Source organism: Plectropomus leopardus, chromosome 2, assembly GCF_008729295.1.
Source record: "Plectropomus leopardus isolate mb chromosome 2, YSFRI_Pleo_2.0, whole genome shotgun sequence".
Taxonomy (NCBI): domain Eukaryota; kingdom Metazoa; phylum Chordata; class Actinopteri; order Perciformes; family Serranidae; genus Plectropomus; species Plectropomus leopardus.
Genome location: NC_056464.1, coordinates 36285935 through 36355015, shown reverse-complemented (window position 1 = coordinate 36355015; position 69081 = coordinate 36285935). Strand labels below are relative to the sequence as shown.

The 69081-nt window shown below is 38.9% G+C and overlaps 1 protein-coding gene and 1 long non-coding RNA gene across 2 annotated transcripts; both read right to left on the bottom strand.

The window, feature by feature from the left end:
* Positions 1–1734: 1734 nt before the first annotated feature.
* On the bottom strand, positions 1735–5833 carry LOC121949236. The gene is made up of 3 exons (XR_006106219.1): positions 5690–5833; positions 2342–2413; positions 1735–2102 (listed from the first exon to the last, which is right to left on the bottom strand). It is a non-coding gene; the product is annotated as an uncharacterized LOC121949236 (long non-coding RNA).
* Positions 5834–13951: 8118 nt separating this feature from the next.
* Positions 13952–52206, bottom strand: LOC121960466 (sodium- and chloride-dependent taurine transporter-like). Its single transcript, XM_042510174.1, has 15 exons — positions 51961–52206; positions 39790–40019; positions 39546–39680; positions 32233–32321; positions 30720–30865; positions 30100–30232; positions 28248–28382; positions 26744–26847; positions 26510–26634; positions 22675–22787; positions 21266–21403; positions 17341–17443; positions 16122–16222; positions 15604–15774; positions 13952–14863 (listed from the first exon to the last, which is right to left on the bottom strand). Exons 2-15 carry the CDS (start codon positions 40016–40018, stop codon positions 14705–14707), a joined length of 1881 nt encoding a protein of 626 aa, XP_042366108.1. The 5' UTR covers position 40019; positions 51961–52206; the 3' UTR covers positions 13952–14704.
* Positions 52207–69081: the final 16875 nt, after the last annotated feature.

Below are 69081 nucleotides of genomic sequence, written 5' to 3'. Positions count from 1 at the left end.
CTGTCCCATAAACAGCTTAAAACCACATTAAACTGCATAAAATAGCCTTCCAAAACACGCCATTGCATAGAAAGTTGCAAAATGGTCCAAAAACATGATGATTTGAAAGGTCGAAAAAATGACAAAAAAAGCAAGGCTATACTAAGGCAAAAATGTCAAAATTTGACCCATCCCAAAAACAGCTGAAAACCGCATTAAACTGTATACAATAGCCTATCGACACATGCCATTCCAAACCACCCCAATGCATAGAAAGTCGCAAAATGGTCCAAAAACATCATAATTTGAAAGGTCGATAAAATGACAAAAAATACAAGGCTATAGTAAGGCAAAAATGTCAAAGTTTGACGCATCCCAAAAACAGCTGAAAACCGCATTAAACTGTATACAATAGCCTATCGACACATGCCATATCATAGAAAGTTGCAAAAAGGGCAAAAAACATAAAAATTTGGCATGTCGAAAAAATGACCGAGAATGCAAGGCTATAGTAAAGCAAAAATGTCAAAATTTGACCCGTCCCAAAAACGGCTGAAAACAGTTTAAAACCACCTTAAATAGCGTGCAAAGACATGCCATAGCATAGAAAGTTGCACATACAACCAAAAACACCATAACATGGCACGTCTTTAAAAACACCTGGATGCAATACTATAGTATGGCGAAAAATGTCGTAAAAAATACGTCATGTCCCAAAAACTGATGAAAACCACATATTATAACTTGTAGGGATGCGTCATACTATACAAAGTAGAAAAAAAGGCCAAAAGCGTCACAATTTATCATGTCCAAAAATTCACAGAAAATGCCATTATATAGTATGTCGAAAATTTCAAATTTGAAAAAATCAAAAAAATGCCTGAAAACAACATATTATAACTTGTAGAGACGCGTTATAGTATGCAAAGTGGGGAAAAAAGACCTAAAATGTCATAATTTAGCATGTCAAAAAAATCACCGAAAATGCCATACTACAGTATGTCCAAAAATGTCAAATTTTGATAAGTTAAAAAAATGCCTAAGAAATGACACATAATAATAATTTATTAAGATAACTTGCAGAGACGTGTCATCGTATGCAAAGTGGGAAAAAAAGGGCCAAAAACAACATAATTTAGCATGTCTAAAAAATTGCTGAAAAGGCCATGGTATAGTATGGCAAAAAACGTCAAATTTTTGACATGTCAAAAAAAACAGCTAAAAACAACAAGTTATAGCTTGTCAAGACATGTTTTAGTATACTATGTTCAAAAAATGGCCAAAAACATCATAAAATAGCATGTCGAAAAAAATGCCTGAAAATGACATGATATAATATGATGAAAAACGTGCTAATATGCTAATATAGAAATACTATATTAGCATGTTTTGAGATACTACACTATGATTTTTTCGATATGTTTTCGGCTATGATTCTGCTCACCCAAAATGCTATGATTTTTCCAAAATGTTATGCTATGATTTTTTTCTTTTTTTTAAGTTACATACTAAGAACTTTTTTAGACATACTTACTTTTTTGGCATACTATATCATGACTCTTTTTTGACATAATGTACTGACTTTTTTAGCCTTCTAAAGTAGGAATTTTTTTCAGCAGATTATGCAATGCATTTTTAAAAAATGTTTTATGACACACTATACCTTGACTTTTTCATGGCACACGACATTTTATTTTTATTTATTTTTTTTACAGAGTATACTATGGCATTTTTTATGACACACTATACAATGACATGTTTTTTTGTGACATATTATACCGTCTTTGTCATTTTTTTTAAATTAAATTCTTTTCTATGACTTTCGATAACATACCAGTCTATGAAGTTTTTATTCGCTTTCATGGCATACTATACTACAACTTTTTCTGTCACTTTTATGACATACTATCCTATCACATTTTTTGGCATTTTTTTGCATGTTGCACCATGACCTTCCATGGCAAATTACATTATGACTTTTTTCATGAAAGACACTTTTAGTTCAATGGTTTCATTTAACATTTGAAACAAGCAAACATCACTCCTGATCAGCGATGCCATCTCTGATTTTGCAGAAGTGCCCTCGGGGCAAAGCAAGTTCAACGTCCTCGATGTATCATCACCTGAAACAAAGATTTGAATTGTTGTTTCTACCATAGAATGAGCCTGAATATCTACAAATGGAGCAGACGCTCGTCCACTTTGTCCCCCATGTTTCTACAGAAGTCCATAACAGCGACAAAACGCTGCGTCTACAGAGAACCATTCATGTTTTTGCATGCGCTTGACATCAGTTGGTTGCAATCTAAAACCTCACTGCAAGATGCTGCTAAATCTTATACGCTAGACCAGTCGTACTCACCTTACGGGCTGCAGGCGAAATCTGGTCCCTGATGAGATGCTGGGTGCTGGGTGCCGCCCCCCCGGGGATATTCTAACAAACAAGAAAAAAAAGTGATTTGATTCACACTTGGAAATGATTTTGTACTTTTAGTATACATTAGGTACCGGAGTGCATACAACAGCATCACAACAAAGAAAAAGTCAGAGGAGGATCTCTGCACCCCCCAACAGAGATCCTAGCTAAGCCCCTAATGTCCTAAAATCCTAAAAAAGTCCTAAAGTCCAACAATCCTAGAAACATCCTGCAATCCTACAAATGTCCTCAAATCATAGAAACATCCTTAAATCCCGAAAAAGGTCCTGAAATCCTATGTCATACATTCCTAGAAACGTCCTTAAATCCTATAAAAGTCCTAAAATCCTAGAAATGTGCATTAAGTACCAGAGTGCAAACAACAGTGCTAGTGGACCATCCCCCACATCCCCCGATCCTAGAAATGACCTAAAATCCTGGAAATGTCCTAAAATCCTAGAAATGTCTTAAAATTCTAGAAATGTACTTAAGTCTGAGAAATGTCCTAAAAGTCCTAAAAAAGTCTAAATCCTAGAAACATCCTGAAATCCCTGAAATGCCCTGAAATCCAAGAGAGAGTCCTAAAATATTTTTTAAAAAGTCCTAAAATTCTATGTTCTTCCTAGAAATGTCCTAAAATCCTAGAAACATGGGACTGCTGCTACTGTCCCCTGGCCTCCTGTCATTTTGCAAAAGTGCCACCCAAGCAAAGCATGTTGAGTATCCGTGCACTGCACCTTTAAGACTAAAAAGATTGTATTTTGGCTGGTAACTGGGATACAGTGTGGAGTGAACTGGACGTGCCAACTGGGAGTAAACAAAGGAAAAATCTGCAAAAGTACACGGGAAAAAAGTGCATAAACAGTGATAAACAGTGAACCAAATAACTACAACATCCTGGGATCAAAACTGGCCACATTTGATTTTCACATCATCCTTTGCTTACTTTGACCTTTCATTTCCTGTTCTATTTCTGACTGTAGAACAAAAGGGGCAAAGTATCATGAAACAGTCTTCTTAAAAAAAACAACAGATTTGTTTTTGCTTGTTTCTCTGAGTGAAGGCCAAAAAGCTGTCATGAAGATGAAACGGAAAAAGAAATTCTCAGCAGCAAAGTCTATTCTCGGAGCTGGCAGAATGGAAATGTCAGCGTTGTGTTTCTTTCACTGGAGTGCCAGTTATTTAAAGCTCAGACTGCTGCAACAAAACAGCAAAATTAGCATTATTCAGCAGCAGGTTCGAGCTACAAACATCCTCTGTGTTCCCGCTAAAAGAAGGGGCTTTGCTGGGTCACATGGGAGCAATAATGATAATTATCATGGTGGTATTTGTGTTCCACTTTTCTTGGCAAATGTATTAATAAAGACAAAAAAAGGAACAAGGATCTGACTGAATATATAGTCTACTGTGCCTGAAAGAGCCCTTTGTCTTAACTGTATACACACTGTGAGGCAGTGATGTAAATAGTTTCAAAAATGAGAGTCAGTCTAAGGGACTGTTCTTTATTCATCAGAGGAGGGATGAAGCTGTTTTTTTTGTACCCTCCCCAAAGCCACAAATATTTTTACTTGAGCCTCTCTGAGTGACTCGGGGACATGCATGAAGCATTCGTCCTACACGATGTCGATGTCAAAAATGTTAAAATCCAACAATGATGTAGCTACAGTACAATTTTACAGTTTCTGGCTGCAATAAATGGTGTAATTTTGGCAGGTGGACCATGGGTTTTCTTTAAAAATAAATAAAAAAGAAAGAAAAAAAACAAATACCCACAACAATACCCACAATTTAAAAAAAAAAAGAATTCATTTTTAAATCACCAACATTTTTAAAAGAAAAAGAAAACTCACTAAAAATGTTTACAGACAGAAAATCACCAAAAGGTTTTGAAGGAAAAAAATTGCCAACTTAAAAAAAATAATAATAATAAAATAAAATTACTACCCAGACCTGCGGGCCTAGGGGTTTGAAAGGCATGTTTTCTTTTTTTTTTGGCTGAAAGATAAATACATAACCATTTAAAAATGGATGCCTATCACATAGGCCAAAATAGAAAACACAGTCTGTCCACAGTGCTTAAAGAATTATTTCACATGCCTCCAAGTTTTTGCACCTGCCCTCTCATAAATAACAAACAGTCCCTAAAAATGATTAAAAAAAACCTAAATATAATAATCTGTCCATACTTGTGTTTGTCTTAATGTTCTTTAATGAATTTACAACCTTTAACAAAAATACAGACTATTTTTTCAACCCTGTTTAATGCATTTTTTTCAAATGAAAGCATTTGTAAATTATTGTTTCTACTCAGAGCTAATTACTAGCACCAATACTTTTAACATCACAATTAAAAATTACTGTTTTTTTTAAAAAAAGATTTTCAGGATATATAAAATAGCAGTGTGCATATAAAACATCAAAATAATGTCTTCAAATCCTATAAATGCCCCTGCTGTGAGACATAAACAGGGTGTTTTAAATTAGTATTTTAAGTTACTCTCATGTACATGCTTACATGGGAGTCAGTTGTTTTGATTTAAAAGCAATTTTAAAAAATGTGATTGTAGCTTTTGAGGAAAAATAACAGTCTGTGTTCAGCCTCCAGCTCCTGTTAATCACCAGCATGTCTGAGCAGTTATTTCCAAAAGGATGTTTGGGTCAAAATTTTCCACAAACTGAAGCTGTTTCCGGCAGCTCCACCAAGCTACTTACTGCCATCATTTCAGAGCCTGCAGCTTAATTTAACCCTTTGAAACCTGAGCAGATTGGCGTGATTTCCCATCAAAAAACATTGGAAGAAGGCAATGAAAAACTTAAATACATATAACCCAAAAAATTTGCAACAAATTAGTACAAAGCAGAAGAAAATTACCTGAAATCACCTCAAATAAATACACAAAAAAACAAATCAAGTAAAAGAGTTATAAAAGCACCTTATAAATGTTTTTTTAAAAAATAAAACAAAATCTATTAAAAAATCTTTAAAAAAAAATAGTGTTTTATAATTACTAATTTCTTGTTAAGTTTTGCCTTTTTTCCCCGAAAGAAATTGAAAAAATACGTGTTTAACGTGTGTGAATGCTTTCACAGGACTTCTCTGGGAGGCTGTTTGTTTTTAGTCCGCTCAGTTTAGGAAAGTGACGTCTGTTTTGCTGTGTTTTTGTTTGGTTGTTGAACAGCAGGTTGGCTTGATTTAGCTGATTTAGGCTGAAGCGCCTCCATGAAACCAACACAAACATTTCACTGCGTAAAAATACGTTGATCAACGAGCAACAAAAAAAAAAGCGTACTCACCCAAACATTTCCCATGACAGCAAAGCTTTCTGCGTCAGGTGATTCAGCCCAAAAAGTGCTGACTAATGACTAACACAAGTTTTTTGATTTTTTTTGCAAAACCGGAGCAAAAGGGCAGCCAGCGTTTTCTCCTCAGGAGCTGTCATGGAGCCGATCACCAATCAGGAACCACCGCAGCCAATCACAGCAGCCCACCTGCGGCTCACGAGACACACAAAAATAAAATTAAAAAAAACGTCTTTGGCAATAAAATGTTCCCAGATATCTTTATTTAAAATATAATATTTCTCAATGTGCAAATAGGCCCTTTTGTTATTTTTTTATTTTTATTATTTTATCAATGTACACTTCTTCCCAGAGACTTTAATGAGAAGGTCTTTTTTTTTAATCACTATTTTAAATGACAGCATGTTGTCTTTAACCGTGAAATCTGGGCACATTGGTTTGATTTCTTTCAAAAACATGGGAAGAAAGCAAAAACAACTTGATAAGAAATTACCACAAACAAAAAAAAAGAAAATAACTTGAAAAATAGCAATTAAAGAAAGTAAAAAAACAACAATGAAAAAAAAAAAATATGACCTGCAAAAAACATGCACACATTTTCTGTAACATTCTTTTAAATATATAACAATATAATAATAGTTTTTTTCCCCTATTACAAAAAAAATCTAATATTTTCTCCCTTTCTCGCTCATCTCTCTTTTTTTTAAACTAGTTTTCAGGTAGTGTTTTTATTTATGTATTTATTTATTTTAACATTTTACTCATGTCTTGCTTATTGCACTTAGTGTTACGTTCAGCGTGTATAAAATGTGCTATGCAAATAATGTCTGATTGATTGTTTGATTGATTGATTGATATTGCCTTTTCTTCATGTTTTCAAAAGAAATCAAACCAATCTATAGTTGTATTAGGTTTATAAAAAGTACCTGAATGCAGCACAAGAAAACTGATGTCGATCCAGGTGTCAAAGGGTTAATGCGAGTTTGGGTTGTAACAGTGTACATGTACCATGTACATTTACAGGAACATGTTTATCAACGTCTTTGATAATTATTTTTAATAGTTTTCAACTTACCTTAACGAACAGACTCCAATTCAAATCCAGCCTGAGGTTCACGGGTTTACAGTCGGAGGTGATAAACTCTTCAGACGCTTCAGTTCACACTGTTGTTGTACAGTCTGTCGTTTCCAGGACGACGACACCCTCAAAGTCACAGCATAATACTGTAGTTTTCACTGTGTGGATGAGAGACGGAGATGTTAACTGCAGAAAATAAATAATCAAGAACAACAAGATACAGTCTATAATCTACATGAACAATAGTTCAATGCGACTTCTAAAACACCAACTTTTCAAGCAAATTTGACCCGTAACTCACCTAATAACTGCTTAGTGGAAACTGCACCAAACTCAATTTCAGCCTCTGAAACAACCCACACTTCTGCTTTCTAAGCTTTTCACTATAACTCGCAGCAACAGCTATATAATCAGGCGCCAGAAGACATGTTTTATTTATGTACAGGTTACATTTGGTTGTTATTGTAGTTTCCACGGAGCAGTTTTTGTCACATATTTCAGGAAAGCTGGCAGCAGTGAAGTTGTTGGAATGCAGCCTCCTGCGTTGGCTTGAATACCTTAAATCTTGTATTACAGGATTTTGTAGGATTAGGGTTTATTATGGTGTTGAGGGGATTTAGGTACATAAGTCCCACGAGTTGGGAAATTGAACTTGAATGGAATGATATTTGTGTGTGTGTGTGTGTGTGTGTGTTTAAACGTTGTCTCGACTGCAGGTGTTTATGTATGTCAGAGATACTCAACTTGCTTTGCTTAGGGGCCACTTTCGTAAAATGACAGGAGGCCAGGGGCCAGTCGCAGCAGCCCCATACATGTTTCCAGGATTTTAGGACATTTCTCAGATTTTAGGATGTTTCTACAATTCTAGGAGATTTGTAGGATGTTAGGAGATTTCTCGCATTTTGTTTGTTTCTAGGATTTCAAAACGTTTTGCATATTTGAGGATGTTTCTAGGATTTTAGGACATTTCTATGATTTTAGAATGGTTCTAGGAGTTATGACCATCCTCGGATTTAAGGATGTTTCTACGATTTTAGGAGATTTCTCAAATTTAAGGACATTTCGAAAATTTTAGGGTGTTTGTAGTATTTTAGGGCATTTGTAGGAATTTAGGAGATTTCTCGTTTTTAGGACATTTCCTGGATTTTAGGACTTTTTTTGGATATTGTTTAGCTCGGACCTCTGACAGGTGGGTGGGAAAGCTGAGTATCACTGATGTACATTGTTCGCTTCTGCCTTCACATATAAATCACACAGACACATTAGAACTCATGAGTTCATTTTCTGAAGACAAATTTTTTATTAAGAAATAAAAAAAGTTTTACACCTTGTAAAACCTGTTCAAACACATATATTTTTTTTTCATTTTTTTTCACCTAGCTTACAGGTTGGCCATAGAAATAAAAAATTAAACCTTTCAAAGTCTTTTAAAAATGTTTTTTTTTCTTCACCAAGAATTAAAAAAACATTTTCCCATGTACATTCTCAAAAAAAGAAGGGCTGGCATACAGTATAATGCAGGAAAGACAGAGGCATTGTCATTGGAGACCATGATCAGTATGAGTCTGGTAACACAGAGGATGGGGAGGATGAGCGGGGCTACATTTCCCAGGGTGCTGAGATCACCGTCTTTTTAGGAAGAAAAGATGATTTTACAGCCTTTTGTGTCTTTGTTAGGATCTCGTCCTCACAGGTCAAAACTTGAATCAAAGCTAAAAATGCAATAAAACCCCAAAACAATTAGGTTTAATACGATATGCAACACAGGTTTGCTGCGTGAGGACGACAACTTTTTCAAACTTTAAACCATAAAATAAAGATGATCTTTGCATTTGGGAAATAGAGCCCCATTTATCTTCCTTTGCACAGAGTGACTTCAGTGATAAAAAAAGATTTTGTGTCACCTCTATGCAGCCCAAAAATCACATCTGTACGGTCTTAACGTTGCATCTTTTTCACAGAAACGAGACAATCAGATTCTGAATCCTGCAGATATGGTGGCGATTTTCATATGAACGCGATGGAGGCAACATGGGATTTAGAATCAGGTTATCTGTTCCTGTGCAGATGAAGTTTGGTTCTTCAGTTTTTTTTTGATAAAGCACTAAGGTTGCAGGGTTTGGCGAAGTGGAGTTAGATAGAAATGTCTGAATAAGCAGAATGTAGAAATTGCATACGAGGTTTAAAAAGAAAAGCCCACATTTGATATGGTGCAATCTGGTTTTTATTGGATTTACTGCCTCTGTTGCAGAGGGGCAGGCTTCCCAAAAGCAGCCGAGATTAGTCCAAGCAAACAAATTACAGTTACAAGCCTTACATTGTAGATCTGGGAGATATCGTTGATGTGTTGTTGGTTAGAAATGAGGAACTTTGGTGGTGCTTTTGGGACGCTGCCTGATTTTGAGCAACGGAGCAGATAGGCAGGTAGGAAGATGGTGGGCTTAGTGGCAGTGTTACTGTGTTTCATACCCCTCACAAACTCACAACTTAGCAGTCTGTCACAGAAATAAAAAAAAAAAAACAAACAGCAATTCGCTAAGAAATTCAGTTTGATGTGACAAAATTTTAGTATCATTCTCAGTGCATTTCAAACCACGAGATCTTTGATGGAATAGTGGTTTAGTTTGGTTAAGCTCCACACTGCAAAGCATTTTGTGGCGGGTTTTTAATTTAATTGGACCCTGAAGATTCAAATTTTCTTCATTAAGAATTCACAGGCTGTCGTGTTACTTCAAAGGTTAGTACCACCTCTTGGGAAAAAAAACAGCAAGAAAATATTCTACAAAGTATTGCACATAACAAATCGTAGTTTTTTTGTGTTTTTTTTGCTTGTTTTTTTTTTGTTTTTGATTGATAGTTGTACATGTTACTCCAATGACAGAGGTTCAAATACACTATATTTGGAATACAAAAGGCAAATGTGACAGACACACGATCAAAAAAAACAAAAAAACAAAGAAAACTGCTGAATTCAATAAAATACGGTCGGTAAAAATTAAAAAAAAAAAAAAAAGTTCTTCTTTTTTTCACCCCTAAAAAATAAATCTTCAGAAACTTTTACATTCACCCGCAGGTGACTTTCACATTTCAACATTCGGCGGTAAAAACTTGTGCATCGCTAATGCTTCGATTCTCTTGCAAATTCATTATCTCTGAGAAAAAGATCGGTTAGCTTAGGTTAAGGTTTTACGTAGGCTAACTGAAGGGGAGTGTAAGAAGGCAGAGGGACTGGTACATACTGTTAATATACACAGAGAGGCAGAATAAACCAATAAATGACTGCATTAGTTATTATTTCTGGTTCACATTTACCCACCGAGAGAAGGATCTTTGCACAAGGGAGGAATTTCTGAGAGTTTTCAGAATATGGAGGCTCATAAATCTAAATATATATATATTTTTTAAATCAGTTTTTACATTTTGCAAAATTGAACGTAAGGTAGAATATTTAACAATCAATTTTTGTGCCATAAATAATTTTGTAAATATTGTATTTCCGATGCTGTTGTTCTTACTGGAAGGAGCTGACAGATCTCGTCTTTCAGCATTTTTTCTGTTTTTTTTAACCGCAGTGCAAAGATCCTTCAGGGGGAACTGAGAACCAGATCTGTACAAAAGTTTACGATTAAAACGAAGCTTTGTATCTGTATTAAAATGGGAAGGTCTGGAATGGGAGCTTAGCTGTACAAAGACGACTTATATAGGAAAAGTTTGTTACTGTATGAAAATAGATGTCTGCTGTGGATTTGGTTTCACAAATCCCTTTTAATGATATGAACTACTTTATTCTATTCGAAAAAAATTAAATAAAAATAAGCTTAGATGACGCACAAAATGAGGCCCTGGTCTGACCATCACTTGGTTGTGATGTCGTTGGTCAAATTCCTGCAACGCACGAGTGCTGGATATGAACATTTTGATCTATTTTTATCTGAAGCACTTAAAGCTAAAAGCTTAAGAGTTTTGAAAGTATTAAGATTTTTTTTATTTTTACAATGAAAGCCAATAAGGACCCTGAATAAAAACATGGCAGTGTTTTTTTTTCTTTTGGCCTCATCATTTGATATGAAGTCCATAGTCCAAAAATAAGGTGCAATAATAACTCATTTGACTCGCTCTTTTTGGATAAAATGTGATTTTTTTTTCATCCTGTGTGGCAAAGAACTGATCCGATGGCCTTTCGAGCTGGACAAAAACATCAATTTCGATTGCTACCGTTTAAAACCGGCTCTCGGTCACCCACAGTTACAAGTCTGATATTTTTTGGACGCTGGGTTAATGCAGCTTTACAGTAGATAAAAGCACTACAGAGAAGGTCCTGAGTGGATGGTCCCTGGTGACACGTACACGTGGGATTGTTACACAGACATGTTAAAGTGAATGTGTGAACGTCAAACTTCTCAGATAGTCCGCTTTCAGTTGTTAATGGCTCACAACGACAAATTAACGGCCATTTAAAGACATTTTAATGAGCTGAAGTTAAGGCTCTAAATGCATTAGCATGTGTTAGGTGCAGGTTTCAGGGGTGTCTGACAGTCATTTTCTTAAATGTTTAACAGCCTTAAATAACTAGAGTGCATTTATTTTAGTTTTTGGTCTTAAATTTGATTCCAGGCAGCATTTTAAAGGAATACTTCACCTGTAAAATTATCATTTGTGTATGTTTAAAAAGGCAAACATTGTTCACAAATTTCAGTAAATGGGATCAACATTTAACATCAGCAAAATTATATCAAAATATCTATTTAGTGCAGTATAACCCGGCAGATTCCAAAATCTACCACCCAATCAACAGATTAAGATAATTTAAGATAAAGTTAAATTAGCAACTTGCAGATTTTAGCTTTTGTCTGGTGGCTGGTGCTAATTTCAAACCCTGACACCAGAACAAAAAGTCTCCTGCACGGCCAAGTAACATTGCATTGTGCATACAACTGAATAAAGGAGACTTCAACTCGACTACACCTTGTTTTTCTATGCTATGTACTTAATGCTGTTTATGCAATAATCATTTTTATGTGGTAGCCTCTATGTTCAAGACAAATTTCCCAAGAGACAAATAAAGTAATCTTGAATCATACTGCAGGAGTTTTTTTTAAATGGGTGTTTTGGTAGAGTATTGCTGTTGTTACATGTGGACCCCATTTACTTCAATTCATGAAGAATGTTCGACTTTTTTGGATTCTACGTTCATAGTGAAAGCACGCACAAAAAACAAAGTTTTCTTCACGAAATCAACTTAACACATGGTGAGTAACTGATGTACAAATGGTAATTTTACGAGTGAAATGTTCCTTTAAAATCTTAACATTTCAACATTTTGTTTTTGTATAATTGTTTGAATGTTGCAAATTATGTTTTATTTACTGACGCTGCACCACAAAACTCTTTCTACTAATCTAAAATGATGACAGACACCCACAAACTTGCAGAGAATTTCAGCTGCAAAGTGTACAAATCCTAAAACTTGCATCTTTTCATGCTTTTTTAAAGCCGTTGGGTTAAAAAATGAAGCTCTCCAGCTCTCATTTTGAATGAGGTGAAGCAACATGGTGACGGTGAAAAAAAAAAAAAAAAAAACATGACCAAACTTCATTCACTGGCTCTGATTTGTCTGCAGCCAGCTGCCACATTTCACAGTGTCTGGAAAAGGAGTTTGACACTCAGACGAGTCGACAGTCTGACGCTGGCTGATTTGTTAGTTGCTTTGAGTCATTGAGTTGGTGACGTTGTTTAACCATTGGCTGCTGTGCCCCGTCTGGCTGAATCTATCCAAATTAAATACTGTCCCCTGGTATTTACAGAAGAGGAAAAAGCTATAAACCCTCGACGCCTACGAACTTACAGTTGAAGCCATTGTAGAATTCCCATTTTTAAAACTTACATTACTTGCTTAATGTTTGACCCGCTGGAGATAATATTTGGGAAAAAATTGCTTGATGCTAATTGTTGGCAGGACCAACGCCGCATAAATGAGCGATGAGGACTATTACTACAATGGCTGCTGCTGTAAATGTATGATTTGTATAATAGCTTAGTATTTTCACCCGATGAACAAAGTGTTCCTTCTTCTATGTAAAACTACAGCAATTATCATCAATAGTGAATATCAATAACATTATAGTCTTAATAATAATAAAAAAAATCTAAACATTGACAGAGGAAAAACTAATAATAATGTAACTTCCTCTGCAGGAAATAAAACAAATCCAATCCAAAATTGTAAGCCAAGAGTGCCTAGTGCAGTCACTAATGTACTGTAAACTGGTCTAGGACAGAGAAAGATAGATAGAGAGATAGATATAGATAGACTGATTAGCTACTACTGTACAGTACGCCACAGACAACACACTCAAGGGTTCAACCTCCACACTTCAAATCCTTTCAGATACCTCTCTCTTTGTGCAGGAGCGGGTTTCCCCGACACGATTCAGTGCTAGTTTTCTCTTTGACCCATAGTTTATGGCTATGGAAGATGGGGATATTTGTGCTAAGGTGCATTTAAGAAGCAGGATCCTGGTTTGGAAAAGGGTCGCCGGCTGTCATGGCTGTGTCAATTTAGCAAATTTTTCTTCTAAGCTGCACCAGGCTGTGTTGTGTGTTAGACCATGTATGTAACCTTTTGGAGTTTTTTTCCTCGTGACAGCCACATTTTGTAATTTAGGTTGTTTAATTTGTCAAATTCTCATAAAACAAAAGCTCGCCTCGTGCAGCTGAAATTACAAAATGTTTCTTCTCAGAAGTTCTGATTACCGAAGGGGGACAAACAACTTTACACAGGGTTCCCACACATTTTTAACCAATGAGTTTTCACAGCTTTTCTATGACTTTTCCGTGTTATTTTACTTTGAGTAGTTTAAAAAGGGCAGACCTATAAACGTGCACCTCCGAGGCATTTGTGAATAAGAACTGTCTGCTATATTAACTCGCATTTAAACATTCCCAGCAAAATGTCACGCCTGCACCTCGTTTTGTGTGACTGAAAACTGAAAATCAATGGTAATGCAGTGCAGCACTAGATTTTAAATATAACGTATTTGCATAATGTTAATGACACGTTTTGGGAATTTTATGAATGTAATTTAAACAATTGTCAAAACAGCATTTATTTAAAACATTTCCAAACATTCTCTTAATTCCAAGCCATTTCCAGGCCTGGAAAACAGTTTTTCTAATTCCATAACTTTTCCAGGAATTTCATAACCGTGGGAACCCTGTTTAAAGCTGTCTTATTTCAAATTTTTTGATTAATAATGTACCTTTGGTGCCTCGATTTTCTACCTCATCTCAACTCGGCCGCATCTGAACAGTGGAACCGAATAAGCGAAAGTCGAACCCTATGGCACGTCCTCAGATTAACGGCACCCTGTTCATTGTGTCCCAGAAATAAAACTATAATATCTTGAAAGAACAGCCCAAAAACTGCTCTTCTGTGATCAAACCTTTTTCACATTGTGGCTACAAAACGCTGTTTGATTCCAAGACTCGATAACCACTTTCTTCCATTTTTAGAACAATGGCTGGTTTTCTGCAAAAGCTGGAACGAACATGAACGTACCAGCGTGTGACCAGACGCTGGTGCGAATCTGCCACTCTGCCTTTAAACAAGACAACAGTGGGACATCACATGGATATTATAAAGAGGAATACAAAGGACCAGCACCAGTAATTGTGAGTAATTCAGAAAAAGATTTGAAATGTGATTGCTACCCTATGGAGAAAACCCACCAAGAGCAAACTACTTCCAAAGTATTCCAACAAGATTTGAAACGGGAACTCCTTTTTTTTTTTTTCCTTAAAACCCTTATCAGTCCACCAGACAGACAGATAGACAGATAGACAGAAAACTAGCTAGCTTTAGAAGCATCTTAGAGGACAGGACAGGAGAGGAGAGGAGAGCGATCTCATGGAGAGCCTCCGCCTCCGTCCTTTTACATCATGGTCTCTACGATGGTGTGGGTGGGGGCCTTCATCAGCAGGCCCTTGTTCCCGTTGGGGTCCAGCGGGTAGGTGAGCTCCTTGAGGCCACGGTGGTCTGCGGGGCGGGAGCTGGCCCCGCCGCGAACCGGGGCTGCCACCGCCTTAATCCTCTGCAGGAGGGAAGGAGGGATGGATTAGAAAAGTGCGAGAGAAGGTAAGTGAAAGAGAGGAGCTTTCTTTTTCATTACTATATAACAGCTTTTTAAAATATATATTATTTAAAGATATAATGAAATCAGAACAGGATTAGACCTGTTATTTCAATATAACTAAGGGACTGTTCATTATTTATGAAACAGGAGGGAGACGTGCAAAAAGGGGGAGGCACGTCAAATTATTTTTGAAGCACTGGGACTGATGTTTTTATTTTGGCTTTAGGGGAGGGGCATACAACTTTAAACACTGACAGTGAAATAAATACAAAATTCTGCCATTTATATAAAACATGTCTTCGAGGCATTCGAAATGTGGGCCAGTTTGTTTCTTTTGGCAATTTTTACTTTAAACATTTTGGCTTTTTGTTTTTCTTTAAAAATGTTGTTGATTCTTAAAGAAAAGCAATTAATGATTTATTTTTCATAAAACAGTGTTTGCATTCTTTTCCCCCTTTAAACATTTTTGAAGATTTTTTAATAAAGCAGAAATGTTTGTGATTTTTAAAGAAAACGTGCCTTCCAATCCTGCAGGCCTGCAAATTCCAAACTTTCAGGGTATATTTAGTTTTCCTAAACTTTTAACATGCTTGGAAATTTCTATTTGCTGGTTTTCAGGTTTTTCAGGGCTGTATAAACCCTGTTTAAAACCAAACTATTTGACGGCTCTATAACTACCAGAAGGCTCCTCCACTCACCTCAATGAGCGGCCCATCAGATCGAATGATCTTGATGACGACCACCATGGGGATGCAGATCATGGAGGTCAAGGCCAGAGTCCAACCTATTCCGACGGCCCAGTCAGGATACTCGTAGACCTTGTTGTACGTCAATGGCTTGTATTTGACCAAGGAGAAGATAAAGCAGCCCTGGAGGGGAAGAACACGTTTGAATACAAAAATTTAAAGGGATATTTTCAAGTTTTAAACATTTTTTGTATCCGGTCATTCAGATTAATCAAAAACTTAAAATAAATAACTTTATTAAATATTAAATATACTACATATCATTTCAACTAAAATGATACATTCAAAATGGGGACATGTGTCTTTAAGACATAACATTGTGGTGACACCAGTACAAGTTTTAGGAAGCAGAAGAATTGTGATAAAAGTGGAAAGAGGAAGTCAAACTCTTGTCTCAGCTCATCATCTGCGCTCTGAGCTTCACTGATGACTTTAGTTTACTGTTAATTACAATGAAAGCGGGCTCTCACCATGCACAGTACAGGAGTGATAATAGTCCAGCTCCATTTCATCCAAGGATTTGGTCTGTAGCCAAGCATGTCCTCAAGTGCATCGTAGAAATTATCAACACCTGTGAGGAGGGTCAAATTCCAAGTTAACAAAAATGCACCAGGACGTCTTATTTCACAGCAATAAAAAAGGAAAGGGAAGATTATTTGTGCAGAGCATTTCAAGCACAGAAGCAATTTAGTGCTTTACATAAAATGAAATAATAATGAGGGATTTTTTTTTTAAATGTAGAAAAAGTAGACAGTCAAGACCCTTTTAATGATAAACTCTTGCTTCAGAAGATTTATTTTATACTGGAAAAAGTTCCAAAATGGCCCTAACCTGTAATTGTCTCAACAACATAAAACAAATGTCAATATCTTTTGGCCAGTGCAGTTACCAGAAAATAAAGTTGGAACTGTAAGTTTCTGCAAACTGCAAATGTATTAAATTTGGACATTTCATGCATATAATATAAACGTGGAGGTGGAGCTGATGGTGGATGATGTGACACCTCGAACACACGCCTAACAAGCTGCAGACCACTGTTAAAGACCAATAAACAACAAAACCTGTTGTTTTTTGTGACCTGCGGCTGTGATTCAAACAGGGATAATGCCACTAAAAACAGCTGTTTTTCACAAAGTTGCTTTATAAAGTGATAAAGCGGCTGCTTTTTACTGAGACACTGCTGGCCAGATTGAGCAACCAAAACCAGGTGCTTTAAGCCAAAACATAACATAACAAAGTGTTTTTTGTGCATAAACCTAACCACAGAAAATCTGCCTCATATTAATGAACAGATCTGATGTATTCGTAGTTTGCAGTAACATACAATGACAACATTTTCTTCTGGCAACTCTGCTTTTGCAGGACCACAATTATCTGCATCTCATGTTCCATTTAAACTACTAAGATGTAAAAATGTATATTTGTTATTGTATCCTACAACAAATCGCATATTTGCAGTTGCATTTTCAGCAATAAGCATGTGGTAAGACATATACTTCTTCTAAATGGACTTTGCTGTGAGACAGTTATCACGGTGGATGCTCTTTTATAGAGAGACATCACATTCATGCACAGACACTACAGGAAAAAACATTAGAAGCATTAATATCCTGCACACTGAAGTCAGCCAGTAAGTATGCATCCCACAGGCTTACAAAGTTTTCTTATAGTTTGAAGGATGATACTCACCATAAACCCAGGCAACAGCTATACATTCAAAGAATGCCACCCACAGAAGGCACACACCGCTAGCTGCATAGTAATCGAACAGCTGGAAAACATACATGCCACCCTGCAAACAGACAAAAAGACAAACAATCAGGTTTTAAAATCAGTTTTTTTATTCAGCTACATATAAGACAATATTTTTTTCCCATAGAAAAACCTGTGCACCTCCAATACTTATTCTGCCTCTCAGTGAATGCACTCAATAAACGGCAAGAGCTTGTACACTAAATTCGTAACTCTTAGAACAGTTACATTCGGCCAAATCTGGCCAGTGGTAGGATGCCCGGTGGTCCCCAAACCATTTTCTAATTTGAAATAAAAATAAATTGATTCACTGGGAATTGGTTTTGTACTTTTAGTATTCATAAGATACCAGAGTGCATTAAACAGCATCGAAATAGAGCTTGCTTATTAAAAAGTACCAGTGGAGGATCCCTGCAGCCCCCAACAGAAGTCCTGGCTAAGCCCCTAATTTCTAAAAGTGCGAGAAGCATTATGAAATCATAGAAATCTCCTAAAATCCTAGAAAAAAACTTAAATCCTAAAAATGTCCTAAAATCCTAAGAATGTCCTGATATCTTGGAAATGTCCTAAAATCCTAGAAATGTCCTAAAATCCTAGAAATGTTCTAAAATCCAACAAATGTCCTAAAATCCAAGAAATTTCTGAAAATCCTAGAACTGTCCTGGAGTCATAGATACATCCAAAAATTCTAGAATAGTCCTGAAATTCAAGCAACATGTTAAAATCTTAAAAAACTTGCTAGAATCCTGAAAATGTTCTAAAATCCTAGAAATGTTCTAAAATCTTAGTAACGTCCTAAAGTCCAAGGAGCATACTGCAACTGGCTCCCCGCCTCCTGTCATTTCACGAATGTGGCCCCCAGTCACAGCAAGTTAAGTACCCCTGCGTTAGGGGATCATAAACAACGATCATTAAAAGATTTATTAAGGAGACTGAACATAAAATGTGAGTAACCGTCGACACGTGAGACTGCTCCTGTGTCCGAGTGTGTGCGCGCAGCCCTGTGTGTGCTCACGTGTGTGTGTGTGTCCAGTGTGAAAACTGTTTTAACAATCATGGGAATCCTAAACTTGAACCAGGCCACCGCAGCCATAAAAAGATGTTGTCATGGGAACGGCAGAGGAGGAGAAAGAGCGAGCAGAAAATAGAATGACGGTGAGAAGGTTGAGTGTGTGAGAGGAAGGAGAGGAAGAGGAGGGACGAAGAAAAGAGTGATGATAACGGGTGAAAGTATGGTCATCTTTGAGACAGTGGGTGAGATTAAAGCTGTAGCTGATGACTTTTATGAAAGTTTTGCCATATTTGGGAATAATTTGGGGATGAGCAGGAGTACTCAAGTACTCATTTGGACGTTAGTATCATTCTGCATATAGCGTACTCGTTAACACCCCTTCCACATGTGAACATTACTTTTATAACTTTAATTTATTATTCAAAATGAGTAAAGTGTGTTTTATTGTGCTGCGTGTAGAGCCGGGATACTCATCTGTAAAGTGACAGGAGGTCAGGGGAAAGGCTGTTCCTGTAAATGTTCCAGCCTCCAACTGAAACTCTGAGTTCCCACAAAGGAAACACACCGAATGAGCGTGTGTGTGTGTGTGTGTGTGTGTGTGTGTGTGTGTGTGTGTGGCACTATCTGACACTGACACACCGTGAGGACAGAAACTGAGGTCTCGGCAGGGACGTAGCACCAGGCGTAGCAAGCGAACACGCCGTCTTGTTATTTTGACTCGACCAGCAGACTTCAGTACAGGCCGGTTGGCTTTTGAATCAGGTGGAATCACGTTCTAAAAACTTTCACCAGCGATTTGAGTGAGACTGTCAGCCGGATCGAGTCCAGCTCAGACCGGCTGGTTCACACCGCCGTAACTTTTCTCTGCCGCATTCTAAAACGGTCTTCGGTCTGAACTGAGCTTTATTATACTCTGACTAAAGGTCAAAATGTCAAACTGAGGAGTGAGGAGGCTCAATAGACCATTCTCACAGCTGACCGTGGCATGCTATGACTCGTAATGAAAAGCTCAGGCGTGACAAATGATTTGGTTCCATTGTGTGTGGGAGTCCTGCTAAGCCACAGAGAGCCAGCATTCACACCACCGGAGCCCTGGGACATTATGACAGTTACAATTGTATGTGGAGAGTCAAAATGTCTGCACTGAGAAGAGTCTGTTGGTGCAGGGCAAGTGTTACGGGGGATGATACATCATAATGCCCGTATAATTGACTCTTGACAAAGAGATTCAAGATTTTTTTCTGGTTAAATAAAGGTCAAAAAACAAATAAATAATTCAAGGGGGAAGAAATGTCAAATTTTCAAGTTAGAAAAATGTCGAAAAAGAGAAAAGCAGCCATTTTACACAGAAATGACAACATAGGGTCGCTACAAAGTCCCTTCTGTACACCACCTTTGAATTTTTACACAGAACCAAACAACATCAACATCATGCTGCTCCTGTGTGTGATTATAAATAGCGTGCCAGCGTCGTGGAAACAGAAAAAGGCGTGACGGGTGAAAGGTTTAACAAAACAACTACGGCCTCTAACATGACATATAACATTTGCGTCTGCAAACAATAACAATGGTATAAGGCGGCAATAACTATCATTTAACGTCTCTGTTATATGGCAGCTAATTTCGTCCTCTGCTCAGAGAGCGAGGAGATCCAGAATCTTATTCTTTTGTTGGATTTTTGGAGATTTATGTCTCCTGTTCTTCTTGAGTTAGACGCTACACTGCTGCCAACTGTCTTTTAAATCGCCCTCTGGTGTCTGGCTGCAGTATACGAGACACAGGCCGAACTAAAAACTCAAAGTGCACGTCAAAAAAATTTTTTTTACCAAAGATGGCTTCTGTCACTGACGGTAGGTCTTATCACCCTGATGTTTGTTCAAGTGTTTGTTTTTCTGATAAGTTTGGTTTTAATGGGTTATTTAGTTCGGCAAAAGGGGGATTTTCCACCATGATTTGCAGCTTTGTGAGCCAATCCGTACGCTCGCGTTCAAAGGTGCTGCTCGCATTTGGTTGGATGGGTGATTTGGCGGAAACTACTACATAGACTCCAAATGATATCACCGATGCAAGACGGCAGCTCAGTTAAACATAGCGAAGGTAAAAGTAGTGACGCATTGTCCATCTTTATATACAGTCTCTGGTCATGTCCTCCCTAAACCCCAATTCTCCGACTGTACCTTTAATACAGAAGGGCGAAGCAACATAATGGTGCAATATTTCTGCCTTGAACAGGCAGTGTGAAACGGGCTAAAATTGGTGATGCAAAGAGGAAAAAACTATGAAAAACAAACATCAGAAGAAAAGAGAAAACAAGGCGGAAAATTTATAGAAAAAGAGAAGAAGCGAATGACAGAACATGAAGGAAAGGACGAAGATGTGATGAGAAACAACGGAAAGAGACAGAAATAGGAGAGATGAAGTAGGAAAAGAGAAAGATTCAGAAAAGCTAAGTCAGGTCTACTGTATCTATTAATACCAGAGGAGGGAAGGGAAGTTCTCATGACTTGACAGTATAAATAGCCTGCTGTCATCTCCCCTGGGACCAGCACTAATAGCTGTTGTTCCTGGTGTATTGAGCTGTGGGCTCAAGCCAGCGGTCAGCGGTTAAAGTTCATATATGCAATTATCAATACAGGCTTTGTTTATACTGGATAGATTTTAATAGTCTATCCAAATGCTGCCCTAAACTCAACAATGAAAAAGGACAAGTGCCGTTTTTTGAGGTCAATTGTATAATAGCAGTGAAACCGTCTGGGCTGATTACTGTTTGAAGTTTACACCATTTCTATGTTTTGGTCACGATTAATGTTGCTCATCTTTTTTCAGTTTTTGCTTTTGTGGTGTTGTTACCTTGGTAACCATGGTGAGTCCAAGCAGGTAGCTTATGCAGCAGATGATAGCGATGAAGATCTCTCTGCGGTAACCCTTCCGTAGGAAGGACGGATACAGATCCACCAGTGATGTGATCTGCCCTTCCACCTCCACAAACTGCAGCAGGACACACAGACACAGCGGTGTTAAAACAAAACAAAAAAACACTCCACCATCCAGTCAAGCTGCAGTTTACATCCATGTCTGTAATTTATATGAAGTCACGACAGTAAGACAATGCTTCAAATATGGATATCACTGCAAATAAACTACATTTTTTAATAATAATAATAATGATAATAACAATAATTATTATTATTATCATCTTTAACTCGGCAGCACAGAAAATCTTTAGAATTAGCACAATCACAAGGTGGACTTTATAATATTATAGTCAAGATGAATTTTGACCTTTTGGAAATAAAATGTCATTACTTTATCTTTTTATTCTACAAAGTATTTGACATTTGTGTGAAATATATATATCCTTTATTTAACCAGGTAAAAGACTCATTGAGATTTAAAATTTCTTTTCCAAGAGTGACCTGGCCAAGAGGGCAGCCTAAAACAAGAAAAATATTACTAATTAGCATATGAGCTCTTGAGTTATGCTAATGGATAAACCTGCTAAAAATAGGCTATAGGCTCCTTTCCCATTGCCAGTAGCACAGAGCCATGTACATGGCTGTGCAGCAGACTGGTATGCCTATCTGTGTGTGGGGATTTCATTCGTTTTTTTGTTACTGGTGTGTCACATTGACATCACGGACCGGCCTAAACACAGATTAGATTAGCGAACAGCAGAAAGCTACATGGATGCCACTGAAAATGTAACATGGGTAAATTCTTTGTTATATCTCTTTCTTTCTTTTTTGCAGTGGTACTTTCTGGCGGTCTGTCATTGCATCCTGCAAGCAAATGGGCTTAAATTAGTGCTTCCACCTGGGTGTCGTATTGTCATCACTGCTGGAGCCGATAAATACTTGTGACTACTGCAGAGTCATTTTATCCAGGTGTGAATGTAGATTGAAACCTTTCCCATTAAATAAAAAAGGCAGATGTTTTTTTTGTGAATTGTGAAAGGGGCTAAAGTAAAAAGACCCTGAAATATAATTCCTTTAAAATGGAAAAAAAATATTTTTTGGACTTTGGTTTACTGAAAAAAAAACATCTGCATTTTGTTTGCCTAAAAAGTCAAATTCACAGAAACAACACATTCCCCAAAATAAAATATGCTGCAGGAGGCTTTTCAAACACTCTTAAAGCTTGTGCACGGTCCTCTACTGTAGGCCTGTGAGACAGCCATTGATGAGTGTTATGAACCACTTCCTTAGTGTGTAGACTCCGGCAGCTCTACCAGCTGTACACGTGTGAAAGTTTCTGCTAACCTGACTGTCGAGGCCAAGCAGCAGCAGCATAATGAAGAAGAGGATTGCCCAGAGTGTAGGAAAAGGCATCATGGTTACAGCCTTGGGGTAGGCAATGAACGCCAGGCCTGGACCTGCAGAGGAGGGGGTGGGGGTGAGAGCAGACAAAGAGGGGTGGGGGGGAGGCAACATTAGTATCACGTTAAGCTCATCTGATCTGCCTCCCTGTGGGATGAAAAAACCCCCAACAACGGAGATGCAAAACCAGATATGAATGCATGATCAAACCTGGGCTACAATACTGCGAGCAGATGTTTGTGTGTGTTATGCGTTTGTATTTAGCTAGGCTTATTTAAAAAATGTTGATATCTAACACGTCTTTACTTACCTGTTAGTTCCTTCAATGTAAACATTTATTATGACACATCATTAATTTTATGCACTTAATACACAGCATCATTTCGTACTATTTGCAATACAATACAAATAACAACATAATATAAGTAAAACTTTCTTTCCATAGCAAGGAAAACAAAACAATAATACGAAACATTTAGAGTACAACATGTAATGTGAATGACTGGGCTTTGTGTCAGTGCATCTCTGTGGAAGTAAATCATGAAAAGAAATCATGAAATATACTAGAAATGGATGTGTGTACAGCAAGTTCAAGATCCTTACTATAGTATATGTGTTGTGTGAAGTTTAAGGGATGGTTTGGTTCTTTTAAGGTGAGGTTGTGTGATGTACTTTTTCAAGGTTGATTTATTACCTACAGTAGGTGGCTGTGTTTGGAGAAGCAGGCAGGAGAGAAGCTAAGTGATGTACTGCTGTGGACGGGGGCTGCAGCAAAATGTATTTAGCCACTTGAATGAAGAAATCAATAACATTTTAGGTCAGGAATACTCAACTTGCTTTGCATGGGGGCAAAATGACAGTGAGGCCAGGGGCCAGTCACAACCGAACCCCCTATGTTTCTAAGATTTTAAGACATTTCTAGGATTGTAGGTTGCCTCTAGATTTTAGGACATTTCTGGCATTTTTTAGACAGTCCTCAGACATTTCTAGGATTTTAGTACATTTCTAGAATTTTAGGACGTTTCTATGTATGTGGGACATTTCTTTCTTGGCTAGGACCTCTGTTGGGGAATGTGGGGATCCTCCACTGGCACTGTTATGATGAACAAGCTCTATTGTGGTGCTTTTTTTATGCACTCTGGCACCTTATATATAAAACTAAAACTACAAAAAAATTCCCAACCGTGAGTCACTTCATTTTTATTGTGAATTAGAAAATGGCTGAGGGGGGCAGATTTGGGCCCCAGGCATTAACGTGAAAAACACCTATTTCCACTGCCTTTGCAGCTCTCCCAGTCCACAGCAGTACATTGCTTAGCTTTGGTGCTGGCACTCCTGCTTGCTTCTCCAAACCGCAGACATATCGACTGACATTTACTGTATGTAACACACTGACCATGGATAAGTACCTCACACAACCCCACTTCTAAAGATCCAAACTATCCCTTTAAGTTAACAATATCTAAATAAGTTGTATCTAAAATAATTTAGTTTTTATGAATGTCGACACCATTTTGCATCTCTGACTGAATTCAGCATGATCCGCTGTATGAGGAATGCAAAATGGTTGTAGCAAAACAGCAGCAGATGCAAACAAGGATGTCAAATAAAAAGCTTTTTTTCCCCACTAATTTGACGTTGATGCTACATTGGGAACAGTAAAAACAGAAGTTAAGAAAACAATGAAGCAGCAAAACAGCATTGCAGCTAATAGCAAGATACATGAGTATGTTCATTTTTTTTGTTGCAAATTATGACAAGGCATCCAACCAAACACCGCGTTGACTCAAAGAAAAAAGTACCAACTTCCATTCTCTTGAGAGGGGAAATAATAGCAGAACGTTAATCAAGTAACTCATGAAATATGATCCACTTAAAACTGCATGATAAGTCATTACTTGACTATGCAAAACATACTATCTTATAAAACCTAAGATTTAATATCTTTTCAATACAGTCTCGGGTCAAACGAAGCTGTAGCATATGTGCCTATGTTGCACAGTGAAAACCACACATTGTTCTCTGAGTATTCAGTGAGAATTATTCTGGAAACATTCATTCGTCTGTCAGGTACATCAGAACCAAGCAGTTGCATTTAAGGCAGACTTACTTGTGATGTTCCCAAACTTTCAATAACTCAAGGGACTGGTGTTGGAAATCAGGTTCAGCTATGTGTACAGTACATCTACTGCAGCTGTCAATGTTTCTCTGTACTCGTCTCTTACAAATAAACTAACCATTCTTAAGCTAATAGCACATGGGCACAATTTTCCAGGCTGGAGAATTACCTCTTCATTAGCGACTGAGCTCAATGTTGCTCTCTGTAGCTCCTCTTACATACACTCAACCCACTCGCCAAACACAACGCTGATATTGGATAATTCTGCAAAAAATAATTTAGGCACTGACTGTATACTGGAGTCTACAGAATTGTCCAATATTCGTATCGACTGGGCTGGCAGCATGGACTGCGCTAAGCTAAATTTGCTTTTTTTGAAGTGGATGAAGTTGGGGCAGCAGATGAAGCCTTGGTTTCACAAAAACAGTTGACACTAACAACATCATTGTTCTGTAATCAAGAAAAACGACAGATTTCAGGTTATGTCTTATTTAATGCCAAACAAGATGAATGAGGCATGTAACAGAAGCCTGTAAAAACCCAGAAAAGAGGAGATTCAAACTAACTAAAGGTTAACAGATTTTTGTAAGACTTAGTCAACAGCCATCTTTAGGGCCCAAGGTTGAGATTGGAAAAACAACCATTAATGAAATCCTTGTGTGTTTCTATCAGAAAATCAGGCATAACTTCCATCTTAAACTGGGTTAACATCTCCTCACAAAAACTAAAGTTGCATAAGAGTAACTGCACATTATCATAAGGTATCACTATATACTGAAAGAGATAAGTTTTGGGTCTATATTGGAACTTATGGTTTCATGAAAGCTTTTCAAAAACCAACTCAGTGTCATGTGATCAGAAATTCATATTTTGGATGCACCAGTTTATTGGCTAAATATCAGTGTCGGCAGATAATCGCCTTGTCCATCTGCCTATTGGCAAACAAAACAGATGACTGAGTCGGGAGATCGGATTACTTTCTGCAATGTAATTAATTAGTTATTTCATAGCTGTGGGTTCTAACATACATTACAAAAAGATGAAGTTGCCAGTCCTAGAAAAAAATACATATTTTTGTCAAAACAACTAATAATGCCAATGTGTCGCTCAAAGACTCCCTGGTGGAAGAGATCTCGTATCTCAATGGGACCTTCCTAAGTAGAAACAACAGCAATAGTGAAGTCAGACTGTCACATGAAGGTAGAAGAGGAACACCTTAAAACCAAAACTCAGCATGCTGAAGCCTGCACACTGGCACAAGATGCACTGTACATTAACGCAAAGCTAGCTCTAAGCCTAAACGTTGCCCCCTAATGTCTCTAACTCTCGCTCTTCAAAAACTAAATCATTTTCCAACATCTCTTGCTTAGTCCTAATCCATCCAATTTGCAAGACCGATCAAATAGGTTCATATTTTCTAACATTCTGCTTTTGTCAAGTAGTGTTTGATTGCGGAAACTTCCATATTCCGATGCCGTCATTTTTGATTAATCAAGGAAACCCATTGAATACCAAGTTGCCATTGAATTCGAAAAATAAACATATTGGCGAATTCTCTTTTGGGATACGTTGCTGTTTTTCTTTGTATTTACTGTTGTTTTATTTGTTAACCAGGAAGCAGCGCCCACCATCACTGCCGCCTTTACAGAACCCTCGTACCTGACTCTGCCACATCAGCAATGTCCACCCCTTGCTCTTGTGCCATGAAGCCCAGGACGGAAAATATTGCGAAGCCAGACACAAAACTGGTACCACTGTTGAGGGCTCCCAGCAGCAAACAGTCCCTATGTCACACATATGTCATGAGGAGGATTTGTTAATGAACACACAAGGATCCCTTCACTCCCCTCTCTCCCCTACCGCTAACCCCCTCACTGAAAACTGATGCCTCACCTGTAGCAGTTGTATTTGTACTTGTTGTAGCTCCCCAAGGACGTCATGGCGCCCAAACAGATGGCATAGGAGAAGAAGATCTGGGTGCCGGCGTCAATCCACACCTGTCAAGTGAGGGGAGAAAGTGGGGACAGAAAGGCTGAGGCCTGCTGATGAGGGGAGGCAAATTGGCGTGAGTCATGCGGAGAAGCTAAGGGAGGACTTTAAGTCTTCGGTGACACTAATATAGACAAGGGAAGTCAGACTCTGGAGAAAACGTAGTATAATATTTCTGTTGTGACTAAATTATGCCTGATTTTAGTGAATGTTCTCCCTCGCAAAGTGACATAATTTATTGTATAGTGAATTGTTTGATTAGGATTATTAATTGCCACTGTTTACAATTGAGTTTCAGATTCTTTGGGCCTTATCTAAACCCACTATGGTACCATGTTCCCTCAAGGTAACACACCCATTTTTGGCTGTTTATACTCACACAATACATCTTCAACTATTTACAATACTTAAAAAAAACGAGCCAGCCCTAAAGAAACCAATAGCACTGTTTATATTGTAACATGACTTTCTGGAGGCCATTTTGAGTCCCTTTTTCAGGGTCTGTCTTTTTCTGGAGAAGATTTGATTCACAATTGAAGCAACACCATATGTTAATAGAAACCTACCTTGACATTTTATTTTAATTCTTGAATTTTGTTTTTATTTTGTCTATTTTATAACCAAAAAAACCTCAAACATTAAAACCGTTTTTTCTTTTTTTTTTACCAACTGGCAAAACTATGAGTACCACAGAGGGTTAAACTCAGTGCAAAGCTGTCATTGCTAGTTTCAGACTGTAGGGTTTGTCAGCTTCACAGCCAGCACACATGTTAAGTTAATGATTGCATCATTAACAAACAAATCCCGGTCTCGAGACCATTGCACAGTATTTTCCTGCTTTTCAAGGACGCGTTAGTCAGACAGTAAGATGTGCCTGCATAGGCGGATTCACTACACTCTGCTTGTTATGCGCACACGGGTCATGGATGAGTTGCAGATATGTGAGATAAACCATTAATAAGAAATAATTGATACATTCTCCAAAAAGCGAACATAGCAGAGATAAGTGCAGAGCTGCAGAGCTGCTGTTGAACTAATTTATGCATGGAGCAGATTAATAACATTGATCATTTCAGAAGCTAAAAGTTTAGTTCTGCTGCCCATGTCAAGTTTAAAACTACAGATTTTAGTTGTAGCACTGTTGCTAAAATGTCCTCGTCTCAGCAGAAAACTAGTCTTCATAGGTTGAATTTGCCCAAAACACATCTTTGATTAATTAAGGGACTAAATACAACCCCTTTGTCCCTTGCACCTTACTTTGCACCCAGATTATGCACCGTTTATCTAATAAAAGTGGAGCTGGACACACCCTAAATGGACTTGTGCCATGCATTTAAGACCAAGTGCTCATAGATGTCTGACCCGACACAGCGACTACTTCTCACTCAGGCAGCACAGGGGCACCTACCTCTGGGTCCTTCAGACGAGCGAGGTCAGGGTACAGGTAGAACTTGATGCCAGCAGAAGCACCCGGCAGCGTCACACCACGAATCAACAGCACGATGAGCATGACAAACGGAAACGTGGCTGTGATGTAGACCACCTAAGAAGAGATACAGAAAAGCAAGGTCAAGCATTTTGGAAATACTCCAATCTGTATGATTGTAATGGTGAAGTCTATTTGATTTTTTTAGCTGGAGTTTAAAAAATGATTTTCCTTGGCCATGACATGGATGCTAATGTTTTATTTGGTCCACTAAATAACATCTCTGTTGTCCTTAGAGGGAATTATGTTTGATAAATGTGTAAACTCTGGATGTAATTTTTGGATTAGGCCATGAACAGACCACAGGCTGTCCCTAAATCAATAGCAGTGTATCAGTATCTGCTGTTTGGAAAGCAGCGACCACACTTGGCCTTGTAGGAGAGACTTTATTACCAGAGTTACAACTTGGAGCAACCAGAGAGCATAAATCAGACCAGAGCGATCAATAAATAGTGTTGAGGCTATAAAAAGAGCAGTCTTGGATTGATTGAGCTCCCTCTGGTCTCGGGTGAGTTGTTGTTGTTGTTGTTGTTGTTGCAGCAATTGAACAAGCTCTGACATGTTCCCTTGATGCATTCATCCAAGGCTACATCCATAAACCAATACTGTACAAAAAGATAGCTGCTGCAGAATTTCCCTCCATAGACTTTTTGTCTTGTTAAGCTGTTAAACAGAGAGTTATGATGTGATACAGAATTGTAATCCTCAAATCATCAGCCAATTACTGGAAGCAACGTGCTCCCCTGTCCTTTTCTCATTGGATCGAAGATGTTGTGCAGAAAAAAATCAAATACACACTTTATTAAGATATGGAGAAAAAAATGCTAAAAGAATCCCTCAATAAAGAATAGGCTGGTACCTATAACAGTTGCATTACAGCAGAGAGCTGTTTTTTTGTTCATTATTTTTATTCAATTTTTTTTTTTTATGGCCAAAATATTAAAGTAACATTTGCAAACTAAAAACACTAAAATATTTACATCCAGGACTGAGCCTACTCTGTGAATCACCATGGTTACAGTGCCTAACCAAAGCTATTGTCCTCCTGGCAACTTGAGAACGAACAGCATTCACCAGTCATTCAGAGCAGCCACGCCCTTATTTATGCATGACTTTAATCCTTAATAACATTTAACCAAAGGAGTTATGTAAAGCTTATCCCTCTGCACAGGTGACATAAATGGGGAAATTAGCTTTAGAGACTAAAACAGTTTCTTGTAGCAGTCTGTGAAGATGTTTATTTCTGCTGTAAATTTGGGGGTCTATAGGAAGTGACTTACTTTTGAAGCCATCCTCAAGTGGCCATTAGAGTTGCTTCTGGATTGAAACACATCAGCTATGGCACAGGATACAGAATTGCGCAGCTTTTTTTGTCATCTTTCAATTTCTTGGATGTAAAGGCTCAAAAAAATATTTTTACATATTTGTTTATTACAACAAAAAAATGCACATGCATTTGCTTCCTCTCAGCACGCCCAGGCCTCCAGAAAGACTTGAATTTTCTTGCACTTAGTTTGAACACAGCCCCTATTGTTCTCTTCGTCTGACCGCAGTGACAAAGTCATATGAGCATCACCCTGTCACGGTTTCCAGAAGTCATTATGATACCACAATGATACAAGCAGACACATTAGTCCTGTTTTATTTTGACTTTAGCTATTTCAAGAGGAGGGACATAGTGTTCCTCAGGATTAATGGTGCAAAACACAATCAAAAACAAAGCAATAAAGATAAGGTGCAGGATGCCAACAGCAGAACAGAAACACTTATTTACCTTGCCAGTGGACTTGACTCCCTTCCAGATGCAGAAGAAGCAGATGACCCAGACGAGCAGTAAACACAGAGCCAGGTCCCATTTAACAGGACCAATATCCTCGATTCCACTGGTGATACCCAGCACATTATGTCTGCAACAGAAAGGGAGAGCTCAGTAAGCGTGTGGGTCCATCTGTGTAACTCAGTGACAGCACTTCAGGGCATGATGGCAAAAAGCTTATAACAATCAGCTTAAGTTTTAAGCCTAGTTACAATCTGAATTTGAGAGCTACAGCGATCTATTTGTCAAGGTCTGGTCAAATGAGGATATCGAAAGAACTGACAAAAACAAAGGAAAATACTAAATGGAAACAAGAGATGAAGTTAAGCAGACGTTGGTAGTGCTCATCAACAACAATGCCTCCGAAATATTTGAGAATTCAAAACCTAAAACTTCTACATTCTGTGTTTTTTCCAAAGGTCCCTCTATAGTCTCTCTAACCACCATTCATTCAAATCAAAGTGAACTGCAGAATTTATCAAGATGCTGTACCTCAACTAAACTTTTTAAATGACACACGAAGAAAATTTGGTGTGCTTATGCAAGCGAGCATGTATGTGTGCTCTTATGTAACTCACTCCCAAAACTCGGTGACGGGGGAGGTGAAGTTGGAGGCGTTGGCGGCCAGCCAGAGGGATTTGTTCTTGCGGTAGGTGTCCTCGATGCAGCGTGGGGTGTTCCAGGGCTGTTTGCACTTGGCCCAGGGCAGCTCCGGCTGAAAACACTGAAATAAAAAACAGGAGTTACTTAAAGGATGAATTTGGGACGTGCTCGCCTCTGATTGAAACTGACTGATTGACTGAATGACTGATTTGAAATAATTGACCGTGGACATACTAGGTGAAAATTTAAACACAGCTTGTCTTTTTGTCTATGGCAGGTGGTCACGGACTAAGTGTGATAATATACTCTAAGGCAGTGGTACTCAACTTGTGGCCCAAGAGCCATATCTGGCCCCTAATAGGGTGTCGGGTGGTCCTCCAATAATTATCTAATTCACAATGAAAACGAAGTGATTCACACTGGAAACTGTTTTTGTACTTTTAGTATACATAAGGTGCCAGAGTGCATTTAACAGCATCAAAATAGAGCTTGTTTATCCCAAACAGTACCAGCACCTAAGCCCCTAATGTCATAAAATTCTAGAAACTTCCTCAAATCCTAGAGACATGCTCAAGTCCTACAAAAGGTCCTAAAATCCAAGAAACATTCTAAAATCTGAGAAATGTCCTAAATTCCAAAAAATGTCCTAAAATCCTAGAAACGTGTATGGGGCTGTTGCGACTGGTCCCTTGCTTCCTGTCATTTTACAAAAGGGTCCCCCAAGCAGAGCAAGTTCAGTATCCCTGCTTTAAGGTGTTAAAACCAAGACACTTAAAACAGTGTACCAACTAATAATATTGTAATAATAATAATGATCTTTCTGTACCTCGCTTAGCAGGTGAGTCTTCCCCGGAAATTCAACACCTAACAGTCTAACGTTTTGTACCATAAATATTAGCCGCCCACATTGCAGTCTGTCAAGGCTCAAAAGGCGCCTGCTTTGGGTTAAGGGAAACCATCAAAGGGCTCTTTTGGTTATTGAGTCAGCTTTAAACCAGTTATCAAAGAAATCAAGGAGGCTGCACAACAGATGACAGACAAGTACCGTTCTTAGTACAGGATATTAACAAGAACACTTCTTTGCCTCTATATCTAAAAAACTTCAGCTACAGCACAGTATTAGTTTAGAGAGCCTGTAAGAGCCAACTTTGACCTGATAAACTCTTGAAAAAACTGGGTAAATAGATATTTGCTATTAAAGAAAATGTACTTTTACTGGTTTTATTCCAGCATTACTCGTTCCATTAATGTTGCATCTTCTTTCAGGTAAGTATTTTTTTTAAAGGAACAAACTCGGCTTATGCCGTGTTCAGGTGCTGGTTGGAAATTCTGATTTACTTTAGATCAACTATTGATTTCACTGATTCTGATACTCCAGAAAGCAGAGGTTAAAGAATCAGAAGTCACATTGCCCTGATAAACATCCTTCAGTATCTCTACATTTAAGTCATTTGTAATCATCTATTAGTTTCTTTTTCATGAACCTACCTGGAACAGGTAGTAGAGACCCCAGGCCAGGATGACGATGTAGTAGATATTCAGCAGGGACACGATCACAATGGAGGCGTAACCAATACCTGCAGAGAGGAGAGAGGTCAGTCCAGTATATCAGCCGAGGGCAGCTGAAGGTCACAATGTGATCCAAGTCTCTGGTGAGAGGTCATTTTCTTGCAGCAGCAGAGATAGCGGCAGACACATGTTTATAATGGCCTAAACAACAACAAAAAACCCCAAACGACTAAACATATACAAGTTTTTTTGTAAAAAAAAAAAAACCCCAACAAAACCCAAAAAACAGCTAAGGAATGTAAAAAAAACAACACCTAAACAATTTAAGTAAATAATGGCCTTATCTAAAAGAAATTATTAAAATGTGTGTAATTTTTATTTTTATTTTTATTAAAGTAATTAATGGCCTTATCTTACAACAACAACCTTTAAAATACAAACAGATTTAAAAAAAAAAAAAAAAACTTAATGCATTAAAAGAACCTTTATAAAAGTAAATAACGGCTTTATGTTAAAAAAATAAAACATGCATATATTTTATACTTTAAAAAAGGAGTAATTAATGACCTTAAATTTAAAAAACTTAAATTTTTGTATTTAATCTTCTTTTTTTAATCTAAAATTAAATAATAGCCTGAAATAAAGGACTTTAAAATATGTACAATTTTTATATATATATATATATATATATATATATATATATATATATATATATATATATATATATATATATATATATATATATATATATATTAAATGATCTGGGACCTTTTTTATGGCCACACAGAAAAAAATTACATTTCCCTCCAACCGCATGTAAATAAATGATGAATGACATTGTCAACATCCTGTAAAAATCCCCACAGTTTTCAGCATATTAGTCCCTGTAGTGTCTGCACATTTCGTTCTTGTGATTAGACAGAAAACAGGATGTAACGGTGGTGAGTTCATAATGAAAAAAGTGTTATGTCTGAAAAACTGGGAACCACCACAGATGTTCGGTGGATAAAAGTTGTGTTGATTGTGTATTTTCACCATATGACACGTTCATTTTGAGATTTCCTCGTGAAACTAACAGGATTAGGTTCTGATTTATGCTTCTGTCTTAGCCTTTTGGTCTTCACTTGATGCTGCCAGAGCCACATTTATTCAAACCCACAGAACTGTATTACATAAAACGCCTCAGGCTAAATTTCATCGCAATGTGTATGAAATGATGTAAATCTGATGCAACGCTGCAGCCGTAAAAAGAGAAATTAAATGAGAAAAACTCAAAATGTCAGGAGGCTCTGTGCTGATATTTTTTCACATTCGCCCGTGTTCATAAATACCCACAGTATTTTTAGCCTCCTCAAAGTCTGCAGCAATCATGTTTTGGTAAATCTACCCTTCGATAGTGTTGCCCTGAACTTAAATCTTTGACGTGTGAGGTAAGGGACCGATGAGCGGACTTTCATTGCGTCGATACTGGCCTTGAGACAGAGCAGACGGTAAACACAGGATCAAGGCTGTGTGTGTGTGTGTGTGTGTGTGTGTGTGTGTGTGTTTCTACCACACAAGGATATAAAGATAAGAAAACGGGAACAGGTGTAGGAGTTGGGATTTGGGTCGAGATTTGAACATGGATTAGGTTTTAGGTCAGAGGTTAAGTAATGATTGTTGTCGCTGAGGGTCCTCATAAGTATATTAGTACAATTTATGAGTGTGTGTGTGTGTGTGTGTGTGCGCGTGTGTGTGTGTGTGTGTGTGTGTGTGTGTGTGTGTGTGTGTGTGTGTGTGTGTGTGTGCTATCAGTGAACACACACCGCCGACCGAGGCCACTCATCCAAATTAATGTCCTTCAACGTCATTGGCCATCTGTGTGTGTGTGTGTGTGTGTGTGTGTGTGTGTGTGTGTGTGTGTGTGTGTGTGTGTGTGTGTGAGAGAGAGTGAGAGGGGGAGTGTGTGGATAATGTGTTGGTCTCTGTGAACTGAATTTCAGAGTGTGTGTCTTCAGAGTGTGTGTGAAAGTGTGAAGTATTTCACCACCGCATCATGTCGTTTTAATCACTCAGCTAATTAGCAGCTGCCCAAAAGCATCTAACATCTCTCAACACACACACACACACACACACACACACACACACACACACACACACACACACACACACACACACACCACACACACACACACACACACACACACACACACAGCGACTTGCTCAGATCACATGGAACAGTGCTGATCAAACAAACAGACGCGTCCGCCTCCATGATGTCATTTCTTGTGCTCGTCTGCTGACCTCGGCTGACCTCGTACGCTCTGTTTACATTAAAAAATGATCCTTTTTGACGCACATAACCACTGTAACGATGAACTGTCTGACTTGACACGTGAGGAATCATCTGGAAGGATCTCTTTGTTAGATGACATAACGGGCGTAATTCTGAGTCAGGTAGAGACTCACATGTAACCATGACTAAGACTCAACAGATCATCGGCCCTGCTGATTATCGAGGCCGATATTTGGCATTTGCAGATTATCTGCATTTTATTTTAATGATCGCCGAGGAAATGAATGAATTTAAAGTACAGAGAAAGTGTCAGCATGGAAGGAGCTTTTACTTTGTAAAACCTCAGGGAGCTATTTTTATTTATTCATTTCTTTTATTTAAAAGGGTTATATGAACGTAATGCCAAAAGGCAAGAAAACGCTACATTTTTGAAATATACTTGTGAAGAAAGTCTTGGTGGAGGGATGCAGCAGGGGTCAAAGGAAGATCCAATTAAATTTTGCAGCAGATAAAAATTTGAGGGCAGATACACCATTTATTTTTCACTTTCATTGTGAGATATAGGGCACTTGGCCATGGCGAAGGTCTGTGCTCTCTGAGTGCTCGCCTCTTTGAGATGGATTAAACTGGAATGGACAGACTGAATTGGCTTGGTTGTTTTCAATGGGCACAACACAAGACCCTTTTCAAAAATCACAGACGTGGGCAGCAATTCAGACGTCTGGAGTGATGCGTCTCGACTCTCTTTCAAGTCTCTCGCTTTTATTTCGGTTCAAATCCTGAACACTTTATTACCATAACATTTATTTTTCCCATGTGTTTACACAAAGGTGTACACGACATACAAATAGCACAGATGGATCGCTTTTCCTTCAGTTTCCTTTATCATCCTTTCACTTTCTTCCCCCTCTCTTTCCTTGCTTTATTTTCCATTCTCTCCTTGTTCCCTCCATTTTGTCCCTCCTGTGACGGCCTCACTAATCTGTGCCTCTCTCCTCAGCTTCTTCCTTTGCTGCAGCCCCAGAGTAGTTGGGCCGTCTAAATGGCTGGGCACACCTATAGGCGGGGCCTACCTCTATAAAAGGGCTGCTGGAGTCACTCTGCTCTCTCTCTCTGGTGGTTGAGCAGCTGACGCTACATGGCCGACATGGTTTAGTTAAGTTTGGTTTGTTCTTTGTTTGTTGTGCACACACACACACACACACCTCATTCCACCTCACACACTGATCTACTGATATGCACCTTATTTTCCTTTTAATTATGTTTAGTTAAATTACATCTCCTTATTCCCTGGCAAACTTTGTGTGGACTCCCTCTTTGTTGCAAACCAGTGAGCCAGGTTTGTAACACTCCTGTCTCACTCTGTTCCTCCTCTGTACTCCTCTCTGTTTGTCTTCTCTTCCCTCTGTCTCTGTTTTTCTCGTCTCCCGCTTTTTCCTCTCAGTCTCTCCTCTTTTCCATCCATCCTCTCTGTCTCTCTGCCTTTATTTCTCTCCCCCTTTTTCTCATCTTTATCAATCCAACTCACGGCTCCTCAGATCTCGCTGCTCTGCTTTTCTCTCTCTTTCTCCATCTCTCTGATGTGTTGCCGCGCTGTTGCCGTAGCAACGCGTGATTTGGGACACTCTGTACACCGTCTTGGGTGTGTGTGTGTGTGTGTGTGTGTGTGTGTGTGTGTGTGTGTGTGTGTGTGTGTGTGTGTGTGTGTGTGTGTGTGTGTGTGCAAGACGGCAGAGGGATAATGTGCCTGAAAGGGAGAAAGACCGTGTGTACATGTGAGAGTGAGAACCGCAGCTTAAGTGAATAATTAAAAGAAGATAATGAAACTACAAGCGGTTAAGACGATAGAATTACTGAAAGTAAATTCAATGAACGAGGCAGAATCAGAGAGAGGCTTATGTGCCCGAGACGAAATCGTCAGTATGAATATTAAAAATCAGAAAACAGTGATGAATATGTTAACCTAAATCAGCTGGTGGCGAACAGGAGGAGAGGGGGAGGTGAGAAGAACTGATGAGGGAAATGGAAAAAGAGCAGCGGAGAAGCTCGGGAGGGAGGAGAGGGAAGGAGATGCTGCTTAAACGTCCTGCTCAGCTGTTTGGAAGAGCACATTTTGAGTCACTATATCGAGCCATCTCTACCATTCAGTTTAGGTATGTTATGTTGAGAAAATCCACTGGATGTCGCCGTGTCTTTGAGCCTTTGAAACCTGGAGCAGCATCACTTTTCTGGAGCTGCTTTCAGACACCTTTCACAATTCAAATCTTAAAACTTAAATTTGTGCATCAAAAAAATAAAATAAAAAAAACTTGGGCAATGCACAACTTTATAAAAAATGTTTCACAAACGGCAAAAATTACTAGAATTAGAAAAAAATAACGTGGCTGGGAAAAAATTACACTTTTAGTCATTTTTACTTTTTTAAAAAAAATTATTTCGTCTGTCATTGCATATTGGCTTCTACCCATGTATTTAAAAGAAATCAAGAATATTGCTTTGGGTTATTGTATTTAAAACTGATTATTTGCTAAGAAATTAATGAAATTCTGGTCATTCATTGTTACTAATTGATACATTCAATGTTATCCATTATATATGCGATTAAATCAGTATGATGTTTTACTGGCTAAATCTATGCTTAACCAAATGGTTAAATTGGTCTTGCAAAGGTATTGTTGCTATGATGGTAAATTTTATTAAATAAAAATAAAGAATGAATATTTATTGTTAATACCATAAATTACATGTCATTATATAGTTGATGAAAAATATCAGTATGATTACCATTATTTACTGTAACGGTAAATATATATATATATAACTAGAATATATGTAAAAAGTAGACTAGTACTGGTACCATGGTCACAAATTGTAATATATTGTATACTAACATAGTACAAGCAATATGACATAATTTTTAATTTAGATTTTTTCTTTCTTTCCGTTTTATAATTACCATAAAAAGACATCTCAACCGTTCGGTATGGGGTGTGTTAAAAAAAAATCGTAGATTTTTGTGAAATTAAAAATGCAAAGAAAAAAAGATCCACTGCTTTTTTTCTTAGTCAGGACATTAAAAGGTTACGACGGAAAAAAGGAGAGAGAAGTTGGACTGAAGAAAGAGGATTATGACTCTCCTTGTGATAGAAGAAGTAAAATCCGAGACAACATCTAAGATCTCTAAATATGCTTTCCTGGAAGAGCGAAGGTTTTCACAGGAGACGAGGTGAGAGCTAGAGGAGGTTGAGGCAGAATAGAGGCCTCAGTGTGTTGGTGTACCAGCACAGCCCTGGTTGCCTGGTAACGGTTGCAGGGTAAAGTCTCAGCAGTCTGATTGGCCGAGAGTCTGGTGTGACTCAGCCTTATGTTGCACAGCCATTCCTCTGTGAAAAACAACAGAGGTCTGGAAAAATTTAAGCAGAGTAGTTGGGCAGGAAAAAGGCAGGTGACACCGTGCTGTGTGCTTGTCAGTCATCGGCGAGATGTCAGGAGGGCGGAGCAGAGGGCGGGGCTTGACGCAGAGCTATGACAGCAACACACCACAATTGGTTCAAACAGGTAATAAACTGTGTTTGCAGTGAAGTGCCACAAGCCTAATTTTAACATCTACTCTCACAGAGACAAAGGGCCTCTGAGCACAAATATGCAAAAAATTTGCTCTCAGGAGCAAAACACACAGACTTTATGGTGGTTTCGCCTCTTTTTGTTGCTTTGTGTTTTTGTGTTGCTTTGGAGTAATTTAGTGTCCCTTTAGGTAATTTTCTGTCTCTTAAAACATAATTGTGTCTGTCAGAGGTCATTTTGTGTCCCTGCCTTTATTTTACCTCTTTCTGTTGTTATTTTCTGTCTTTTTGCATTTCCTTGTGATCTCATTTACTCCTTCACCACCAAAGTTCACACATGCACATTCAAACACGGGTAACCCCACTAGAAAGAGGCTATAGACTGCTTTCCCATTGCCAGTAGATTACAGATGTGTACAGAGTTCATTCCAGGGTCAAATGACTCTGCAGTAGTCACGGGTATTTGTTAGTCACAGCTCCAATCGGCTGTGACTAACCAAATCCATAACATGCTACCACAAAATACCATCAGTCTTCGTCCAAGCAGGGCTCGAATATCAATCCGAAGTACTCAGCGCTGAAATTTAAAGAGTATGATTTAATTGTTTCATATAAAATAAAAAGTAATCACCATAACAAAAAATAGAAAAGCATACTCGTCTACTGCAGTGCATTGTACATGTGTCACATGTCAGCTAGCAATGGGAAAAGAGACAGTCACCTGTTTTTAAATCTCCAAAATCATGCACTAATTGCAGTGGAAAATGGGTGTTATTTGCATGTAATATTGTTTAACTACGGTGGTATTATGTGCACCGTTGGACGTAGACAAAACCTTTTACAAGAGAAAAATGTTTTTTCTTCCTCACAAAGAATACAAACAATATATCAACATTTTGTTGGCAGTGTAGAGTAAGTTTTAAGAGGTTTTTCGCTGAAAAGAGCTGCCTACTGTGTCTGAAGACAATGTTAAATCTCTGCATTCAATTTCTCAAAGTTCTTTTGACCTTCTTTTGAGTACCTTTGCAAGATTTTAAATATTTTCAAGTAACCATACTCAAGTTCATGAAACTATTAAAAGATCAAAAGTCTGCGGACCATACACAACATTAAAGGCTTTAGTTTGGTCTTTTGAGGATCAAATTAGTTTGTTTGACCCCTCAAATGTACTTAAATCATGCCCGTTCAAGCTCAGTGTTAATGATCTTAAGTGTTCTGTCCCCATGTGAAGGTAAACAACAATTTCAGAATGATGCTCATGACGTTAAGCGAGGGGTTGTCCATGACAAGAGTTTTAAAGCCCCCATGAGACCAAACACACCTGAGACACTGTTGATGCGGGTGAGCAAGTCATCCGCTCACAGCGTCACCTCCACACCCATTCTTCTTGCTGCTTGCCCCAAAAGTAATGCAAACAAATACACAATTTAATCAACTGGTGAGGAGCTACGTACCAGTAAAGATGGGGCAGAGCTTCTCCCAGCAGGTGATGCCACCCTCAGAGGTGAACTGACCCAGGGCAACCTCCAGGAAGAAGACCGGCAGGCCTCCGCCAAACAGGAAAATGAAGTAGGGGATGAGAAATGCACCTGGTCGAAGTGAAAACATCATCAGCATAAATCCAAAGCAGCTCAATGTGGAATTTGAGAGCATGTTTGATGTGCAGCTTGCCCTCTATGCAAATAAATAGTGCCTTACCTCCACCATTCTTATAGCAGAGGTACGGGAAACGCCAGACGTTCCCTAAACCAACAAAGCCGCCAGCCACAGACAGAACAAAGTCCAGCTTGCTGGCCCACTTCTCCCGCTGGGGGTGTTTGCCCTCTGCCTCGTCCTCAGGCCGGGTGCCAGGGCTTTTACCAGGAGATGGCTTCAGAGTGTCCTTGTGGAAATCCTTCAGGCACTGAAGTTTCTCTTTTTGAGCCATTCTGTAGAAACAGGAGACAGAGAAGAAATCTAGTGAGAACTGATTTGAAATTAATCCACTGCCTTTAAATTCTGCCATCAGTACATGAAAATCTTAACAGACTTTCAGATTTTAAAGGGACCACTTGACCAAGGCTGGCTGCCCGTCAAAGTGACTGAAAGACCGACACACGGGCCACAACTCAAGACTTTCCAGCATTTAACTGGTGACTGGTGGTATTTAGGGTCCGCAAACAATTCAACCAATGAATTTTTAAAACTTTTCTACAGCCTTTCCATAAAATTCAATTAATTTCCACGACTTTAAGAAGTTTAACCCTCTGAAACCTGAGAAAATTGATTTGATATCAAACACGGAAAAAAAAAATGAGCAACTTGGCTAGAAATGTCCTGCAAACTGCCAAAAATAAGGTGAAAATTTGCTGTAGAGGATTTTTAGATTAGATAGATTACATTTCTGGGAGGGTGACAGTCCACGATTTCACTGAGGAATTGTGGATTAAAAACTTTGGATGGTTGGCTCAACTTTTAAATAGTTTTGTGATGCAGTAACAGCTCTTGTAGCACCTGCTGCATCCTGCCCAAGGACACCAGTTCCCACTGAAAAGCACATAGCCGTAGTGTCATGTGACCTATAAAAGCAAAAAAAAAGTGTTTCCATAGCAGTTTTATGAAATATGGATTTTTCGAATCAACTGAAATACCACCTTATATCAGTGTAAAATGATATAAGGTTTGTGATAAAAGGGAGTTTTTTGTTTTCATCTGACATATTTTACATTCGCAGTTTCAATATGTGCAATTTGGAAACCCGCCATGTGACGTATGAAGGCATGAAAATTAAAATACCACCCAACTTTAATACCTTCCATTAAAATTCCATGTTTGACGATGTTGCCAGACTTTAAAACTGTCTGTAAGCCGCCCATTATGAAAAAAATAAAAGTCTGGAATTTCTAATAGAGTGGTGAAATAGAAATTCAACCCTTCCTCTGCGTCCACCCTCCCTTAACTATCCCTTAACTATTAAAAATTGCTCTGTGATTGGTCAGAATGTCTGAGCAGTGCATTTGGGGCCACACTGACACAACCAGAGCTGTAAATTTCCACCTGACCATGACCATGAGAGAGAGATTCAGAGGGAGAGAGAGACATACTTGGTAGTCAGCAGATGTCTGTCATTGTGGAAAATGTCATGTCTTTATCTCTTTCCATCTGCCAGACTGCTGTACCCTCAGCTCCTGTCTCTCTGTCTCTATCACTCACTCTCTGCAAGATATTTACCCTGAGCAGGATCGAGGACAAGACGGCTCTTCTGTCGCTGCCTACTGATACACATATATTATTTTCTGTGTGCCGTTTCCAAAATAATCTTTTTTACCATAAAGATATTGTAGACGCAGTAGCTTCTTTTACAGAACAATCAATAAAAACATGAAAGACAGAGATAAAACACAACATTGGGATGACATTCTTCTTTCAGTGAGAAAGTATTTCCAGCAAAATGTGCTTATACAGATCTGCACTCAGATAAAGGAGAGAGCCGCTGAATGCAAAGAGGGGGAAAAAAACTCACTTTTCTGGTTTCGAAAGCTCAACCAATTTCCTCTTTCAACTGTTTTTTGTGGATTGTGATCTGTACAATTGGTATGCTTTTTCTGCCGGCGTTCTGCTTATATGTAAAGTATATTTGGCATCCGTCTAAAGATCCCTAAAACGAGTTAATGATTTCACAAACACACACATTTCACTTCATGGCTAACTTCCTACACAGTTAATTAATAACACAGAGGAAGCTGTGTGTGTGTGTGTGTGTGTGCATACTTCTAAGTATTTCCGGCTTGGAGAGACAGTGGACTCCATTATATCTGTGACAAACAGTTAACAGCAGTAGACAGTAATGGCCATGAATTAAAGTAATATTACTTTCAGTACAGAAGCAGAGTGGCATATTAATGAGACCAGCTACAATGTATGATGCTCTGTAACCATGAAAAAAAATGGAAACACTTGAATGAAATGACTGTGAATAAAAAAATGAACAGGATGGACACCAATATAGAGTTAGGTGTCACTAAATGACAGTCAAAACAACAACAAAAAATTTCAATCCTTGCAAATGATGAGCCCCTGTACAAACAATACATATTTTAAAAAGTAGAGGGGCCAGAAATGCGCCTTGTGGCACTCCACAGAAGCTTTTTAATTACCTTTTTAATAGTTACCGCTGTTAGAATGAGTGAAATGTATTAAATGAGACTTCTTAGTCACATATGATACACTATCATGAAATGATAGATAAAAAAAATACCCCTTTTCTGGTTTCCCCCCTCCCTGTAATCCATCTCCAAGGAAACCAATCAAATAAAGCAAAATATGCCAGGACATTAACCAAATATTGTTATTTTGAAGAGGTTAATCTCCAAGACATGGGCCTTGTTTCCATACTAAACTTTCATTTAGCATTAACTGGCATATTTAGCCATCTAAAACCTATAACAATATGAACGCTCCTGAACAAGAAGGAGAAAGAAAGAAAGAAAGTGGAGATACAGAGGAATAGGATGAGAGTTAATAAGATCCACGATCAATACTGATGCACATTAATATCAATAATTGAAGAAGTAATCTGTGTGTGTTAATATAAATGGATGTTTGTTGGGCTACTTTATGTTTCTGCATCCTCCTTTTAACCTTGTCAAGTTAACAAAGGCTTTCACAATTGTGTAACATATTTACCCTCTTGTAGCACTTTGCAATATCGAAATCTCTGCTGTACAGGAAGTGATGCATTTTGTACTTGAAATTCTTTGAAAATTTCAGTGTAGTTCTTCCAAGCAGTTTGCAAACTGCAGTCCTTTTTGACATTGTTGAGAAATATTCATTATAGGCTTTAAAACCAAACAGCCGAAAGGTAAATGGTGCCACTCTGAACATAAAAAAAGCATTTTAAAGACACCTACCATTGTCAATACTTTGCATGCTTTTCTTGGGTTTCATAGAGCCTTATGCCAACAAGCTGCCTGACAGACAAAATTGTCCACTCGTTTCACACAATTTTGATTGCCACTCTAACAATGTGTCCGATCCAACCAATTTCATGGGGGAGGGTTGATTTTCCCCAGCTAATCACTAGAGACCAATGGATTGGCCTGAATCATTCACACTGGATCCACACTCATAGCCATGCAAACCTGTTTTGCCAGGGTTTTAAAAGTGGAGTTAAGTAAAACAAAAAAAAAGAAGAAGTAAGGTTAAGCAACAGTCGGCTTCATCACCGCTAGTCTTTGATATCTGTTTGGCATGTCTGGGCCTTTAGAGATACAGTCAGGAGCTCATTCATGTGATCTGCTGCTCCTCTGCATTGAAAGGAGCCAGCTGAGGTGATTCCAGCATCTGTTTTCTGGACGCTTTGCTGAGTAGATGTTCAAAGACCAGGAGACTAGATTCTGAAAAAGGACATGCCTGGGGAGTTGGACATAACGGCTACCTTGAAGCCCAATAATCAGCAGATAATGGATGGAACTGAGCAGTGAGCTTGAGCAGAAGTAGCTGCCATCGCTAACCTGCCAAAGAAAAGAGCGCCACCCAGAGAAGCTCCATCTGAAGACCCACAGGAAGCAATGTCATAAAGCTCATTTACGTTTGAAAAAGTCAAATTATTGTGTTAGACTGACTAAAACTGGACTTCTAAAATACATGTTAACGTGTAAGTCCAAATGAAATCGCATCGCAGTCGAATTTCTTGAAGTTGGACTAAATTAATTTACTCTTTCATGTATACGCCTTAATCGAACCTGAACTGGCCGAGGGCAGTGCAAAGGCACGTGCCCTTTGACCTGGAAGTGAAATGGCTTAAATTCGTAGAAGAAAGCCAGAAAAAAAACAAAAGAAGAAGAAGCGGGAAAGAAAACAAAACAAGACAAAGGTATCAACATGGCGAGTGCTAGAGCAAGAACCATGCATTTCTAAACAGACGGGGAGACACTCGCTAACTTGTTTGGTTTGTGATGTAATAGCTCAACTGGAAGAATAGTCCAACAGCAGTTGGCCGAAAGGAGACGTATCTCCACCAACTGTGGAGGAGTCGAACATACTTCCATCAATAAATTGATTCTCCCTTGTTTGCTTGTATACTGGGACAAGGACATTCATCCAGTTAAATGGCCCAATCGAGCTATAACCCCAGCGACTAAACTGTGCATGTAAACGTACTGATAGAAAGTCATCAGAGTTACTGTCGGGAGTTCTCAGATAACAGCAGTGATACATCAGCAGGATATGTTGTTGCTGCACCGTTGCCTGCAAGACGACCTCCAGAGAGAGCGAGACTGGCCGTGGGAATCGCTATGAACTGTGGGACGATTTAAAAGCTCGGGCCAAAAGCTCGGTGTAAAACATAGAGACTCATTGTCTAGTGTGTGTGTGTGATTTTTGGGCCGCGACTCATGTAGTGACTTCAGAAGCCAGCTAGCATTACACACACAAACACACACACACACACACACTTTCAAACCACTTACATAACACACTCTCCTATTTTAAGACCATGTACATTTCCACTGGGCTGACCACCTATTAAATCCACTCCTCTCCTCCACTCTCCTCCATCCTCCTCCTCTGCTCCACATTCTATCACTCCTCCTCATACTCCTTCAATCACCTCCTTTCCCTTTCAGTTTTGTTATGGTCACATATAGGGTTCCCACCCATTTTCATGGACAAAATTTCCAAACTTTTCCATGACTTTTTGAGGACCCAAAACATCTTTCTTTTTCTTGCCCCACTTGTCCAGCATTTCAGTTAAGTTGAAACATAATTTCAGCTACATTAGGCAGAGAAGGAACGTGGGAAGAAAATGAAGAAATGCAAGTGATAGTGAACAAAATGTCTCACACACAGCTATGTTACACTGACAGATACAGAAAATAAATTTGCCATCATTTTACATTACATAGACATTATCCATGTAGTATTACTGTAATAATTTCATTGCACATGACAAAGATGACATGACCTTCCCAAACCTCCAATGGTTTTCACTAATAATGTAACTTCTCCAGACCTGGAAAATGTTTTTGTAAAATTCCATGACTTTTCCAGGATTTTAATGACTGTGGAAACTGAATAACACTGGCTGCATTATTGTAAGTCAATGGTCCATCCTCATCTCCTCTCTCTGTTGTTTCTTTCTTTCCTATCTTTTCCCCTCCCCCTCATTTTCTCATTCTCTCCCTTCTTCCCACACCTCCTACTCTTCTCTCAACTTCTCACCATCTCAATTACTCCTTCTCCTCCACATGTTCTTGTTTACTTTTACCTCCCTTCCTCTCCTTCTTTCCTCTTCCACTCATCCTCCTATCCTCTCTGTCCTCCCTTCTTGCTCTGTTTTGACTCACATCTTATTTTTTCATTTTTTCTTCTTCCTTTTGACTCAATTTACATCTTCCCCTCATGTTACCCCCTGCCTCCTTCCACACACCTCCTTTTAAATCACTTTAGTCTTGGAGAAATAGAAAGAGACAGACTTCATTGTGCGTATAATTGTGCGAGAGAAAAAAATGGGGCATGAAGAGGAGAAAAGGGAGTCAGACGGAGAGAGAGAAAAAAGATGGAGAAACAAGTGATGGGCAAAGGGACAAAACAAAGGAGGGTAAAGAAAGAGCTGTTAAAAGTTAACCAAGAAAAAAGGAGGGGTAAACAGACACAGACAGAAGATACTAAACAGAGTGACAGAAAAATGAGTCACATGCAGATAGAGGCCGAGACAGATGCAACAGATAAAATGAAACTGAGGAGGTTTGAGACAGCACAGGATAACAGACAGAAAGCGTAGCAAAGAAAATCACAACAAGACAGAGTTTGCATGTGAGAGAGTGAAAAGCACAGAGATAACAGGAAGTGTAAAAAGTTACAGGAAAACTGAGAGGTGCTTACCTTTCAGTCTTATCTGGCCAAAGTCAACAGTCACTGCTGATTCTCGGTAAGTCTTTTGCATTCTAATCATATGATATCTTTTAGGTGAAAATAGGCTTTGGTCCTGTTTACACACACTGCTGACATCTCATTCTCACTCACTCAGATTCTTCCAAATTTTCCACGAAGCATTGGGTTATTTTGGTTGTTGAGCGGAGGTTGGCCCTGATAGAGGTCCGTGCTCTTATCCTGAGTGAGTCAGTTCAGTACTAAGCCAGGGTTTATAATGAATTATGTGTTGGCTGCAAGAATGCACCAGCTGCTTTTATCATCCTAACCCTGCATTCATGTCATGACAGATAGGTGGGAAGTACAAACTGCTAATGGGATTTCACTGAGTCAGATCACAAAATAATCTGCTACCAGTAAATCATCAGATTCTTAAAAATAAGGAGGAACTACTCACAGTTTTACCAGCAGGTGACACCTTAAGTGAAGTTCATGCACAATGAAATACCATCAATTGAGATCGATACAAAACCTGAATTTTTTGGTTAATAACAATCATGGCAGACAGTCAACTATAATGGTTATCATACCAGCATCTATTGTAACTCACCATCAACTAGGCTTGGGCGGTATCACTGTATCACTGTGTACCAGGGTACTTAGAAATCCCAGAGGTAAGTTATTTAGTATTGTCATAAATACAGCCCCTCCTCATTATATTAAACTCACTGGATGAAGTGCACAGCATGCACCACCAGAGCTCAGTCTCCGGTCTCTACTGCTTAGACAAGCAGTCAAGCTGAAAGACCCTGCAACACCTAGTGTTGGAAGGATAAGTTACAGGACTGTAAACAGCTGGTGGCCAGCAACGGCAGGGAGAGACCGTAGGGAATAACAGCATTTTTTTTATATCTCACTTTCAACTCAGCTCCCTGTTCTCCCTGCAGGGACTGGAGACTGAGTTCTAGTGGTGCGTGCTGTGCACTTCATACAGTGAGTTTATGAGTATTTATGATGGTACTGAAAAACATACCTTATGGATTTTCAAATACACTGGTATACCGTAATACCATGATACCGCCCAAGTCTAGCCCCATGGCGTCATGTGACGGTCTGAGCAATGTAATTTCACTCTTGGCCAGTATGTAAAATTGGCCTCAAAGCCTGGTGCTGTTACTGGGGAGCTTGGCCATTCACCTTCTATCAGAATGATTGACTTCCATCATGCTGCATGAGGATGTGCACTTGGCGTTCCTTTTAATAACATTAAGCTTGACCCTCAGATGAGAGCCGACTGTAAATCAACAACTTCACAGCTTTAACCTTCAGCTGCAAAGGTAAATGAGACCTTCTAAAGCTGCTGACTATGATAATTAGCTGTTCAAATTACAACACAATTTGATAAAATTGTACAAGATTAAAGCAGTAGTTATGTGGGTCAGTGGTTCATGATGGTTAATATGTACAGCAGCAGCGGGTGTTCAGAAAGAGCTGAAGGACACGGGGTCATAAACAATAAGTTTGACGGCAGCTCCTCCAGTGGAAGTGGTGATGATTTTATTCACTGTGTCACTGGAGGCACTCTATTCCTCTCTCAGTTTCCATTTGCAGAAACTACTCTGGGAATGCTGACGTCCTTGTGGTAAAGGATTTTACCAGCACGTTTCACTACCCTCAGGTTAATGATTTAAATAATTTTAAAGGCAAACAAGCTTGTAGTTATTGCAGCAGCTTCCTCAGTGACAAGATTAACAGGACTGACAGAGAGACAACCATCAAACAAAACCTATAAAAGCCCAGTCAATTTCCACTAAAATAAAATGGCACAACTGTCAAATCTACATAATCAATGAAAGCTGTTATTTTTTTAACTGTTTACATGCAACTGGATACCTAAAAATATGTGCAGGAAGTGATGCATTCCTTGTATTCATGTTATGCTTTTTGCATAATAAAATGAAGAACCTGGAAGATCAGCGGAGCAGCAAGAGTAAGTGCGCCACCTACAGAAGCTAAAACTCCACCCAAAAAAAACTCCAAGGATTTTTGAAATTACCAAATTTGGAAAATGGGTGTTTTAAGGTGTTCATACACAGATATGGCCATTGATTCATCACAGCCCGAGTGCAGATGAACTGGAACCTAATCAGATCAGGTGTTGACTAACTCGCCCGATGAGACACCTGATAACAGGTCACAAAAACATGGTAAACACGACAAGCACTCCATATCAGGATTAAATTAACCCTTTAAAACCCGATTTCTTTCAAAAATATGGGAAAGAAGGCGATGAGCAACTTGACAAGAAATTATCCCAAATTAGCAAGAAATTAATAAAAAGTTACAAGAAAATTTTCTGACAATGAGCAAAACTATTTTTTCTGTTATTTTCTTTGCCTTTTGCCTTTTATTTGCCTTTTCCCCATGCTTTCCAAAGAAATCAAACATATTTACTTAGGTTTCAGAGGTTTAAATACTTGTGAAATACTTGTGAAATGCAGCACAAAAAAAAAGAATGATGTCGATCCAAGTCTCAAAGGTTTAGGAGCTCTCACACACAGACAGCACACAGACAGCTTAGTGCTTGGGGGGGTTTCTGCCACCTACTACATTTCCCTCAAATGCTGACTAAGTGTGGTTGGTCACCACATTTCAAAGTGCTGCAAACCAAGAGGAACTTTGTTAGTTTAAGGGGAAGTTTTTATCGACCCGCTGTTTCAGAGACGTTTCCATCCTGCCAGTCCTTCAAACGCCTGCATCAGTTATCCTTGTAGGATATCGACTGTAACACCAAACATGGACATCCTCAGAACTATTGGGCTGGAGTTTGATAATATTGATTTGCATCCAGTTTTGACAGCTTATCAAAACTATTAAAAGGGCTATGAAAATCTGGAAAAAGATAGCTGATGGTTGAGTTTCATTACCATGTCCAGACTCAGCAATCAACTATCTTTGTCAAGAGCTACATAAGGCACCTTTAACTATCACTTGTTTTAAATCTAAATTATTTAAATCAGTGGTTCCCAACCATTTTCCGCAAGGAACCCCTTTTTGACATATTATATGGATATTTCAAATTATATTAAATGCATAACAAGGCAGGAAGTTTGTGTAAAGCAAGAGATTTGGATGAATTTGGAGCAGATCATTTCCTGTGAATATTACATCAGAGACGAGCTCTCCTGATGCTTTTAGGACCTTTTTAACATGATTTTCTCTGTATAATGTTTTTTAATAACCACACATAGTTTATAGGCTTCTGTCCATTGTTCTAATAGTTATTTGGTTGTTTTAACTGCTTGCTTTTTTGCAGGACTGGGCTATTAAGCAGAGAGCGAAGCCTCTGTGAATATAGCTTTTGTTAGATTTTTTATTGTTTTTGTCTTGAATAATAATCTAAATTTAAAAAAACAAGAACTTTATTTAGTTTTCTTCACAAAAAATGATTACATGTTGAGCTATCTGGCAGTAATATATATATTTTCTTTCGTTTTCTTACACCCCTTGAAATCAAGAAGATCTTGCGACCCCCTGTAAGGCTTTGGAGACCCCTAGTGGGGGTTGGGACCCCAGACTAGGAACCAGTGGTTTGAACTTTTGAAATCTGAGCAAACTGGCTTGATTTCTTTCAAAAGCAAGGGGAGAAAGCAATGAGCAACCTAAAAAATAAATAACCTAAATTTACAAAGATATTTGTAAAAAGTATAAGGAAAATATTTGACAGTAAAAAAGAAAAACAAAGTAAAAAAAAAACAAGAAAATGACCTGAAAAAATGCTTAAAAATTACAATAACATAATTTTGAATATGTTACTATGATAATTACAAATATAGTTTTCCCTATCATATTCCCTAGACAGTTTTACCTTGCTTTTAAATTTTTTTTTTGTAAATCTATTAATTTCTTGCAATTTGTAAAAGGCGTCTGACAGCAGCACAAGAAAAGTGATGTCAAGGTCTCAAAGGGTTAAATGTCTTTTTATATATAACATTTGAATTTAAGTTCTAAGAATTAAAACTAAGGTTACCATTGCGAAAAGACTTTACACTGTAAAAAGAAACAATGTGGTTTAACTTGAAAAAAATAGTGTTTGGGCAGCCTTTAAATTCTAAAATGACTGAATTTGAAAAGACAAGTTGAGGTATTTTTGTTTTGTTCGAATGCTTCTTCTCAAATTCAGTCAACATAAAACTTTAAGGCAGCCGGGACAAAAACTTTACTAAATCAAAACACATAGTTTAGTTTTACAGTGCATCAATACCTGGCTGCCTGAATGTAACGGATTGTGCTCTTTGCTAAAAAAAAAAAAAAAAAAATCTGTTGGTTAGACTTTGAACTTTATCAACTCTGGGTAATTTTCCAACATTGCAGCAGATATAAAATGAACCCAACTGCTATCAAACCCAGCCCTACAAAAGAAACCACCACCTACATTAACCCTTTGGCATTTGAGCAAATTGGCTTGATTTCTTAAAAAAAGAAAAAATGGGAAGAAGGCAGTAAGCAACTTAAGAAGCAATTACCAAGAAACAAGCAAGAAATGAGAAAGTTACCTGAAAATTAGTTAAAAAAAACAACATAAAAAGGGTAGAGTAAAAAAAAAAAACAAGGAACTGACATGAACTGCTTTAAAAATATTCTGTTTGAGTTATAGATTTAAAATACATATTTATGATAATTTTAAATATAGTTCTCTAGATTTTTTTCCCTAGCCTTTTTTTTAATTTCTTGCTAAGCTGCTTGTTGCCTTTTGCCTTTTCCCCCCATGTGTTTGAAGGAAATCATACCAATTTGCACAAAGGTTTAAATGCTCGTTAAAGGCGTCTGAATGCAGCACAAGAAAATTGAAGTAAGTCCAGGTTTCAAAGGGTTAAAAGAAACGCGAGACACAAATAAACTCAAGAGACACCACCAACAGACCCAAGAACAACCAAATACAGCAACTATAATTATTAATACAAATCTAAACCGTATGCAGAGATGCGTCTCTACATGCATTTGACATTTAAGGTGTCAAAAGCGCATATCTGCAAAATTATCCAAAAATATGCACGGCTGCATTTTCCCCCTCAACATATTCCAAATCTATTCTTCATTGTCACGAGGCTGTTAAAAAAAAAGGGAGCCAAACTGAGAGATCCGACAAAAAAAAAAGGGAAACGAGACAAAGGAAGAGAGACTATGAGAAAAGGCTGGAAACAGAGACAGAGAGAGAGAGAGAGAGAGAGAGAGAGAGAGAGAGAGGGAGAGAGAGAAAGTGCGCGAGCGAGCGCGAGAGAGCGCGAGAGGAGGCTCGTGGTGAGGAGAAGCAGCGCACGATGTGCAACGTGCGGCTGACGAGCATCTCCGCCTTCTCACGGCTCCGAGCGCTTCACTTCCCCTTTCTGATGTCGTCCAATAACGGAATTAAAATTTAAAAAAGGGTTATATAAAAAGAAACCAAAGTCACATATTTTTGTTTAAATGGAAAACAAATCTACGAAACTACACATGTGGAAAAAAAAGATAAAGACTGAATGAGCGTAAAAGATTTTAAAAGTCTAAAATAAATGAACTGCTCGACATCCTAAAAGAGACGGAAAATAACAAATATTAATAAATTATAAATAAAACATGCCCCAAAACCGTTTGACGCCCGCATGTGGGGAACAGTCTGCACCTAACACACGAAGAAGACGTGGAAAAAAACCAATAAAGATATTAAGAAATCCACCGATTCAACGCAGAGAACAGCCTGTATCCAAATTAACATGTACAGCTTCCCCACCTGCACACATCAGCAAAAACACCAAAAGATACAACAAAAATACTCTTAATTGATTTTTTCCACCAATAAATGCACATAAACTCTCATTAACTGCTTGTGATATGCAGGAAAAATCTCACTCAGACGCCAAACGCACACAAAAACACGCATTTTATATCAAAATAAGAATAAAATCAGAATAAAAAAAATAAAAGAAGCACAGTCATCCTGCTTTAAAGGTGTGCACCGAGGGTGTTTTCTCCCCTTACCTGCTCTGTTGATGTAATGTTGTGTATTATTTTGTCCTTTTAATGTCCTCTGAGCGTGGTCCCTTGTCCGTTTCGTCTTGTCTGTGTCCTCCTGTGTCCGTGAGAGCGACTGAGGGCTGGACGCGTCGGTTGCCTATATTTTAGCCTGTTTATAAGCCTCTCTTTCTGACCTTTGTCTCTCAAAACGGGGGGACATGAGACATCCGCGGCAGTGGAAAAACACCGGCCTGCCTCCTCTCAGAGCAACAGGAGAGCTGTGTGACGCTGGTTTAAGACCCGCCTCTCAATTCTGTCAAGTGCGCCGTTACACGAGGGAAGCAGCGCAGAGAAGTGGATGCAAACTGTGACCATTGGCGCATCTTTTCCAAAATCCACCGCACGGACCGCTAAATGCATGAGCGCACTTTTCCTCCTCATTATTCTGTTACAAAATGCCTCTTTTTCGAAATCTATTGTATCATCAGCTGTCAACCACAAGCATTTAAAGGCTCCGCCGAGTGATAAACACATTTTTTCAGTTGTCAAAGTCAGAAAAGGAGATTTACGAGCAGCACGTGAACGCAGCATTAAGGGGCAGTAACCCCCCACCCATTTCGCGAGTTGGTTGGTTGGTTGGTATCTTAACCGGCTCTCACGGGCTCTCTAGATCCTCCGCCGCGCTCCTCGCACGCCCCCCTTTACGCGCGTGCCCGTCAGCAGGCAGCGCTGGAGTGCACGCGGCGATGAAAATAAAGGAACTCAGTGTGAGGAGTGTGTGCAGCTGCACCAGCACGCGAGGAAACAGCAGCAGCTCTGATCCTCACTGAGAAATTAAAGAATCATGGCTTGGATGTTTACAGTATTTTTTACAGGCAACAATATGAATACTAAGTACAACTTTTTTACCACCTTAAAGGAATAGCTCAGATTTTTTGAAGTGGGGTTTTACAGTGATACTCAAGTTACGGCCATGGGTCACATCCTGCCCCTTATAAGGTGCCAGATGGTCCCCAAACCATTTTCTAACTCAACAAAAATAACTGTTTTTGTACTTTTAGTATAAATATATCTATACCGTACCAGAGTGCATAAAACAACATCAAAATGGACCTTGTTTATCAAAAAAGTGCCAGAACTAAGACCCCAATGTCCTGAAATCCTTGAAACGTCCTAAAATCCTACAAATGTGCTACATTCATACAAACATCCTTAAAATCTACAGACGTCCTAAAATCCTAGAAATGTTCTAAAATAGCAGAAATGTCCTAATTTCTAGAAACATCCTAAAATCCTAGAAATGTCTTAAAAATCCTAGAAACGTTCCAAAAAGGAAACCCAATGGAAAAATCCCCAGGGCCTTTTAATGAGGGAACCAGGCTGATGCTAACGTTCACGTCGGCCAGAGAAATGTACTCTCTGGAGCACTCTATTTGACGCACTTACTGTTTCATTTGAGGTATTTATTTTTATGCAAAGTGTCAGTGCATTGTCTCCCCATTCTAAGTGCAATGTTGTACTCAATATTAAACAATTCCCTGCAGAATTTTTAATTTGTGTCAATACCAATGAGGCCATCATTTTTTAAATGTCAGACTGTGATGGGCAGCCATTAAAGTTTATTGCACACATGCTGTGGCATTTGGTTTTGCTCAAGAGGTATAAAACCCACAACTACCAGAATACACTATGCTACACTGTCCAATACATGCACCTGCCACTGGTGGGTGACGTATTGCAAGCTTAGCCTTTTTTTTTTAATTTGCAGGAAACAATTGGGTGGATGGCTGGTAACAATCCAGTTTGATGTGGAATTTGTTAGTCTCTAGTAAAGATGAATGTTAAGTTTCAACATGTTGTGTCGAATAGTGGAATGGAAGCAACGAATAGATGCATCTGTAGTTAAAAAATGTGGCTATTCTGCAAGACTCTACTACAGTATCCGCCCACTCAAGCAGCTATCCATCATTAGTAACTGTCACCCACATCATTCAGCAATTTACTGCACTGCCAGTGAATATTCTGTATTTCAGCAAATCAATCATTGGATGCGTGAAAGTGTTCTCCAATTCAACAGAGATAATACCGACATAACTGTCCTTGGGCCACAAAATGAAAGACAGAGTGTCAGCTCTCACCTTCAGTCCTTCTCTCTTATTACTAAGAGTCAAAGGGGTTATCCTGGACTCAGATTCAAATTTACATAGCCACATCAAATATCAAATCACTAACTTCATTATTCATAGTTTGACTACCATTAAAAACACATTGCTTGAGTCAGAGGAATAATTTCAAAGCAAGACCTTAGAGGGATCGTTCACCCAGTAATGAAAATTAAGTCATTATATTTTCACCCTCATGCCGCTGGAAACACAGGTGAAGTTACAGTCAACAAAACATTGCCGTAGTTTCACAGCGAAAAGGCGCTGCACTCATCTCCCAAACAACTGAAGCAAATGGTAACCAGGATTGAAACGTTAAAAAATACATAATAAAACCAGGACATGTTTCCATACTGCTCGTCTGAAGCAATCCAAATGTCCTGAAGCCCCAGCGTGCCAAATTGTTTAAAAAAATCTCACTAGTGCCATGTTTTTAGCCATGCTGTAGTCTGTAGTTTCCAGTGTGGGTGCCACGTTCACCTATTCACGCTCGCACCACTGAGAGCTCTTGGCGTCTGCATCCCAGTGTTTACATGCTACCCTGAAGCCCCGTGAAGTACGTAAAAACTGGTGTGCAGATACTGCGAGCTCTCGCTGGCCTTGCCCCTCTGCGCATACATAGACACAGCTCCCGCACTGGGAGCTACAGACTGCAACAAGGCTAAAAACATGACGCCAGAGATGTTTTTCAAAACATCTTAGCACGTTGGGGCTTCAGGACACTTGGATTACTTTGGACGAGCAGTTTGGACACATTTTGTGGTTTTAACAACATTTGAATCCTGGACACTATTTGCTGCAATTGTTTGACCGATGAGTGCAATGCCTTTTCCCCATGAAACTCTGGCAGTGTTTTTTGGGTTATGAAACTTCACCTGACTTTCCATCAGCATGAGGGTGAGTAGATAATGGCTGAATTTTCATTTTTGTGACCTCTCAAAACAAGCTGCTCAAATTCAGCTTAATCAGAATACCGATGCGAGGGTCCTGACAAAATCTAGGAAATATGACCACATTACTCTGATTCTAAAATCCTTACTCTTGTTACCCAGAGAAGTGATTTCAAATTCTTGCTGCTTGTCTATAAATCACTCTGAGGCTCAGTACCAAAATATATATCTGACATGCATGTGCCATATAAACCTTCTGGTAAGCCTCAGGACATCTCGTGCTGGCCTGCTGACCATCTCAAGAGTAAGAACAAAACACGGATAATCATGCAGCAGAAACCTGGAACAACCTCCCAAATGATGTCAGACACTTTTAAGTCAAAGCTAAACACATTCCTTTTTTACACTGCCTGCACCATCCCGTACTGACTGCAAACTTATTCTCAAATTTAATTTAAAAGCTTTTAAAATAATTGTATTTTTATCTTTGCACCTCTTGTCTGCACTTTTACTAGTTTTAATGATTTTTTATTTTTAAATCATTCAGAAATTAATTTTACCTTTTATATCTTGTTTCTTTACCCTTTTATCCTAAGTCTATGTCCTTTTATATTTTTCATATTTTACTGCTCTGTGAAACATGTTGAATTACCCTGTTGTATGAAATATGCTATAAAAATAAAGCTGCTTTGCCTTCCCATTTCCATGATTCTCTCATTAAGTAAAACAAGATTCTCTCCCACATAACGAGGCATGGCGTTGGCGTTGCCATTAGTGTTGGTCTTAGCGATGGCAAGACCGCTGTCCTAAAAAAAATTCATATCTACATCTTATCTTGAGCCCTTGATTGGCAGTTAATGTAGCCCTCCCCCCTGTTTTTGAAACACTATCTCACTTTTGTCTTTATACTGGTGTTATGTAATGACTGAGAATAACCTCTCACATGTAGGTTATGGTTTTGGGAGGCACAAATAAAGAAATAAGGTTAACACACCCGAGTTAGACGAGAGACTCAGACCTACATAAAAAGATCTAAACAGCAGAATTTAGAGAGGAAGCAAACCAGGAGGATTCAGACCTATATAAATTTAAATAACACTAGAATTACTTTCTTGCAGCATCAACACCATTAAAGCCCAGAAACACCACACCGGCATCAGAGAACTTGCATCCACAAAAGCCACCAGCTGCATTGCCTCACATCCATGTCTCGGCCAAAGATTACACCAACGGCCAACAAGCATGTTCATTCTGCGCCAACCTCAATATATTAAAAGGCAGTGCACCTGCGTAACTTAACAGAGCTCAAAGCATCACCGTTTCTGTTGAAATGAATGTTTTGTCCTGTCTCCTTGATTCCATATGAAAGCAGCATAACTTTAAAGGAAATATATATTTTTTTAAACTAGGGTACTTCATTCATTTGTTGTTGCCAGTATTATTTGGTAAGTTTATATATATATTGGTAGTTTACTTAAAAAACATATATAAAGCAGAGATACTCAACTTACTTCGCTTGGAGGCCAATGTTGCAAAATGACAAGAGGCCTGGTCATTCGCAGTAGCCCAATACATGTTTCTAGGATTTTAGATTGTTTATAGGATTTTGGGACATTTCGTGGCTTTGAGGGAGGGTTTGGGATTATATTATATTAGGACGTTTCTCACATTTTAGGAAGTCTTTTAGGACGTTTCTGGATTTCAGGACATTTCTCGTGTTTTAAGATATTTCTAGGATTTGAGGAAGTTTTTGGAATTTCAGGGCGTGTCTAGGATCTTGGAACATTTCTCTAATTTTAGGAAGTTTCTGGGATTTTAGGACATTTCTACGATTTTACAACATTAGAGGCTTAACTAGGACCCCTGTGAGTGGGTGAGGAGGATCCTTCACTGACACTTTTTTTTTAAATAATCAAGCTCTATTTTGATGCTGTTTTATGCACTTTGTCACCTTATGTATACTAAAAGTACAAAAACAATTTCCAGTGTAGTCACTTTATTGTTATTGTGAATTAGAAAATGGTTTGGGTGATGAGGCCAATGGGCCACAAGTTAAGTATCAGCTGAAACAGACTCTTTATAAACAGGCTGGTTTACACCTCACATAAAAAATATGAACACATGAATAAAATCTACCCTTGAAAAACTTTCTACTGTTCATGCAAAAAGTGAGATGTCATCAACACCCAAAAGTTTGTATGTCAGGGGAGTTTGTTGCTCTGGAAGCTTCAGATTTGCATTTCCTAAATTTAGAAATCCACCTGGTGTTGAAATTAACTATTTGAGGAATGTTGATTCTTGAAAAACATTTTTTAAGACATTACTTTGCTGATGATGTTTATTACTGATACCAGTTTACGCTCCCGGGTACCACGTGCACTCTGAGCCAGGACACCCGCATGTGCCCATAATGGAGCTTTATCTATTCAGAGCATCTGGTCAGCACCCATGTGGTGCTACAGTTAACCAAGAAACTGGCACAACAAAGCTCACGGGCCAGAGCAGCAGGTTGAAGATAAGAGGTGTGTCAGTTTTACTGCTTTGTGTCAATGTATAACAATATCTGATAATGTGTAGAAAAGCAAAGTAACAAAAAAAAACACTTTTTTCCCTGTAAAAAGAAGTGTTTTTGAGATCATGGATTGTAAATCCTGGCCAATTTGCACCTTCCTGCATTAAGTTTTGTTGTTGGACGGCAGCATTTGTCAGAGGGCAGGGGCAGTTGCTTTCCACCACGTCATGATGAACCCGTTGCCCTCACACATTCTCTGAACACCTTTTAACATATTAATAGAGGAGGTTAACCAGATCAAGAGTTAGAGGGGACATTAAAGAGGAAAACACCTTTTAGTGAGACAGCCTTCATGGTGAGAGCTTCCTAGTTTTGGAAAATGATTCCATTAAATAAACAACAGTGACTCTCTCTGCTTCTGTGTCTATAATCTTTAAACCTGGTTAAAAAGCAACCAGACTAGGCCTTGTTTTTATTCACTAGACGTGTGTTGTATTGTCTCCTTGTTTTATCTGTGTCTTCAGTGTTAAAATGTGATCATGTGACATGTTTTAAAAAGATGGTTCACTCCCAAATAAAAGCACATATTTTTCCTCTTACCTGTAGTGCCATTAATCAATCTAGATCTGCCATTAATCAATCTAGATTGTTTTGGTGTGAGTTGCCGAGGGTTGGAGGTAGGATGTCTGCCTTCTTTCCAATATAATGAAACTAGATGGCACTCAGCTTGTGGTGCTCAAAGCACCAAAAAAATACATTTGAAAAATTCAACAGCGATGACTCTTTCCAGAAATCAGAGATCTTTGGATGTCATGTGGGAATCTGGCAATTTTAAACGCTGTCACTCAAATTATATAACACAAAGAATATGTAATTACTTGTCTGTGAAGTTCCCTGCAAAGACGGGTTATGTTTCATAAACACGCTTGTCATTAACAACTGTGGAATGGAAACAATGTGTAAATGGAATGCATCATTTCGAAAAGTAAGGCTAAACGTTTTTCCTATTTGTTTAGTATCGACCACAGCGGTTTACACTCTGGAAATTTGTCTTGATTTCAATGATAACATTTTCATGACCTAAAAGGAGATACTGTAAACTGGAGAAAAATTTGAGGGGGTTTTCTGGAAACTGTTTTAGGCGCAACTAAAATTTTTCTAAAATAATGGCTGATTTTTTCTTAATTTTATCAACAACCATTCAGCATATTTGCAATTCATCAATTGCTTTTCTTAGTATGCAGTATCTTCCATTGTTACTGGAGGAGTTTGCCACTCACACACAGGAATTAAATAGAAACAATTAACCAAAGTCACCAATTCATGTAAATTGATCATTGCCAAATTCTACATAGGCCTGTGTCTTCTTTTTATTGCCCTTTGTTGCCTTTAAACACAAAGATGCTTCCTGTAATAATAAAAACAAAAACACCAACACTCACGCACGCACACACACACACACACACACACACACACGAAATAGACAAACTGGCAAGCGGATTTGGAGCACATCATTTCCATGCTTTGGCATTGTTTTTCTGGCTGTTATATAAGCACTAAGGACAAGATTTGTTTAGGATTTCCATAAACAAACAAACACACACACACACACACACTGCATTTTGCACACTGAGCTTCACTCAAATAAATGACACAAACACGCACACGCTCGTCTGAAGGCAACTTTGCATAATTCAAATGACTCAGTCTGACCACCGAAATCGGCTCCGAGGTACCAAACATCCTGCTCACTTGCCTATCAAATCAAGTGGTCTGGTCCTGATAACACAGTAGCACTCAAGTATTTGAGTGTTCTGCTGTGATGCACTTGCACACGTTGACCTTTCCCCGCGCTCTGACACGAGACCTGCTGTGGCAGTTGTGTTTTATGTATCTGCCGGTAATGAGACAGAAAAGCCATGTGATAAAGGTGCTATAAATCGTTACAACATTGTCAAATTGATTGTGACACCATGGTACAAAGGGTGCCCAGATGAGTCAATGTTGATTTTAGGCGAGAGAGGGTGAGCAAGAAAAGTGTCCATAAATGCTGTTTTTTGATAAGCAAGGCAAGTTGAGTGATACAGCATCTTTGCTTTTCTATGGCGCTCCATAGCAAACACAAAAAGGTAAAAAGGTGTTTACCTTGATGCCATGTTGAAACCCTGTGTCCTAAAGCACGTCCAAGCTGTCTCTCCTTTCTGGCTATTGGTGACAGGTCGAGTCAAGTCAATTATATTTATAAATCCCATTATCAAAAGATCACAATGTACCTCAGAGGGTGTCTTATTCCAGGTGTTTGGAGGAGGAGATTTGTTTTCCCTCCTCTCACTCTCTGTTTATTTTCTCCAAACTGTATGAAGGCTGTGCTTGAGCTTTGTCTCTTGTGTGTATATGCCGTCTGTCCTCTTTACTGTCTCCAAGGGGACATATACATTTACAATATATATTTGATTTTGTCATCATGATTGTCCATACTACAATTATTATCATCTATTGCATGACTGTCTGACTGATCCTGCCTTGGTTGCTCCTCCTGATCCATTTTTTCCCATCAAAGACAAAAATACAGCTCATGAGTTGCAAAAAACACCCTTGCTTGGTGCCTAAAAGGCTGCCAGTGAAACAGTGGCAGGTCGATAAAAAAACACTGACATTGGTGCCTAAAAAGGCAGCCTGGCAGACATCTCACCTAAGTGTAACAAAGCCAAAAAATGATCTTTGATAATAAAATCTTTCATAAAATGTATGTTTTGTTTTCATTAATGAGATGGGACTAAAGTGTCTGCGTTGGGCTATCAGACCATATGAGCGTTATGAGCATCAACAGGTTGATAAATGTCAGTAAATAGTCAGTGTCAAGATGTTTAGCTAGCCAGCAAAACACTCACACTGGAGTAGCGTCAGCTGTCAGCATGAGTTTTGAGCTTTGATTCAGCAGTAAATAAGTCACAGTGTGTTTCTGACTTTAGATGGTGGAGCTGTTGTATGTATTTTTGGAGTTTGATGGTTGCAATGGTGGCTGTTAGCAGCTAGCTCTGCGTGTTAGCCTTAGACCTGCAGCAGCGCGAGCAGCCATCACACATCTGTTAATTCCTGAAGGAGTCAACTCAGATCCGTCTCGAGATTTTTTCTGGTTTGTTTGTTGTTTGACATGCGGGAAGGAGGCTTGGTTATCTGTGAGTGTGGCCATGCTGTATGTAAATAGTCTAAACCATGCAGAGTCTTCTTTGAACTTTTATTAGAGCAGAACGTTCGGTTTTAATAACATCACTAAAAATACGTCACATATGGAGACAAACACAAGATCAATCACATGATCATAGAGGTTGTTAAGAAAAGAAAGCAAAGGTCAACAGTAAGAAAAAGATTACCTTAATTCTCCATTAACATCCACCACCATTTACAGACTTACAAATACCTACAAATATTTGCAGTTTTGCCGTCATCATAATTCTTAATAATAGTTTTCCTGTGCAAAGAGGGATTCATTTATAAAGCCCATTATCAAAAGATCACAATGTACCTCAGAGGGTGTCTCATTCCAGGTGTTTGGAGGAGGAGATTTGTTTTCCATTTTTTCCCCATCAAAGACAAAAATACAGCTCACGGGTTGCAAAAAACACCCTTGCTTGGTGCCTAAAAGGCTGCCAGTGAAAAAGTGGCAGGTCGATAAAAAACACTGACGTTGGTGCCTAAAAAGGCAGCCTGGCAGACATCTCACCTAAGTGTCACACCATTCACCATCTTCTCCACCTCTGGATGACAAAGTCATCTCATATACCACGTTAATTCAGAAACGTTGTTATGATCTGTACGACACAATCATGGTTTGCAGAAAGCCAAAACATTTTCTTTCCAAAACATTTGTACATTTGTATTGCACATTTTAGACACAAAGTTCATTCAAAGTGCTTTACATAATGCAAAAAATATTTTTTAAAGTAATCAGTATCAGTATAATCCCACATAAATGTGGGACAGAAGGACAGATAGTCTGTGATGAGTGTTTAAGGTTCAGGCAGCACAGAACAGAAAAATGTTTACCCTGGATTTAAAGGAGGTCAAGGTTGGTGCAAGTCTGATATCCACTGGAAATGTATTCCAGCTCTGTGGTGCACAGTGACTAATGTTGCTTCTCCATGTTGAGTCTAGTTGCACTCTGGGAACAGGTAGCAGTGCTCTAACTGATGACCTGAGAGGCAAAGATTGTTCGCATAGTAAAAGACATTCAGAGATGTATTTCAGTCCTGTAGGCTGTTGAAAAAATGCACCGTTAAGCAGCAGAAGTTCTCTCCGTTTAAATTGAATTACATTAATCTTACCTGCTGGAAATGAAAGCACAGATTTGCCTCTCAAAGCCCTGCATGGACACAAATCCTCTGATTCTCACTATGTTTTTAAGATGCAAGAATGCAGACTTTGTAATTGATTTGACATGACTGTTAAAGTTTAACTTGAGTCCAAGATTGCACAAAGAGTGTATTCGGCTTGTGTAATTCCTCCCTGCAATTTTTAGAACTGATCAGCTGACAAACTAGCATTGACTTGTGCTGCGAACGAAGCTCAGCAAATTCTGTAATAAACACATCACATTTCACACGTACCACAGTCAGGAAGACTTGAAATGACCACAGAGAAGCACAAAACGACTAAAAAGAGATGCAATACAACTGCAAAAAGACACAAAGAAACTCGCAATGGCTACAAAAAGCCAAAACTAAAAGACATGGAATAACTACAGAGAGAAACACAACGATGACAAAAACCCTGCTTAGACCTGGCATCAACATGTATCTCAGGTGATCTGATCTGGATAGTGCTAAATACAGGTACGAACCAACGCATTTCCAATCCAATCACTCAAACCACTTGCTGAGGTGGTCTGGGATGCTATCGACCGCATATGTTTTGTGATGTAAGAGCTCACGCCGTCCTGATGTGTCTCAAACAAGGACCACGTCATCGGCGCAGGGCGTGGTGGTTGTTTTGGTGACAGCATGCTAATGCTCTGTAATTTAACCATTTTCTGTCAAGTTGGATGAAGTGATGCATGACCATCCCTTGTTTTGCCCTTTGGAGAGAGACATGTTGTTTGTACTGACAACGATATCTCCAGCTATACTGACACAACTGCTAACGTGAGTAGTGAGCATGCTACAGAGCAGCTAGCAAAAGAGTTGATGTAAAAACTGTGTGCGAGGCAGTACTGAAATCTGACTACAAGTGGAGACCCATAAAAGGGACAGGTATGAACAGTGATGGGTCTCGGTTGTCCACTTGCTCTCAGATCCCTGAAACACATGCTAATACCAGGTCTAAACAGGCTCAAATATCGCTTTCCCACCAAAATTAGCCTGTGAATGTGGATTTTTCAAACACAGATATACCCGCTGCATTCCCACAGCGCATGAGTCTGCCTTGTGTGTGGGGGTTGTTTTGTTGGTGTGTCGGTGAAACGTCATAGACAGACGGGAGAACAGCTAAACAGTAAACGGCAACAGGAACAAAAGTCTTTGAAAAATTTTCAGTGGTTTCTACTTTTTCTCTATCTCTAACTTATTCAGTCTCTCTTTAAACTTGGTACAGATGTATTTGGATTGGTGATTTAGAGCTGCTCAGGAGGAGATGGATGGTAATTAGTGACGACACATCATTGCATCTCGCCGGTTAAGGAGCTGAAATTACTACATTCACCCGGTGTATTCCCATCAAAGCAGATAGGAGCCAGAGGTGATAAAAACCTGTGACTACTGCAGAGTCATTTGGCCCGGGTGTGAATGCCAATCGTATGCATTCCCATTACATTTAAAAGCCCAGATTTGCAGGAATTTATGTAGTGGTAATGAAGCTAAAGAGACATAAAGCAGCTGTAATGACACTAAAAACGTACACAAAATGCGCAAATGAGTGAAATTAAACTTCAAGCTCCAAAGCTTTAATTACAAGCTACTAAAGTACTTTCTCTTTGGTCACCGGGCCAACCACATGCATGCTGAGCTGATCAGTTTAGCTCAAGACATGGCTTTTCATGACTATGGGGAGAAAGGGGAAAAACTTAGAGTGAATAATGTTTTTTGAGACCCAGGTGAGTCCTTAAGTGACACTGCATTGATGTAAATCATATCAAGTTTTATAACCATTTTCGATTAATCAGTAACTTCCTGTTGTAGCTCCTCCCATTGGAGATGTCCTGTGTTTTCTGAATGGAAATCTCCACTACATGCTCCTTCCCTGGATAAGTCTAATTCTTATCCCTTTTTATTGGCTCATTTGACAGCAGGAAAACATGTCTGCTATCAGATCCTGTTGGCACAGACAAGTAGGTTGATTTCAACCAGTCAAGTATGCTTACATTTTAGAAAAAGCTGTATTGTTTAGTTAGTCTGACTAAAACTACTTTTAAAATACATGTAAGTCAGACTGAAGTTGTACTAAGTTAAATTTCTGGGTGTCGGACTTATACACCAAGATAATGCAGTTGGGGGTCCATTTATGCTTTCATGTATATGCCTCAACTGGACTTGAACTGGCCTAGGCATTCTGCGCATGCTCCATAGTCCCTGCGCCGCGCTTTGACCCAGGAGTTGAACAGCAAAAATTCGTAGAAGAAGCCCCGGGAAAGACAAAAGAAGAAGAAGAAAGTAAGAAAACAAAACAATGGTACCAACATGGTAAGTGCTAGAGCAAGAACCACACATTTTTGGACAGACAAGGAGACACAGTTTATGCTGTGGCAGCAAAAGGGAATCAACATGCAGCCCGTTTACTGCTTGCTAACTTGTTTGGTAGATGTAATAGATCAACTGGAAGAAGGTCCAACAGCAACTAGCTGAAAGGGGGCATATCGCCACCTACTGTGGCAGTCAGACATGCTTCTGTCAATAAATCCTGTCTCCCACGGTGCTTGACAACTGGGACAAGGACAGTAGTCCAATAAAATGGCCTAATCAAGCTATAACCATGACTTGACTTAACTCTGCATGTAAACATACTGACTATTCATTAACGAAGACTATGATGACAAATGGCTGTCAACCTTTTTCCATAATGAAGACTAGACGTTGACAAGCCAAAAAATGAGATGGGACTAAAGTGTCTGTGTTGGGCTATCAGACCATATGAGCGTTATGAGCATCAACAGGTTGATAAATGCCAGTAAATAGTCAGTGCCAAGATGTTTAGCTAGCCTGCAAAACACTCACACTGGAGTAGCATCAGCTGTCAGCATGAGTTTTGAGCTTTGATTCAGCAGTAAATAAGTCTCAGTGTGTTTCTGACTTTAGATGGTGGAGCTGTTGAATGTATTTTTGGAGTTTGATGGTTGCTGTTAGCAGCTAGCTCTGCTTGTTAGCCTTAGACCTGCATCAGCGCGAGCAGCCACCACACATCTATTAATTCCTGAAGGAGTCAACTCAGATCCGTCTCGAGATGGTTTATGGTTTGTTTTTTTGTTTGACATGCGGGTAGAAGGCTTGGTTATCTGTGAGTGTGGCCATGCTGTATGTAAATAGTCTAAACCATGCAGAGTCTTTTATTACAGCAGAACGTTCGGTTTTAATAACATCACTAAAAGTACGTCACATATGGAGACAAACACAAGATCAATCACATGATCATAGTTGTTAAGAAAAGAAAGCAAAGGTCAACAGTAAGAAAAAGATTACCTTAATTCTCCATTAACATCCACCACCATTTACAGACTTCTTCAAATATTTGCAGTTTTGCTGTCATCATAATTCTTAATAGTTTTCCTGTGCAAAGAGGGATTAATTGTAACACTGCAAGTGTGCTCACTTTCAGTTTGACCTCCAGCTTGAGTGGTTTAGATAAACTGGCTGACCTGATGCCCCCTCCATTTTACAACCTGTATTATCTGAGCGATTGAGTTTGTTGCCCAGTTTGACCTATTTTGTGATGTTTCCACATTGCCAGATGTCATGCTGTTGAGTACATTGTTATTGCTGATAGAGTCAGTGTCTAAAGCTACAAAACTGAGGCGCTTTTTACACAGTGATCGTGTCATAGGCCGCATAGCCGAGAAGCTGACGCAGATGATGGCTTCCTCATCAAAATAGGCTGTGTGACGCAAATGTAAAGCGTAATTGGAATTCAGTTACCTCCATCATGTGCACACCTCGGACTTTAACTGGACTAAGCGTTCTGCGCATGCTCCCTATTGGTTGTTAGGGATCGGGACTGTTTTTCACCCATGAGGGGGAAGTAGTGCTGCAAAACAGGTTGAGTATTTTTAAAAATAATTATGCACTGAGGAAGGACTTATGTTTATAATTTTGGCTTAGGTGAGGGAAATACAATTTTAAAAGGTAGTCTTTTATATTTATTTCGAATAAAAAAGTCACACCCCAGCCACACCCATCCGCTGATACATGAAGTACAGTCCCACAACACTGGCACAGAATCTAAGCAATGTACTGCTGTGGACGGGGCTGCTGCAAAACATATTTTAGCCAGATAAAAATGTTTTAGTGTAAACTATAATTTGAATATTTGCTCCATTTTACCTCACACAATAGCTGGTGGAGGCAGCAGTAGACCAGACACTCCACCATTCGGTGGAGTAAAATGACAGTTTTCCTCAGTGGAGTCTGGTGTTTTTGATGTAACGGCTTCAAATACCTGTTGGTAAGGGCTGTTTTACAGCAAGGTAAAATGGTGAAAATATTCCAAATATAGCATACACTTAAACTGATATTGATTTTTTTCAGGTGGCTTAAAACTAATCAGCAAATGCAGAGTTTGCTTAGTGCTGTTTGACTATATGTATGTGATGCGGCGATTTTCTATCCTGAAGTTATTGTTAAGAAACAGTAATGATTGTGATGCAGCCTATATCAGACTGTAAAAATGATACAGGACCAAAGCAACTTGCTGAAAGCGGACATGTCACCACCATCCATGGTGAAATTGGACATACTTACGTCAATAAATCAATTCTCTCCAAGTGCTTGTATGCTGGGACAAAGACAGTAGTCCAATTAAACGGCCTAATCAAGCTATAACCGCAGCTAAACTACACTGTGCATGTAAATGTACCGAGGCCTGCAGGAATGACAGCAGGTGGTTTGGAGTCCTAATCTCTGCACACCTGTCATACAGGGCACCTAGTGTGTTTGTTACTATCAGTACTTATGATTGGGTATCAGAGTGCACATCTGGGTCAACAAGAGCGAGCATAGGTATATCAATGTCAGTTTCAAGAAAAGGTTTGTTTGATCCATCCACCTCTCCTTCCACCTGCCCTATATGGACCTTCATGCTCCTTATATTATGTTGTTATCATTTCAACCTGATGCCATCCTTCCACACATCATGCTTCCACGATAGGTGTAATCTTGCAGCGTATAATAACACAGTAAAAAGTTCCCTCTGGCTGTATTCTCAGCTGACGCTGTCCAGCGGCTTATCATGCAGATGGAAAAGGTGTTTTTTGGCGTCGAGATCTTATGCTGAAAGCGCTGCAAAAGAGACAGTACTTGATGACTTCGGGATAAGAACGGACTGGTATTGGGAACACAGTGAGACAAACTTCAGAGTGATGGATTTTGCCACTGTGGATGCTTCTATGAACTCTCTTATACACTGAAATAATGGGTTTTTATTGGTGTCTATCCTGCTGAAAACAGCAAAAAACTTTTTTCTAAGTCACATTTCCTGTCTACACACGGTAAGTGTTTGATATTCAATAGTTTATTTATTTAAATGGTAGATTGTTATTTTAGGACCAGAGAGAAAGAAAAAAGAAAGTTAGAAGAAACAGCTCTCAGCAAAAATATTCATGTAAGTAATGCAATGCCATAATTCATCCGATGTTGTAGTGTAGTGCAGAAACAAGATAATTAAATGTTTTCTATATATTGTGTTTTCTTTCAGCCTCTCTTTCGATCTTACAAACACAAGTCAACACCCAAGATGTGCAGATTGCAGGCTGTAACACCAGGAGCGGAGGTGTTATGTTTGCACAGCCGCTGTTAGTGCCGTTGGACAGGAGGTCACATGACAGGAAAAGAGACAAACATCTAGATGGTAGACTTCCTGAAAGAGGCAGAGAGAGAGAGAATAGATGCAAGGCTGTGTGAAACAGCTGGATCCTGCCACTCTTCTTTGTTTAACTTCACCTGTTTGCTTTGTTTCCACATGAATGATTCTTTTGTGTCTCGCTGAAGTGAGTTAAATGAGAAAGAGATGGTGGGACAGCTAGGAACAGTGAGAGGAGAAAGAAGAGAAAACAAGTGTGTTAATTCCCAGAGGAAAGAGAGACAAAAAGTGAGAAAGAAGACAGGTGGCTTCAACTCCTAATGAAGCTGTATTTCAAGAGCATCTCACTTCTATAATGTCAAGTATTTCCTGTCAAAACAGAGTATGAAAGCCTGCCATCCAGCAGGGTATCACGTGAACAAGAGAGTTTCTGATGGCCATGTTTTCAAGTGACGCCGCCCGTCCGCATGCTGCTGTGGTGTGGAAGATACAGCAATGATATCTTTAATTTACCCATAATAGTACTTTTATGAATATGAATAATGAGGAAATAAGTATTCATACATCTTTGCAGAGGTTATGTCTCTGCGTGCACCGCTGATCCTTGAGTGGTTTGTTTACATGATGTGATGGAGTTTTATTTTAACGGATTGAGTGTGAACAGCAAGTGTACGATGTAACGCAATGCGGCACTATGTCTGATGCTCGCGTCCAGTTAGGACTCAGTGCCAACCAAAACTATAGTACTGCTTCCTGTGCTGTGAAAATGGGCACATCAAACTCTATTGCGATGGTGAACCAAACCCAGTTTTAGTTGCATAGAAAAGGAAATTGTTGAAAGAAAAGCAAAGAAAGTGGGGAATGGAGAACCCTGCAGCTCAGAAGTTAAACTAGGAACTTTCCCTGTTTCCCTGGGACAAACGGGGACTGTAGCAATCGCAGGCTACTTCAAAAAAGCACAAACAGCATGCTAATCTCAAACTGTCCTACATGAATACACCACCAGTCTGTAAACTGCCTAAGGGGCTAGCAGTATTGAAATGCACAGCTGTTGTCGGATACTGGTTCTCAAGTGAATACAGTTCCATCGTAAAGACAGAACTTATCAGGTCAAATCCTTCAATGACCTTTTACAGGTTGAACGTGCAGCTGGGCAATCTGCCCCCTGTCTATGTGACACAGTGATCGCTGGCAAATTCCCCAAAGACTTTCTTGAAACTGACACTGAAAAACCTACGCTCGCTCTTGTTGACCCAGATGTACACCCTGATACCCAACCATAAGTGTTGATAGTAACAAACACACTAGATGCCCTGTATGACGGGTATGCAGACATTAGGACTCCAAACCACCAACCATGTCGTTATGGTCACAGGGCAGTACTGAACGCACAGAACAGAAATGGCAACTAGGTTTAGTCAAAATGGGAGGGAAGACTCCTGCTGTCATTCCTGCAGGCCACACTGTTTTTTAGGGTCAGCCAACATCCCAAACCCCTCTGCAGACAAATGGGTCATTGTAGGATACCCCACTTAGTCATCACTGCCTGGTGGTCTTTGTGAAAAAAGTTGCATGATCACAC

What these genes read in the sequence shown, in the direction of transcription:
- LOC121960466 (XM_042510174.1), bottom strand. Translation starts at nt 40,018, where the DNA reads ATGGCTCAAAAAGAGAAACTTCAGTGCCTGAAGGATTTCCACAAGGAC. An exon ending in CCCGTCACCGAGTTTTGGGA is followed by an intron (nt 30,233 to 30,719) that starts GTGAGTTACATA and finishes TTTCTGTTGCAG; the next exon opens with ACATAATGTGCTGGGTATCA. An exon ending in AGCTGTTGCCTGGGTTTATG is followed by an intron (nt 16,223 to 17,340) that starts GTGAGTATCATC and finishes CCCTCCTCACAG; the next exon opens with GTGTTGATAATTTCTACGAT.